At 52.7% G+C, this 60,948-nt stretch overlaps 1 protein-coding gene across 1 annotated transcript; it reads left to right on the forward strand.

Annotated features, from left to right (window-relative positions):
• The first annotated feature begins 32,180 nt into the window (after positions 1-32,180).
• On the forward strand, positions 32,181-60,146 carry SOGA1 (suppressor of glucose, autophagy associated 1). The gene is made up of 16 exons (XM_030463082.1): positions 32,181-32,497; positions 40,864-41,088; positions 42,463-42,621; positions 45,201-45,263; positions 47,984-49,216; positions 50,175-50,294; positions 50,405-50,530; positions 50,876-51,106; positions 51,274-51,381; positions 51,676-51,843; positions 52,894-53,145; positions 53,293-53,364; positions 53,677-53,747; positions 53,971-55,420; positions 55,516-55,657; positions 56,622-60,146. Exons 1-16 carry the CDS (start codon positions 32,366-32,368, stop codon positions 56,666-56,668), a joined length of 4,599 nt encoding a protein of 1,532 aa, XP_030318942.1. The 5' UTR covers positions 32,181-32,365; the 3' UTR covers positions 56,669-60,146.
• The last annotated feature ends 802 nt before the right edge of the window (positions 60,147-60,948 follow it).

The raw sequence follows: 60,948 nt of genomic DNA on the forward strand, positions 1-60,948 counted from the left end.
GAGGTTCCCCCACACCAGGGAGGGCTGAGGGGGGGGGGGCACCAGGCATCTGGCACAAAAGCAGCTCCTCAGCTCTCTCTGAAACCCCTCTGACTACATCTGGCGTGGCTGAGACGATGACCCCAGCTGTGTTACCATCGCTGAGGCTGACTCAGTCTAATTCTAAATCAGTTCTGTTAAATACACAGCCTGCTGGGGTTTTGTACTCCAGTAGAGATGTCTCTTTTGCTCAGTGGATTTATTTTTTCTTGAGTTGGCTCATGGCAATCAGACAGATCACTTCATCTACCCAGGAAAACTTCCAGTTCATTAGAACCCCTCTTTTTATGTTCCTTTTTTTTTTTTTTTCCTTTTTTATAATTACTGTGAGTCATGGAATATTTTATATTTGGAACCAAGTTATTTGTAGACAGTAGTCAAGTGTGTTTGGTTAGCAGCCAGATGCTAAGCATATGCAGCAGAGGAGTGGGCTGAAAGGCTGTAGGTAAACAGGGAAGATGCTCACTGATCACGAGACCAACCTCCCCATCCCTCTCTCCTCCTGTACTTGCTAAAATAGCTGCCAGCATCCCAGCAGCCTGAAAAGTAAATGAAAGCCAAAATTCAGATGGAAAGCAGAAGTAATTTGGGGGATAAATTTTTAATTAAAGAAGCAGTATTGGATAGAAACTTTGGAAGGATTTCTCCTCAAAGCTTAAGGCTCTGTTTCTCTGCCCTCTATCTTTAGCTTTTTATTGATATGAAATGAGGGAAGAGCTTCTTCTGGGCCCATTGTAAAAAAGCACAATTTATGCTGTAAGCATCTTTCTCATTTCCCTCCAGTATTATTGCTACACTCCTCAAAAGGTTGCAAAACCCACAAACAGAGCAGAAAGGGTCTATCTCTTTGCCAAATTATATATTTTAAGCAGAGTACACAGGGATCCAGAGCTGTAATAGCCTCTAATTATCTTGCAGGGGTAATTTAAATTAGTTCAACTCTTATTTATGAGCGTGACATTTATTTCTTTGTATTGAAGCCATTCTTAAATGCCTTAACACAGGATCAATATCACTTTGTACCAAGCCAGACCTGCACAATGCTCTGCTCCCCAGAAAGAATTTGCTTTGCTAAGCCAGGGTTTTTTTGCTGGGTCCATCTGCCAGGGAAGACATAAAGGATGGGGCCCAGCAAGGCAGAATTGGTTTCCTGGCTGGTGGCTGCTTGCCTGGTGTCCAGCCAGGCATTTGCACAGTGATGCCACCAACCCACCCCAGCACGTGTTGCCTTTTGCCTGGATGGAGATAAAGAGAAGGGTGAGAGGACAAGAATGGTGCTGAGTAGATAAGTACTGAGCATGGAAAATGTGGAGCTGGAAATCTTACTGTATATAAACTAAAATACTAAAATAATCTCATTTCTAGGCACTCTTTGCAAGTTCCCAGTCTGTATCTACATGACAGTGAATATGTTTTGACTCCTTTCTTTCCCTTTATCTTGCTCTTCCAATAACCCAGCCCAGCAGATACAATCAGCCAGGCAGCATCCACGTGGTGCTCTCCAGATTCTCTCTCTGGAAGGTGAATGTGCTGCTTTGCAAACCACAGCTGCCTGTGGTTTGAAAAGTTTAAGTTTTTGATTTGCTTTGTGCAGCCACAAATGGAGGAGTTTAGTAAAGGAAATTACTTCTGTGCCATCACATGATGCAGACACTGCAGCTCAGCAGGGGCCAGGGGAAAGTCTAAGTGATGGTTATGGCAGAAGAATAAGCAGAAATCAAGTCTTCCTAAGGTAAGAGGTCTTGGACACTGGGAGCTGATACATGGGAGAAAGAGGCTGACACTAAACAATCTTCCTAGAAGAATTCCTTAGATGAGAGATCCCTCTGCAAGATGTCACAGTCTGAAATCGATGGGATTCCTTGCAGCACTAATGTGGGGAGCTGTTTTGTTGGGGTTTTTTAATCACTGACACCTGTATGGGCAGAAATAAACTAACTGGGGTCTACCTACTTTGAAATAAATAAGGATTAGAGCTCCATTCCACTCACTCATTTTCATAAGCTGTAAAAGCAGGTGAATACAGACACCAACCTTATTTTTCCCAGTCATTTGCCTCTGGTTCATTTCCTAATGGAATTTTCTGATGAAGTTTTGGTCCAGATACACACTAAAGTATCTCTGTCCATGACCTTCAGGATGGTCAGGTGAACTCAGAGCATTTTGTAGCAGGCACCCAGTTCAAGGTCCTTGCTACTGGTGAAATCTTATAAACATAAGAAGCAGAACAGAATTTGCTCACCCTGTCCAGGTGGAGGGGACAGAGAAAGGGGCTGTTGGTGGAAGTGAGGCAGCACCTGGAACCCCAGTGCAGAGGCCACTCAGAGCTGCTGACACTGGTTTTAGTTTTGGACACTGGCAGATGAGTTCCTGACTGCTGGGCTGGACCTGGCTGCAGAGAGCACTGGATAAGCAGGGAAATCTAGAGGGAGGAATAAGGAGCTTGTGACCTCTGTAATAAAGGGTGAAACAAGAAATAAAAATGTTACCACACTGCTCTTGTGTACCTGGAGAGGAAGAGTCACTGCAAATCCAGAATCTTTACAAATACAGACTCAAATTACCTACCCTGATCTCTCCCTGTGCTCACTTCAGTTACACCCATGGGAATTTCTCTGCAATCACAACAGTGCCTGACTGCAAAACCAGAGCTGATTCTCCTGAAACTTTGGGGTAGATAAATGAGGCAAAAGCAACGCTCAGATTTGATCTGACTTTAACAGATAAAAATCAGAGCAGCTCCAGCCAAGCCAGGAGCAATGCACTGAAATCAGATTAGCAAGTCAGGGAGCAGCAAGTCCAGCAAGCATCCCCAGAGGATGTTTCTCAATGCCCTGGTGGTGCTCCCTAGCATCAGCCTACAAAGATCAGCAGTAACACCCTGTCTGGCACAGGCAGAGCTACCCCAAGATCCCAGTGGATGTGGTCAGCAAACCCTGCTTGTCTGATCTGGCTTTTCCCCCTCGCCCAGCAGCCCCAGAGGAGAGCTGATCCAGCACAGGATCAGGCATGACAAGCTGAACCTCAGAGAGGAACATGCTTGTTGATAAAGGACAAGAAACCATTATATTTTAATGATGCTAGAAATTAGCATATCAAAATCTTCCTCTTTCTTCCCTCAGCCCATGTATCTGAAGAGGGAGGAAGGAGCTGCAGAACAGAGGGATCTTTTGCATTGTAACATATGTTTGTGTCTCCGTTTGCCTGGTTGAAACTCTTCATCAGAAAAATGTATTTGAATTCCTAAGTAGCTGCAGCGGAAGGATGCTTAACAGGGACATGTGGCAGTGCTTTATGTCTCAGGATGCAAACTTCATACAAGGTCTCTCCTTTCCCTTTTAATTATAAGGTATGCACAACAGAGGCCACTCACTGTCAAGATGAAAAAATATCATAGCATTTTCTCCTCACTGTTGCTGCTAAAACACCTTGGGCATGTTTGGCTGAGGCTATTTCAGGAGAAAAGCAATCTCTGCTAGCTCAGTCCTGAGGCATAAAGCAAAGGCTGCTGGAAAAGAACCAAACCTGCCAACCAAAATGTTGGTAACTCTCACCTTTGCTTTCAGATCCCACCTGGCATTAATTTTTTGCCATAAAAATGACACATTGAGAAGTGGAGAAGCTCTGATGGGGATTTGCACATTGTCCTGTGAATCCAGACAGCTTCATAGCTCAAGGTAAGCTGTGAAGGACAGGCAGAAAGTCTGATTTTTGTCACTTCTGCCTGGAAGAGCAGGCATTTGTCCCATTAACTAATCTGCCAGAACTAGCTCTTATTGTCTGTATTTTTTCCCCTCTCAACTACTCAGTGCATGAAACTGAAACTTGACTGACACAAGCTCGTGTGTCACCAGCCTGCCTCAACAATGGGCAACCTTGACATCCAACAAGTAATTTTAAAAACTGTTTAGAGCCAAGATTTGATTTTCAGGTTTTTTCCATTTAAAAGGAAGCAACTGTGAATTCATTGTGTTCCCTGGGAAAGAGAGCTATCTGTTTCCAAGGTTTGGTTTCTGAGCTCCAGCTGTATCTTAATGATATTTTTTAATAAGAAACGGACACTTCAAAGCTTGAGATAGAGCTGTTGTGTGAGCTAAAGCCCAGCAGCTATTGCTACCAAAAAGGAATTAATTTCATCCAATTTCAGAGGGAATAGGTATGCCCATCACTGCAGCCTATTATTAAATTTGCATTGTATGCCCAGTTGCTCCCTACATAAAAGTAGCTTGTGATATTGTAGTTGTTTATTTAGGAAGAGAAATGATGCACAAAGTTTGAATGCCTTTTGGGTGATGGAGATGTGATGTCACCCAATTCTGCTTAAAGAATGAGACACAAGTTTTGTGGGGAGGTAGAATGCCCTTTCCATTAGGCAAACACACACTGATGTAAGCAAACCAGAGCCACACAAAATGCAAACAAAAAGTGCCACGTGCAAGCCACATATGTCCCTTTCTAGCAAATTTACAAATGCAAATGGATGCACAAACATTCTGTTGTTTTATTCCAATGTGGCCTTTTTTTTTTTTTTTAAAGAGGATCTGCTGAGCTTATTACCACTGGGTGCTTTAGTGCTGCTGGGGTCTGGGACTTGAACTTTAAAGCATTAATATTGCTCTCTGATATGCTGATGTGGTTCCAAAAATGTATTCTGGTGAAGGCTAACTGCTATCTGCTCAGAATTTAAACATGGGAATCAAATGCACAGTGGGATGTGCCAGCCATAAGAACTGTAGACAAATCTTTGAAGTTTTCCCCTAAACATGCTGGGAACATTTTTCCACTCAGCCTTCAAAGAGTCAAGATGGTTCCAAGTCAGCCAGGTAAGGCTAAATTGTTGAACAGCATCCAGAGGAGACCTGCTTGGTCAAGGTTGTGAAAGAAAAATGGCTTTATTAGGGTCTGTCAGAGCATAAACCTGATCCCTTCATCACTGTCTGTGATGAAGAACCTCTGTGGAATGAGAGGTCCAACCTCAGCAATAAGATGAAAAGGTGGCTGAGCCAGGCTGGGTCACTCCCATGCCAGGCTGCTGGACATGTCCTCCTCAGGGAGCCACTGCAGGGACACAAGAGCTTCTGCCCTCAAAGCAGCACCTTAACTAGGGTGGTTTCACCTTCCTATGGGCTCCCACAGCCTGAATTTCCCCTTTGTGCACCAGCAGCATCTTCAGAATGCTTCAGCACAAAGGAGAGGTGACCCCCCTGAGCTGTCCCCACTGGGTGACATGGGCTCTGCCTCTCAGAATCACAGAATTATTGAGGTTGGAAAGGGCCTCTGAGATCATCAAACCCAGCCTATGACCTAACATATGGCCAAACCATGGCACTCAGTGCCACATCAGCCTTTCCTTAAACACCTCCAGGGACTGTGACTCCATCACTTTCCTGGGCACCCTCTCTGGGACACAAGTTTCAGGGTTGGAGCTGGGTGTAGTCAGAAGTGTTGTACCAGTGCTGTGGCAAACTCCTGAGGAGAAATGAACCTCTGCATAAGCCTGGAACCCCTTTGCTTCAGAAGGGAAATGTATGCAAATGTCTCTGGAAATGCCCCTGCCCTGCAGAGAGCAAGCTGTGCAGCCCAGCCCTGCTCCTGCCTTCCAGAACTCCCTGTCCTGCATAGCTTTGCTACAACTAAATATTTCACAGCATGGGCAAGTGCTGTCCTAGAAACACATCAACTTCTGCTGTTCTTCTGACTCATCAAGAAGGGGAAAGTTAAAAAGGCACAAACTGGAAGTGGAGAGCAATGCAAATACAGCTCTTGGAGTCTCTGGTATCCACCAAGAACAGCAGAGCTCTGATCACCAGTGAGGGGAGAGCTGTAACTTGTACCCTCGTGTTTGTTGCTTTTCACCAGGGGTTTGGGATGGTGTCCAGTCAGAGGACATCAGCTCTGTATTCTTAACACAGTAGAAATATAGTTCCCACCAGCCTCCGTCCAGTTCTGCAAAACTGAGAGGCAGGAATGTTCAGCTGGGTCCAACAAACAAACTGCCTGAGTTTCATCCATCAGGTGTTCTCCTGCACTGCTGCTGTTCCAGCTGGGAGGAATCCTTCAGCCTGATACAGCAGCACCCAAAGTGGTGCTGAGGATGCTGTCATGCTCAGAGCATCTTTGCAGGCAGCTGCCTGCTACCACTTTCTCCTCCCCAAAGCAGACAGATAATGCAAGACATCTCTAGACCAGATAATCCTGATGGTCATGCCACAGAGCCTGAGGTAATACACCAACTCTCTCCATTTATTCCTACGTTGTTTATATGTGTTTACACTCTTTAAATCATCACTCTCTCCCATACTAAAAGATCCCAAACTGGTGCAACCATAAACTGAAAGTCAAGCCAAACACATTGCCAAGCAGAGACAGCAAAGAAAATAGTACAGGTGAATCACAACTACTGAAACAAAATGAATGAATCAGTCCTAAGTAGTCTAATTAGTAAAGGTTAATTTATTCACCATCCTGGCTAGCCGGATATTTCTGACCTCATCTAAATTAAGGCAAAAGGAACAAAGCACAAAAAGGGCAGCAGTAATTGGAAAGTCTCAGTAGATACATTTTCCAGAAGCTTCTTTTTCCCTGCTACACAAAAAGCACCCCAGGTTCACAAGCCCATCAGCATGGTCGAGTTGCACTGCCATGCTCTCTCCCATCCTGATTGGCAGCAGCATAATTAAAAAGATGTCAATAGTTTCACTTCTTCAGAGTTACAGACAGATCTTTCTTCTCTTCCCTTTATCATGAGAGGCACCAGAGGTGGTCACTGGGACCAGCCCTACCCATGGGTAACAGGATGCCTTCATCTTACCCAATGCAGTCTGCAGAAAGATTCCCTACTCCCAGAAAATTGAGCCTGGGATGCTTGCAGGCTGAGAAATAAATCTTTGCTACAAAGTCAGACATCTGGAGCAGCTGGATTAAGGACATCACAGCACTTGCTGAGCCACTGCAATTGTAACTGCAGCTCCTTACAGAAGTGCCCATCAGTCCTCTGCAAGGTGCACAATCCCCCAACCCTGAAGTCTTCAAAACAGTAATAAAATTCTTCCTTAAGGCTCAAAACTTAAACAGAGGAGTTGTAGGATTCAGCAGGAGGAGGCGGATGGGACAGCTGAACTTCAGGCTGGCACAGAGAGTGCTGGGGGCAGTGCAGATGCCCCTTTCTACCCTTACACCCCTCTTTCTCCCCCAAGCTATCCTACACACAGGTCATACAACAAAAAATCACTGTCTAACACTTCAACAGCACAAAAAATAATCATAAGTTTCCTGCTTTTTGTTGTACTTGAAGTATTAAAATACTTCAACAGGTGCTGGGTAAAATCAACGTTCCTCCTAAGCCATCACTTCTTAATTTGGAGGCTGCATCAGGCTTTCCCCTTTCATTCTCCTTGGTACATGAGTTATGAGTGACTTCTGATTTACTTAACAGGAAAAGATTTGCCTGGATTGTCTACAGAGACAGTTTCATGTTGCTGGTTCCTGAGTTTGTTGGGAACATCCTGATACCCACCTCTTGCTGCCCCTTCAAACTCTGCAACACAGCAGCTTCCCCAGGAGGGGTTTCTGCTTTCCCTCAGGAAGGAAAGAGATGACACAGAAAAGCTTCAGTTAGAACCTTCAAAACAGGGCTTGAAACACAATGTTAAAGAAAACTAATGGGGAGTAATAAAGTAGAACCTGAGATTATACAGCAGATCTAGGATCATGAGGTTACTAATTGTTTAGAGATCTTTTTGATCACTGTCCTTTGGAAGTGGCTCTGTTTCGTTTCTAAAGGCATCCGTGGCTGTCACTTAAGAGGTGGGAAATGCTGGGAGAGCAGTCAAAATTGTCAGTGTCAGATGGGCATGTGCATTTTTCAATATTTCTCTCCTTAAAAATGCTGCAGATGCTAAGGAGTCCTTTCCAATAATAATAATAATAATAATAATAATAATAATAATAATAATAATAATAATAATTTTTAAAAGCACAAACATTTTTCTGGTTTCAAGAGAGATAAGTGCAGTTCTGGGATGTGTAGATAACTTCCCACTGTTCCTGAGCAGACCCGGGAGCTCTGCTGTGTCATTGGAAGAAAGAGCAGAGCAGTTCTGGAAGGTTGTAAAGGTCACGGCTTAACTGCACTGTAATTGACTTTCAAACATTGATCCATTTTTATTGTTATCATTTGTTTAAAAATCAAAGGCTATTTGATTTTAAGTTATTTTGCTGCTTACAAAGGCTGGAAGCACTGAGTTGGACTCCACTGAATTCAGACATTCCATCAAAACAGAAAGTTTGAGATCATCTTCCAGTTTCTCTTCTTTCCCTCCCTCCAGACTGAACTGTTCCATACCCAAATGCCCGTGGAGAGTTTGCTTATCTCTACAGCAGCTTCTCCTTGGCTTTGGCTTCTCCATTATCATGTGTATTACCCATTAATAACTTCCAGATTCCAAGGACTGAAGACAGCTCTGGTTATAGTCAGCAAGATCCTGCAGAAGGAGCTGCACAGGATGCTTTCCCCACATGGTAATGGAGGCAACCCAGCTCCTTTCATGCTTTGTGTTCAGATTTATTGACCTGAGAGGAAACCATGGGTTGTGGCAGAAGCCACCAAAAGCCCCCAGGCTTAGATCACAAGGGGAGTTACTCTCATGTTTTGTTCTCACATTGACATCTCCCCGACTTCAGTGCAGACATCCAGAACAAACAGCACAGCCCAAGTGGAGCAGTGAGAAACCATTTCCAAATGCTTATTGATTGACAATTGCAGAGAAGAGAACCCCAGGTATTGCATTTGATGAACATCATTTAGTCCTTTTTCCAATTACTTGGTAAATAAGAAAACAGTTTAAAACTTGTGTATAATTCCATTATGCATTACCAGGCATTCTTGGAATAGAATTGTGATTTTTAGTCCCAATTCTCATCTCAGCCAAAGATTGATAAAGTCAATGTCTTCTTAACCTTAAGGCTTATAAGAAGCCCATTCAGTGTGCTGGACCCACTGTGGTTTGAGCCTTCAGGAGGTTAAGTTTCCATAAGAGAAATTACAGTGACACAAACCTCAATTGCCTTTTTTAAAAGCAGTGATTGTCATATAAATACATGGCTCCATCTGGGACTTGAAAAAAAACCACTCAAATGCTGCAGGAGAAAAGCCACCAGCCAGAGTGACTGGCCAGAGACAGTGGATGAACCTCCTGGAACACGAAATACACCCATCATTGGTATGACCATGGATTAGCCCCCAAGTGCAGGGACTGGTTTGGTTTGGTTCTATGCAGTAACCAACCCAAAAAGGTCCTGGGCCTGGGGCACAACTGTAGTATTAATAATATAAATAATTTGGACAGGGACCATATGGGACTAAACCCAAAGCTAGAGCAAGACAAGTTGATCTGCTGGGGAGGCTGGCACCATGCCAGCTTACGCTGAGGAAATGGCCCAAGATCTGATTGTGTGTGGGAACCAGATGGTGGTTTAGGATTTTTTATTATTTTCATTTAAAGTTCTTCATACTGGTGAGAGAAACGGAGAGAGGAAGAGTTACGACAAATTAGTGGGTGATGATGTGGAGGAGTTTTTGGGAACAGCAGCATTTTGCCTACAAGAAAACTGGGGATGAACTTTTTAGGATGTCAGGTAGTGATAGGACATGGGGGAATGGATTCAAATTAGAGGAGGAGAGATTTCGATTCAATATTAGGAAGAAGTTCTTCACTATGAGGGTGGTGAGACACTGGCACAGGTTGCCCAGAGAGGTGGTGGAAGCCCCATCCATCCCTGGAAGTTTTTAAGGCCAGGCTGGACAGGGCTCTGAGCAACCTGAGCTGGGGGGAGGTGTCCCTGCCCATGGCACTGGGGGTGGAACTGGATGATCTTAAAGGGCCTTCCAACCCTGAAAACTCTATGATTCTATGATTTTCCTTGCTCTGTGAAGCATGGCATAGAATGAACCAGCACTACAGACTAACCCTAGGACTCAATACTTGCAGACATGAATCCATAGTCCTGATGTTGGATACACAATTTGGGACCTATCTGGATGACTCCAGCTGTGGGTCAAGTTGTAGCCTCCTACACATCCACTCTGTGCCACTTCTCAGAGGCTACAACAGCACTGCTGAAGAACTTGTGAGCCCATCGGTTCCCCTGCACATTGCTCCACTCAAACCTTCACCCACACTTCCCACAAGGAAAGAGTGAGTAAAATACCATCCTACTGTCCTCCCATCCACTTTCTTCAGGAGTTTTACATAAATTGAAACGAAGAGCAACAACTCCACAAACTGCAATGAAGAGGCCGAGATGATATTTCAGAACCTCCCTGTGTCTTCACTTTCTGGAAAAAATTAATTAACTGCTAAGCAAGCAGGAGCACAGAGCAGTGACTTTTCATCAGAAAGAGCTCAGCAGCAGCTCTGCCCCACTTTGCTGGGGAGATGCTGTGTGCTAGATGGGGAGCAGGAGCCTTGGTGGGCAGCTGCCAGGGCACTGATGGTCCCAGTGTGAGACCTCACTTGGGTTTGGATTTTCCTTCTCCACGTGTTCTTGCAGCTCTGTGCACACATGCAGACACTCAGTGAGATCATCTCAGTCAATACTATGGGACACAGGCCTTCAAACACTGTATTCAACACTTTTGTAGTAAAATGACAAGCTGCTGAGTCAGCCCAGCTCAGGTTTGCCAATGAGTGTCACCTCAGTGGGTGGCATGGAGATCCTTTGCAGGATAACCTGGTACCATCATTCCTGGCCAATCATACACCTGAAGGAGTAGCCCAGGTGGGCAGAACAGTCAGAAGTTACACCCAGACGCCTCACCTGGCCAACCAACCAACCGAAGTGATGCTGATCACCTCCTTCCTGACAGGAACCTTCTGATCCCCCAACCCATTTGCTTTCCTTGCTGGACTGGGAGCATCCCCAGCCACCTCCCCTCAGCTAAGGGCTGCAGGGAACAGATCCCATCTCCAGACCAGCACCTCCAGCCCCTGTTCCCAGCTGCACAGAGATCTCCAGGTGGCAAAAGCACAGTGGGAGCTGCTTATTCAAAGGCAGGGAAGGACACCAATAAATTCCAGCAGAGTCTATCTGCTGAGACAGTGATGAAACCTCTGATACTGCCTCTAATTGCAGCCTTTGCCCCTGGGAGCCACATTAATACCTGGGAGCCTTCATTAATACAATTATGATGTAGCCAAAGGCAGAGAATGCTTCTGCTGACCTCGGCAGGGGAATGGAGACCTTTAGTCTCTGTGGGAAATTGCTTCCTCCCCTGGCAAATGGCACAAAACCCGGGATGTTCCCCTTCCTGCAGATGCACCACCTTGTCATCTGACCAGGGAGTATATAAATTGCTGCTTGGTGCCACCTCTCTCATCCTCACAAATCAGAAATAAAGTCCAATGATTTTTCAAGTTGGTCTAATGGTTAAGGGGAAAAAAATTATTTTTTTTTTAAATCAACAAAAAGTAAAACTTAAAACATACTAGAAGTACCCCCATATCTTGATTTACAAAAAGTAGTCATGCTAACATTTCAAGTCCTAATTACAACCATTTCTGAGATGATTTAATTGGTGGTTGATGATTCAAGTTCAATTAACCTAAAAGCATTTAACATGGAGACCTGCTCTCAAAAAAATATTACCATAAACTGAAATTCTGTCACAGCATGATGCTGCCATTAACAGCAACAATGGGGTGTTTGGGGGAACATGTCTTAATCATTCAGGAATGATATTTCTGACCACATGCTAGGTTCTGGCCACAAAGCAGGGTTCTAACCTCACAGCATCATCTTCTCTTAGTCAAAAGAGGATTTCAAAAGGTCACCATACATGCTTTGTAAATGTAAATCTGAAAGAGGATTACTAGCAATGCATGGATTTCAAAGGGAAAAAAAAAAAGCAAAAAAAAAGCTGTAAAATTGCATTGTTTACCACTAAGGTTTGAGTTTCCCCAGGTAAGAGAACCACAGAAAGCAGTAAAGAACATCCCAGCACGAGACTTCTCAATTTGACTTCCCAAAGCAGTGAGTGAAAAATGAGAACTGGTACTTAGCTTAAAGAGATACTGAGACCTGGAAGAGCTGGATGCCTTGGCCAAGGTCATTCAAGAAACAGGCAACACAGTTTGGGAATATTCTGGTGGCACTGGACCTACCTTCCCTGATGCTGGGAGCCCCAGGACAGCCAAGAAGAGGTCTTGGGCTGGGTTTCACTGTGGAGACTTCACCTTCAGCATGTTTCATCCCTGAAGAGCTTCTCAGGGTTTTTTTCTTTTTGGTCTAGTAACTTCCTGAGATCTGCAAGACCTTTTTTTCATAGTACCTGCAAAACAGACAGAAAGACCTACTATGTCATTTTGCAAAGGAAGGGATCAAGAATGAAAACAAATGTATGCATGCAGAGGCAAGGAAGAGAAGATGGGCAGATTGTTTGCACCCTACCCCGACAACAATCTTCCTGGGTGCAGCTGGGAGATATTGTGACAAGGCCCTGAGGAGCTGGGTGCCACCAGCTCAAAGCCCAGAGAACCAGAGACCATCCCACAGCACAAGGGGATGAGACATGGACAGATGCTCCCAGTCAGATGATTCAGCTTCAAGAAGCCTGAGGGCTGGAAAGTTAAATGATATTATAATGCATTAGTCACCCTGAAAGTAAAGACTTCCATGGACCTCTGTCTTAAAATAATCATGCCTTAGAGACTTGCCCAAGGTTGCAGACAAACTCTGGCAGTGCAAGGAAGCAACTGCATTCCTCACAGCCCCAGCCTGCCGGGCTGGCCTTCCTCACTACCATCATGAACACCTCTTAATGAGCAAAGAGGGATTTGCATGAATTTTCCTGTGCTGCTCGTGCTTGTGATGCTTTTCCATTTTGCATGATGCTGGAGTTTAGCCTCCTACAGCTAAGCAGGAAGCACTGCCATCAACTAACAGCTGCTGTGAGCAAGAGCTGCTCAGTCCCTAACACCACCCAGCATGTGCTAGTACTGAATATTGATGAAACTCAAAATTATTACAATGTGGCACAATATGTTCCTTCCCTATAGCTTTGCTTTTCAGTTTTCTCCTTACAAAAAAGACAAAAAAAAAAAAAGGATCTAACTTAGGCCCAGGTTGAAAAAACCCACTTAACCCAAGGTGTTTGGGAGGCCCCATGGGAGGGTCTTGTTTGGAGTGCTTTATACTGCGAAGATCTAACTCAGCTTCCCAGGGAGCCCAAAGATGGGGGATGACAGGTCTTGATCCATCTGTACTTCAGATTGCATCCCATGTCCTGAAGACAAAGGCAAATTAATCACCAAGAGTTCCCACATGCAGCAAATTTTGTTACCTCCCTAAATTTCCAATCCCTTTTTACCATATTCAAGTTTTCAATTCCTTTTTTTTCAAACTGGAAATGAAAAAAAACCTCAGTCCAGAAACAGAAACACCAGTGCAAATGATAAGACAAAGCTATCGCAGACACAGATAAATATTGAAGGAGTTTTATTTCTGGGAATTTGGGGCATGTACACATCCTCAGTTCACTTTTGGTTGAAGTCCAAATTACACAAGACCCACATTATTAATTTCTGTGCCTGATAAGGCACATTATGAACTCCCATACTCCCCCCTGCCTCAGCACAACAGGACTGGGAGCCGTGGTCTGCGAGTCAGGAGATGCTCAAGACTGTGGGCAGTGACGACAGCAACCAACAGACCTCCCCTGCCTTACAGCCCAGAAAAGGGAGGGCAGAGACCTCCCCAGCCCAGCCCTCCACCTTGGGGAAGAATCACCATGACCCAAACCATATCCTAGAACTCCCTTCTCTGAACATTCCATGCTGCCCTGCAGTGAGTGATGCTGGTGCTCAGGTGTCCTTCCCGATGGGAACTTGGACTGGGTGGTCTGGCTGATGAACCCTAAACCCATGGCTTCCCCCATGAACACTGAGCATGGAGGACATTTTATTCCTCACCTCTTTGTTCAAAATAGTTTAAACCCTAATCCTTCTCTGACATATTTGCAGCTGAGACCTTCTGTCTGACCTCATTTGCTTGTTTAATAAGAACACTCTCCATCTCACCCTCAAGAACATTAATAGAATCACTGATTGACAATAAACCCAAGATAAATCTTTGCAGAGCCCCACTTTGCAAAGTGATCTGTTCTGTTAAGAAACAGCTTTCTAGCATGGCTTTCCAACCAGCTTTTCAACCACCAAATGAAAATTTTCTCCTAGTGAGTTCTCTACCATGATTATGAAAACTGGAAAATCAAAAGCTTTATTAACATCAAGTTACACGATACCCACTGCTTTTCTTTTGACCATCAACCTGGATTCTTCTGTTCCAGGAGAAAAATTTGAATGTTTTGAAAGCCATTTCTTCTTAACAAACCCCATGGGATGCTGCTGACCTCCTTGTTATGTGCTAACAGTTTCATCATTCCAGTATTTTCCTGGCAGCTAAAATTAAACTGCTGGTCTGAACATGGAGTTTCCTTACCCCATCTGAAAAAGAATTTAGGTTTTTGTGCCAGGAGACATCACCCATTCTCCATGTGGTCTCAAAAATAGTGCTGAACAGCTCTGAGCTTGCTTCAGGCTTTTCTCTACATACCCTACAGTGATTTTTTTCACTGCACCAACCTTATTTGAGAGCAACAATCCTCACTCTCCTGCACTGGCTGCCTGGTGGCAGCTGCACATTTGAGTCGAAGCTGAAGAAATTCAACATGAAACACTCCAGTGTGTTGGTGCTGCTCATCCTCAACCTTCCCTCTCCACTGAGGACCATAACAACGTGTCCCCAACCTCTTGCACCCAACATACTGGCACAGCAGTTTGCTTCTCATCCTCTATATCCCTCTAGATTCCTCCTCATTTCATGCCTTGGCCTTTTGAGTCTCTCCTCCTAGGCTCACACACTGGCCTTTTGTATTCCTTCTTTGTAATTTGTCCCACTTTCCATGCTCTGAGCTGTTCTGCTTCTCATTTGCAGTGACCAAAGGCATCATGGCTTAGCACTGATGACAAAGCCCATTAAGATGCCCAGACAAAGCACACCAGGGAGAGATGTGCCCCCCCCCTGCCATCCAGCCCACCCCATTTCTCTCTGCATACTCATCTGAGAGACTTCTGCCTGCAGAATAATAGGAGACAGACTTTTTCTGGGGATGCCATTAGTGATTATTTGCACTAACATCTGTGAAAAGTGCCCTATGGCTCAGCTGTTGGAGACACTCAGTGTACAGAGGGAAGTGTCCTTATATGACAAAGGTATCACATGCAAAATTAATGGACAGCAGAGGGAACTGGGAGCTTGGAGGATCATTCATCCCCCCTGTGGTCTACTACTGCCTTTAGTAAGACCAGAGAGGCATCAAGGAGTCAGGGAGACTATGCTGAGAAGATCCATGAGCAAAAAACCACATCCATGATCTACCAGCTGTCAAGATTGGAAGCTGCAAAACACTAGAAGTGTTAAGGGAAGAAAGTAAAGGACCCTCATGAGGATCTAGCAGATCTTTACAGTTTGTCCAGCTGGGAGAGGCTGCTCAGGAGAACCTGCAGAGATGCTTGTGAAGAGGGTTGATTGGCATCAGTGAAGGGATGGAGGACTGAAGAGCCTTGAAGAGCAAAAACCAGCTTTGTTGGCACTTGAAAGCTGGGACAGAGAAGGGAAGCAGAGAGAGGAGAGGTGGTCACAGCAAACTGGTAAAACCAAGAGTCTCAGGAAGGGTTTAAAGGGAGCAGAGTGGAGCATGACTGCATCTGCTGCAGCCCAGGGTAAAGGCAGGGCAGCAGCAGAGATGAAGTCACATTCCCATTTCTGGAACATCTGAGTTAACCTGTTGTGGGGTTTTCTTTTCATCTGAATGAAAAAAAAAAAAGTCTCAGTGAGGGGAAAAAAAAAAAAAAATCAGAATTTAGAGCCCTTTTCAAGGTTTTTTTATCACTCTGGAAGCTCCATTAATTGGGGTTGCTCCAAATAATTGGAGCTTCCAATTGGGGTTGCTTCCAAATAATTTGGAAGCTCCAAATAATTGGGGTTGGCTTAAGGGTATCCACCAGGCTGCCTTTGCATGAAGGAAATCTCCAGCAAAACTGCAATAAGTTGATCAAGCTCCCAACCCACTGTGGCTATGGCAGCTTCACACTTCTCCCTGCTCTGTGCATACCTGGTAGCACCTGAAGGAACATGAGCCTGAGCTGGGATGCATGGACATCCTACTAGCCAGCAGAGATGGATTAGAAGGGTTGAATTAAGAAACATCAGGCAGACAGTCTGCAAGCTTTGGAATTAACTTCTACGGCAGGATCCAGAGGGAAATCTGAGTCAAAGGCAGCAAAAGGGAGCTGATCCAAATGTTATTCCTGGTGTTGTCAGTAGATCAAGAAACAGGATGGAGGGAAGAGCATGGGGAAGAGATTGAGGGGTCTCTCAGCCCTGTGGAGGTTGAGCTGATGGCTGCATCTCCAGAGGACATTCAAGAGTTGGGCTGAGATGTGAATGGAGAAGAGAGAGGACTGGGAAAGAGATCAGGCAGGGAAATGAGGCATCAGTACAAGATCAGGAGCTGACTCTTTCTTTGCAAAGAGGTTGTTCCCAGGTGAGATCTGTGAGGAAGAAAATGAGCCAGAGGTGGCTGTCATGGGCATAGAAATCAGAGCAAGACACATTGCAGCCTTGGCCTTGGGTCACTCTGTTGCCAGACAGCCCCAAGCCAAGAGCAAGAGCCCAGCAGGCCCACGTTGCTCCACCAACAGCAAGTGTCCAGTCATAGAGCAGAGATGCAGAATGTCACAAACCAGTTCCTTAAAAAAAAAGTTCTGAGGGAATATCACACCTGAGCAACTGGGTTGGCAAAATTAAGATAAACCAACACTTTGGTGAAGGGAAAAAAAAATAAAATTATATTCTTTCTTATTCCTGTAGGAGTGGAGCCTAAAATCATTGCTTGGACAGATCAACAGGTAGCAGAAAAAACAAACAAACAAAAAAACCCACCCAAAAAACAAACAAACAAAAAACCCCAAAAAACCACCAAAATACAAATTGGTGAGACACTGGTACAGGTTGCCCAGAGAGGTGGTTGAAGCCCCATCCATCCCTGGAAGTTTTTAACACCAGGCTGGACAGGGCTCTGAGCAACCTGAGCTGGTAGGAGGTGTCCCTGCCCATGGTAGGGGTTTTGGAGGATCTTAAAAGTCCCTTCCAACCCTAAAAATTCTATTATTTTTCTTTTAGCACGTTATAGAAATAAATTGAAACTTGTGCTATGCTTATAACCCAGCTTATTCTTCAGAATAAAAACAAACAGAAAGAGACAGATTTGATTATTTGATTAACAGAATTAACTGATTGCACCAACACAACCCAGTGAAACCACATTGTCCTGGCAGTCCCTGAGAGCTCTCCTGGGTTGCAGAGACACAAACATCACAGGGTCAGAGGATACATCTCTGTTTATCACCTACCTACACCAGGCAGAGGCAGAAATCCCACACCACCTCCATGGTGGGAATGGGCACAAAGCCCAACAGGTCCCACAAATGAAGGTTTTAAGGTTCCCAATGAAGTGTCAGAGGCTGAGGTGCTGCTGGACCTGGTCAGTGTGCTGGAATTTGAGGGGATGTCTGTGTTTGTGGGTATCTGAGGGCACCCTTTGGCTCATGGCAGGTTTGGGTAGCAAAGACACAGCAATGGGAATTCTGACTCGATTCCTTAGCCCCTCTCAGTCCAGTGTTAAGTGTTGCTGAATCCCTTTGAGGATAAAAAGATCTCTTCCTCTGACTTCAGAGGAGTCCAGATCAAAGCCCAATAATACTTTTATTCCAGATGGAGAGGATCTGAAATTAAAAATAAAAACACAGGTCTACATGTGATTTCTGGATCTTTTTTGTCTTTCCTGTAATCTTTTTTTCAATTGGAATAACTCAAGTGTTTGCTTGAAAAGAAAGAAGGATCCCTGTGGCAAATATGTTCATTCATTCACTTTCTTTCCATTTCTTTGTAAAATACCAAATCTTCCGAGAACTCTCCCCATTTTCCATGGCACTGATCAAAGGTCTCATTATTAATGAAGAACATCATTTGACAGAACAAGTTCAGAAACAAAAAAAATACAAAAAACAAAACATTTTTCCCCTAACAAGACTCTCAGAGATGAGGAGCTTGGCATCTGAAGTGCCCCAGAGAGCCTCTCCCTGGCATTAAGCATCACAGCTGGAGGGGAAAGGCAAGGGCAGGGCTAGGGACAGCGACCACATTCCCTGGAAAACAGCACTCCCAGTACCAGGAGCAGGCCAGGAGGTTTGTGCCAAAGCTTGGAAAAGCTCAGGATTAGGAGGAATGAGCTGAAGCAGAGAGGTGTTCAGGAGCTGAGGCACAGGCTGGTACTGGGAGCCCTCAGCTAGAAAGAGCTCACTAATGGCCAGTTAAAACAAAACAAAACAAACAAAAAAAAAACCCAGACCTGGAGCTGGGCAAAGTTGTGACAGAGAACACAGAAGCAGAATCTGCTATGTGAAAAGACAACTGCATGGGATAAACTTTGATATAACACAGCTGAGGAGCATAAAGAAAGAAGCAATGGTGTAAAGGCTGCTTTGCTCAACCAAGCTGTAAGGGCATCATAGCAAATATAAAGAGCAGGCAAACCAGAATCCCCACCAAGAACATCATCAGGACACATCATCAAAGGACTCAGATGCTGACAGCTCCAACATCCCCCACTGCTACCAGAATGAAAGCACCAAGCAGGAGCCAGGGGAGCAAGGCAGGGATGAGCATAACCCCTCAAAAAAAGGGGTGTAGAAACGAAAAGTGTGTATAAATATCTCCATTGCATTGTTTCTTGTTCTGTAACCACGAGGATGGTTTAATGAGGATTAAACCCTCCTGATACTCTATCTACCAGCAATGTGGCTTTACTTCCACATCAGGGGGACATCAAGAAGATTTTGAACCTGATATCAGCAGCATTAAAGAGGTTTTCCTGGAGAATCCAGTTAGAGGGGACTCTCCCAGCTGCAGCCCATGTTGCCCACTACCCAAACCTTCGCAAAAGGCACTGCAAGAAATCCTCTGTTCCTCTACAGAAGCCACTGATTAATTTGCTTTATAAAGCCTCAGTCGGGACTCATTGTCTCCTATCCCACAGCACCATCTCGTGGAGACCGGAGCTTGCAAAACCCCACCAGCAAAACCACCAACTTGCACTAAAGCAATTTCCAAGAATCTCGACAGATTCAAATCCCTGCAAGAACCTACCACGGCCCAGCAGAACCAGCACAGCAGCTACAAGGAGTGACAGGAACTCCCCACCATGGCACAGCCATCAGTTTATTTTCCCAGGAAAAGGAGGAAGCAAAGCATCCTGCATCCCACTGCAAACTCCATGGCCCCTCGTGTGCTGGGATGGGTCAAGACCTGGAGCAGAAGTGCAGCCACCACCATTTATGAAGTGCCCGACTGCAATTCTCTTTCTTGAAGGTCTCCAAGTGCTTCCCACTCAGCTCTCAGGACACAATCAAAAGGAAGAGCCATGCAAGCCCCCATTCCCTGTGCTCATGTCCAGCAGAGAGCAACATTTCCAACTCCTCAGCTGCAGCTACCTTCCTTCAAGCTCCAGCCTAATTATAGAATGGTTTCTGATGAAAAAAACTCTTCCAGTTCCAACTCCTCTGCCATGGTCAGGGACACCTCCCACAGCCCAGGTTGCTCCAAGCCCCATCCAACCTGGGCTGGAACACTGCCAAGGATGGGGCAGCCACAGCTTCTCTGGGCAACCTGGGACAGGAGCTCAGCACCCTCACAGAAAAGGATTTCTTTCTAACATCTCTCCTAGATCATAGAATCAGCTGGCTTGGAAGGGACCTCTGAGATCATCAAGTCCAACCCTTGATCCACTTCCCTCGTGGTTCCCAGCCCATGGCACTGAGTGCCACATCCAGTCTCTTTTTAAATATCTCCAGACACGGAGAATCCACTACTTCCCTGGGCAGCCCATTCCAATGTCTGATCACCCTCTCCATAAAGAAATTCTTTCTAATCCCCAACCTAAACCTCCCCTGGCACAACTTGAGACCGTGCCCTCTTGTCTTGCAGAGAGTTGCCTGGGAAAAGAGCCCAACCCCCCCCCTGGCTCCAACCTCCTTTCAGGGAGTTGGAGAGAGTGATGAGGTCTCCCCTGAGCCTCCTCTTCTCCAGACTGAACACATCCAGCTCCCTCAGCCCTTCCTCACAGGACTTGTGCTGGATCCCTTCACCAGCCCAGTTGCTCCAGGACCTCAATCTCCTTCCTGAGCTGAGGGGCCCAGAACTGGACACAGGACTCAAGCTGTGGCCTCACCAGGGCTGCGTACAGGAGCAGAATCCCTTCCCTGGACCTGCTGGCCACGCTGTACCTGATCCAGCCCAGGATGCCATTGGCCTTCTTGGCCACCTGGGCACACTGCTGGCTCATGTTCAGTTTCTTGTCACCCTTCTTCCAGTTTAAAACCATCACCCTTGTCCTATTGCTACACTGATGACTTTATCCAAAGTCCCTCCCCAGCTTTCCTGGAGTCCCTGCATGCACTTGAAGGTGCTCTAAGGTCTCCTTGGAGCCTTCTCTCCTCCAGGCTGAACACTCCCAACTCTCTCAGCCCATCCTCACAGGAGAAGTGCTCCAGCCCTCAGACCATCCTCCCTGGAAAGTCTCCCCACACAAAGCTATTTCATAAAATCTCTCTTTGGGAAGCCTGGAAGATCAGTAGACCCCAAAAGCACACATCTCAAGAACATAAAAGAAGTATGGATCAGAGAAATTTAGCATCATCTGCAAAAAATGTCTGTATCTGTGGTTCTGTTTCTTGGAGGCCCTGATCAAAGTGGAGCAACTATTGCTGGAGTGATTCTCTTCCTATTTATGGGATTTCTCACAAGAGGCCTGCTGTGTGCTAAGAAAGAGGGGAATCAGACCTGGTGGTGCAGGGGAGACTCCTGCCCAGCTGTTCTCCCTGAGATTTTCTGGAGAGGACACTGGAGGGTGGAATTACCATGCCCCAGAGAGGGGGAAAGAAATTAAAACTTACTTATTTTCTACCTAGTTTTCTGGGAAAGTAAGCTCCTGTCCTAGGACTGTGGACTGCAGATGCTTTGCTGGGATAGAGAGCAAAAATCAGAGGGAACCAGGCTTGGGTTCTGTGGGTCACCAGCTGGGTCCTACCACAGGGCACAGAGACACTCAGTGCTTTCCACCTTCCAGAGGAGCATCACCTGAAGCATCTTGGTGGCACCACACCAACAGAAACATTTTCTGCTGCCTTTTTACTCAAAAACATCACTCCTCTGAGCCAGCAACTGCAGTGAGAAAATAGGAGTACCGAACAACTTCTATCTGCTGTGAGCAGTTGACATAAAGCACATCAGATTAGCTCCAGAACTCAGGAGTTGTGCCTGATCCCTCCACAACTCATTCCCAGCACATTGTCCATATGCTGGGAATCCCTTTTGGGAAGAAGCAGGCTGCACATCAAGGCAGGAGACCCAGATATTTGTCCCACACACATTTCCGAAACAAGAATTAAGTCTCTGGCTTGTAACTGTGGGGGTTCAGTGCTTCCAATTCCTTTGCCTACCAGCCCTAATGGGTTAATGATGTGCTGGGTTTCTACCAGCACTTTGGAAATGTGGTGTGTCTTGAAGCTTTCAGGTATCCTGCTGAGCTAACACCCAACCAGATTTATGTTTCCAAGCACAGCAAGTGAGACTGGTGATGGGGAAAGCACTGGGCATGCTGGTCCTACAGCCAGCAGCAGAGCAAAAACCTCTGGCTGCACAATGAAAACTCTCTGAGGGGGGATCCAGCAAGCAGAGGAGTTTGTGGGGGTGTTTTATCCATCCTCACCTTTTCTAGATGTCCTTTGCCCTGCAGTGATTCATGGCCACTGCAAGGCCAGCCTGATGCAGGGCAGAGGCCAAGGTTCACCCTGCTGCTTTCTCCATCCCTCTAAAGACCCAGTCTCTGCACTAAGGTTCTACAATGTCCTGGAAAAATCTGCTTTGCAGATTTTCTTCTTCTCTCTTCAAGTTCTCTCTCCAACCCAGAGCAGATTGACCTGCCCTGTGCAGGGAGTCAGCTGCAAGTTGAAACCCCCCCAAAACATCCCCCAATCCCACTCCCAGGGGCCTTCTCCAACAATCATTAACCTGCTAACCACACTATCAGCCCAGCACCCCCTGAATGCCTCCACACCTCAAGCTCACAGGATAACCAAGCCTGGCTCCTGCTTTGTTTTGGGAGAAAAGTGGATAAGAAGCAAAGCTGGACAGGATCTGCCAACAGCATCCAGAACTTTGGGAATCCAAGCCCAACATGAAAAGCTTCAATCCCATTTCAAAGTCTGCTGTGACCATGTGGAAGGTTAAAATTTCTACCTAGACTGTAGGACTTGCTTAGAGCTTTATAGCAGAGGCAAGATTAGAGATCAGACCTTCAGTTTCAGAAGCACAAATTCTGAGCAATTAAACTGAAATTACTTTTCCATTAATGAGCAGCAATTAAAGCTGCTGCTCAGAGCCAAGCAACTCCAATTCCACCCTAAGGTGGTTGCTGTGCCAAAGCTACCAGGGATACTCATTCCAGGGGCCTTCTTTGCCATCCTCAGTACAGACAGCATTGAGGGCAGCTCCCCCCATCCCTCCCCTGCCACCAACACCCCCACATTTCCCACACTGCACAGAAAGGTGCCATGTGGGCAGGATGGAATAGCACACAATTTAGGGCTTAGACTCCTAGTTAGCTGGGAATCTACTTTATATAATTTGGTTCTTATTCAGTGCAACTCTTAAACACAGCACACACTATATAAAAGCTGGTTTGATTTTACCATGATTTACACCTTAAAAAAAAGAAATTTAAAAAAAGCCCATTTTGTTTAAACTCTTCAGAAAAAGTGATACCTGTAGTTCTATAGTGAGGAAGCACTTCTCAGAAGAAGTCCTGGCTGCCCTGTTTGGTGCTGGGCTGGCACAAAGCTGCTGAGCTTGGAAGGAAGAGGCTGAGAGTGTCCCAAAGGGATGCAGCCACAGCAGCATTTGTACTGCTGCTCCCATGGGGCTGGAGAGGGAGAAGGGCACACTCAGACTGCTGAAGATGGACCTGCCTCATGCTCTGGATGCAAACTTTTGGACACTGAGGCTGTTCAAAACTTGAATATAAGCAGATTTTTTAAGTGGGTCATTCTCTTTTGGCTGAACTAAAGCCCCTTCAACTTTGAGGGCTTGGTCTCTGCACTGCTCCCATCTGGATTTTTTCCTCCTAATTAGAAGTAGCCTTCAAACAGCACGTGAAACAAATAGGAAAGCTGAGGAAGACATAGTGAACCTAGGGAATAAGGGTTGGAGCAGCAGGAGGCTCCCTCACATGATGAAAGAGGCCTTCTTACTGCCTTTAAAATTTAAACCTCAATTAAAATGGTTAGGTTGCTTCTCCCATACAGCCAGGCTTCTTCCTTGTACACAGATGAGCTCCACTCTTCCCCACGAGAAGCTGCTGCCCCACTCTTCATCCCCAGCACTTCTCCCATCCCACAAGGGAACAGAAAATTTCTTCATTAAGCCTAATTAACAGTAAGTACCCAAACACCCAGTATCACACACAGTAAGGAGGGAGCATCCAGCCAAGATAAGCAGAACAGCCTCCAGGAGCAGAAAACCACACAGAACCACTTGCTGCTTCTTCCAGAGCCTTGGTTGGGGGTTTACATCCAGGATTCTCCCCTTAGAGGGAGCTCATGCTGAGCAAGGCTTTTGATCACCCAACTAACCCAGAGTCAAAGCAACCAGGAGGAAGGAACTGCCCAAGGGTGTGATGTGCCAGAGCCCCAGGGCTCACCGACCAGGGGAGAAAAGGCACAGAAACCCCAGAAAGATCATAGAATCATAGAATTAGCCAGGTTGGAAGGGACCTCAGAGATCATCTAGTCCAACCCTCGACCCACCGGAGCAGTTGCTAGACCATGGCACTGAGTGCCACATCCAGTCTTTTTTTAAATGTCTCCAGGGACGGAGAATCTACCACCTCACCGGGCAGTCCATTCCATAGCCTGATCACCCTCTCCGTGAAGAAATTCTTTCTAATATCTAACCTAAACCTCCCCTGGCACAATTTAAGACTGTGTCCTCTTGTCTTGTTGAAGGTCGTCTGTGAAAAGAGTCCAGTTCCCACCTCGCTACAGCCTCCTTTCAGGTAGTTGTAGACAGCAATGAGGTCTCCCCTGAGCCTCCTCTTCTTCAGGCTGAACAGCCCCAGCTCCCTCAGCCTCTCCTCATAGGGCCTGTGCTCGAGTCCCTTCACCAGCCTGGTTGGCCTCCTTTGGACCTGTTCCAGGACCTCTACATCCTTCTTAAACTGAGGGGCCCAGAACTGGACACAGTACTCGAGGTGTGGCCTAACCAGTGCTGAGTACAGGGGCAGAATCACCTCCCTGGACCTGCTGGTGACGCTGTTTCTGATACAGGCCAGGATGCCATTGGCCTTCTTGGCCACCTGGGCACACTGCTGGCTCATGTTCAGTTTCTTGTCGATGCAGACTCCCAGGTCCCTTTCTGCCTGGCTGCTCTCCAACCACTCTGTCCCCCGCCTGTAGCGCTGCATGGGGTTGTTGTGGCCAAAGTACAGGACCCGGCACTTGGCCTTGTTGAACCTCATCCCGTTGGAATCGGCCCCAACAAGGACTACACCTCCTACAAAGGAAAATGCTCCTTGCATTCTCTGGGAGCAAGGAGCATTTTCTGGGGTTTTCTGCCCCAACAGAAAGAGCAGAGGAGGGCACCTCCTTGGAGCTGCTCAGCAGCTGCAAACACCTTCTCTGAATGCAGAGATATCGCGACAGAACTCACATTTTCCAGCTCCTGGGAGGACAGGAGAAGCAGAGGAGGGCTGCAGCACGACGGAGAAGCTGTAAGAGAACATCCCAGGAGGCACCACAGCCCGAGACTGAGAAGGGGATGGGTCTGAGCTGAAATGGAGCCCCAGGACCTTGAGGGAGGGGGTGAGGGGCCAGGTGAGGCTCATCAGGGACTCATTAGGGACTCATTAGGGACTCATCAGTGCCCTCTCAGGGCTCATTGCCAGCAGCTGGGTGAGCTGAGCTGATGAGCTCCTTCAGGCCCAGCTGGCAGAGATTATCAGCCGAGGTACTCTGGGAGGTACAAAAAAGCAGGTTAAATACCAGGTTTTTTTTTTTCTTCTTTTGTCTCTGTCCTACTACTAAATACTGGCCTAATATTGTCTCGTTGTAAAGCTACAAAAATGCAATTTCAACCATTATTGAGAGATCTTGTGTAGGGAAAGTGTCAGTGTCTGTAGTCCTCTTTCTTCTCACTGTTCAAAGCCTGCCCTGTATTTCTGGCTACACTGTCTTCTCCAAAAGGTGGGTACAAAGATAGCTGACCTAGTATTAGGGACAGAGCTTCAAGCTCTGAACACTGCTATGGCTTCAGACTATTCTGGGTTTCTTTTTTTCCCTCTCTAACAGAGTACTGATTTTTTTTTAAAGCTAGATATAACTGTTAGAGACTTCTTAAAGCAAATTTGTTGTCAGCACATCAATGAAACTGCCTAACACTGAAAAAAATCATCTAGCAGGAATAGGTTCTCCATGGCCAAGTTAAGAAAGGGGAAGAATCTGCTTAGGCTTTTCCCTTTTGATCCTCTGGCTGAGCCAAGACACCTTCCCCCCCCACCTTCCCTCCACCCTTCCCCTCTGGGCTCCATGGCTGAACACCTTTGGTGGCTGTGGAAGAGCCAAAGCAGTGCCCACACCAGTGCTCTCAGCTCAGCCTTTGGGCTGCCCCAACTGGGCTTTATCCTCACAACATTGCTGGAATTTTCTGCTCGGTACCCAGAAGAAAAAAATAATAAATTAATAATTAGCAGCCTTTAAACACAGACCTCACCTTTGCAATGTCCCCTTTTCCTCACTACATCTCCATCCCTGAGATGGGAGGAGAAGGGAAAATTTTGTCTTGCTAATGTGGTGCTGGTGGCCAAAAGAGGGTGCTGGTGGCCAAAGCAGGGTGCTGGTGGTCAGGGCAGTGTGTTGGTGGCCAAAGCAGGGTGCTGGTGGCCAGGGCAGGGCTTTAGCAGAGCTGAGGGCTCTGCCCCTCGCTGCTCCCAGAGAAAAGGCAGAAAAACGGACCGGGAATTAGTCGGGAGGGGGGTGGGGTGAGATACAAATAAACAATGGGTCTGTGAAGTAACTGTGTAAAAAGAAAAAGAAAACACAACTCCCTCTGCTGTGTAAATACAAACATTGTAACGTTTATGTGGATTATGTTGCGTAAATGGTAAATGTTTCTGTCGTGTTTCCTCTTGGTAAAAAGAGAAGAGAAAGAGCAGAAGCAGAGGATGGGAATGTGCTGTTTCTGTAGCCTGTTTTTCAGGAATTCCTATTGCAGTCAGAAAGCTGCTTTCCTTGGAGCACCAGCAAGGGTCCCTGCGCTGTTCCACATGGTCACCAGATGGCAATGCAGCTCCAGCAGCCCAGCAGAAATGAGGCAGAAAACGCCGATTTGGGTGTTAATTGCAGAATCCTGTGCTTGCTGAGGACCTCGGTGTGCTTTGGGGTCTGGGGCCAGCAGAAGGCTCATGGGTGGGAGGATCTGCCCGGCCTATGGTAATGTCCTTGTCCCAGTCCCAAGCGGAGCAGGTCCTGTGAAGCTGAGCTGGGGGAGCAGGCAGCCTGGGAGATGCTCTCAGCATCTTGGGGGGCTGTTTGGATGCTCTAAATCCCCATGACCATTCCTGGATCCAGGCACCCATCTCCAGCCTAGGAGAGCCATGCAAATCCACCTCCCCTGGTGCCTAGGGGGTGATCATGAGAGCTGCATTGGGTTTCTGGAGTAAGTAAGTTTCTTACTGTTGTTCCTCCTGAATGGATATCCCCATCCTGACCCATGGCAGTGTCACCAGCATTGGGGATCACCAGAGCTGTGGTGGGGATCACCAGTGGGACAGGAAAGCTCTGGAAGGGGAGACAAGCAGAGGACCTGAGCGTGATGACTTGGTGTACCCCAAGGGCAAGAGCCTCCCCCAAAAAGCACCTCCTGAGAGCACTGCTGCAAGGAGAGGGGAAGCACTGAGAGGCCACAAAACATCCCAAAGCCTCCTTTCTCCCCTCCCAGACTGTGCTTTAAGGGGAGGGAAGCTGAGGGGGGCTCTGTGCAGTTCCTGGACATGCACCAAAGGCAGGCTGTGGAACCATGGGCATCATCAGTGATGGTAGGAGAGCATGAGCTGCAGAGTCCACAGTTCTGGAAGGTGGGATTGCCACAGGGATAGGTTCTGGGCTGGTGGACCAGTGGGTGCTGCAACTGATTGCACAGAAGTGAGAGCAGCTCAGGGGTAGGGAAGATGAGCCCAGGGTGAGTCTTGTGTTTAGATCATCTCCCCAGTTCTCCATGCCTTTCCACAAGTCAGTGAGGTGCCAGTGCTGTGCCATGGAAACCAGGTGCTGCTTGGACCCCAGGGTGCCCTCAGCATTTGGGGTGGCTGTTCTGACTCCCTACATCCCTGTGACCATTCCTGAACCCAGGGCCCCCATCCCCATACCCCAGTAGTCATTTTGGTGAGCAACACCATCCTGCCCTGCTGTGCAATGCTGCTTGCTGACAAGTTGCCACTGATTCTGGAGATGTTTGGATGCTTGATTCTTGCTCCTTCTCCTTCCTCTTGTGGGATCCAAGCTGTTGGTAAGCAGTGCCTCCCACCCTGCTGATGCTGGATGGACATTACCAGGGTCTGGGGTGCTGCTCAGATCTCTGGAGGCTCAGACTGGTGAAGGTAGGAACCCCTGGAGCCTGATACAGGACAGCAGAGCTCCATCCTGTGTCCCATCCCCAGGAACAGATCAGTCCCTGTCTCATGCCTGGCCAGAGGTTTTTTGTTGCCATCTCTCAGGCAGCAGCGAATTTGGGAGAAATCTGTATCCTTTCTGCTAGGAAAGGTGGAAACCCGAGGCAGTCCTGTTGCTATGGTTGCTGCAGGCTCTCCTCTGTGCAACATCATGGCAAGCAGCTCTGCAAGCAGATGTGCTGCAGCTGGAAAGCTAAGCAGTTCCCCCAGATGTGAACGTGGCATGATAGGCACTGTCCCCTCCACTGCCACATCCCTCCCCTGGGATGCTGCCCTTGGCTCTGTCACCTCAAATTCAAACATTTGAACAAGGGGAATGCTGAATATTGGCTAAGCATTCCAACCACTTCTGAATCTTTTAAATTTTTTCCCTAAGAAATTATAGAATCATCAATGTCTAGGGGCTTCTTGGCTTTGGCCATTAAGGATTTGGGACAGCCTGTAAGTTCCCTGGACCCTGCAGCACCCTTGGACACTGAGGGCTCAGGCTCTGCATCCTGCCACACCCTAGGGCACACCCCAGGGCTCGCTGCTCCTCACTTTGGAGCTCTTTGTTAGAAGGTTTTAACATCTTAACTCAAAATGCACCTGACAGCCCCATCAGAGGTCTGGAGTGAAGCCGGTGGTGCCACAAGAGCCAGAGAAGGAACAGAGAGTGTGAAGAGTTCAGAGCCTGATCCAGAAAGGTGCTGAGGTGTGAAGACCTTCTGCTTCTTCCCACTGCTCACCTGGGCTCTGCCCTCAGGACACATTTTTGGATATGTCCCCCTGAACCCCTGGGGGGTTTCTGCCCCTGCCCACACCAAGGATGTTGCAAGTTCTGTGAGGTGGTGGCTGGGATCTGCAGGGTTGATGTCCTTGTGCCGGGAGCCAGCACCCACCAGGGGCCCCATGCAGTACAGGGGGGCCATGTTCCCTCTGGCCACCTTGCCTGTGTCCCCTCTCCCAGGCCCTGGTGGCCCTCAGGAGGGCCAGGGGACTCCTGCCTTGCTCCAGCCCCCGCTCCTGCAGTGCAGATGCTGATGAGCAGATCTGCTCAGGGATGCAGATCCTGGCTCCAGCTGGCTGCTGGCCAGACCTCGGGAGTGCCCAGGGGGCTGGTTAAGCTCATTGCTTTTCTTTCAGAGGCTTCAGAAAGCCGCCTGCCCATGTTTAATTCAAATTTATTGAATAATTCTCCTGGGAGAAGCTATTTCAAGACCAACCACTACAACCATGGGATCGGTGAGATCAGTTGGCACAACCCTGGCTATAGAGGGCTCTGTGTCCTCCAGTGAATCTCTGTGCCCATGCCAAGGGGATGGGGAGGGCAGGACCAGGCACCTGGCCCAGGGCAATGTTGGATCATCTCTAAAGTTGGCAGCCTGCCTTGCTTCCAGCCCCAGGGGATGTTTTGGGGAGTTTTTTGGGTCTGTTGAGATCCCTCCCACTTCCATCCCAAACTTGTGTCTGCCTTTGAGCTGTTGCCCCCCAGGCAGCATCCCCAGAACAGAGATGGCTCAGCCCTCACCCATCTCCAAAGGCAGTTGCCAGCTCACGGTACTGCTAAGGTGGTGAAATGGATTCTGCTGGATGCACACCCTGCTGTGGCCAGAGTCACATCCAGCCATGGGTGCACAACCTGGAGCCACCTGGACAGGAGTGGGGACAAGCCAGAGCCAGACTGGGAGTGCAGGGATGGGTTCCCAGCTCCAGAGAGCGGGTGGTAGGTGACAAGACCAGCCAGATCCTGGGAGAAGGGCTTCCCTGAAAGAGGCTGCTCTCCCCTGAGCAGTTTTGGGGAACACATCAGGTGCCCCATTGTTATGGTATCCCTGGGGATGGTCCCTAAAACTGATGAGGCTGAGGACAGGATGCCTCCATCCCACCTTGACCTGCTGTTGTGCAGTTTCACAAGGGCAGCCTGTGGTGTGCCTTGCATTACACAATTAACCATTGCTCAGAGGGAAAAATAATGATCTTCATTAACAAGCACAATGCTCCTGGGTCAGGTCCTGACGTCCCACGCCAGGGCATGTGCAGTCGTGCAGCAGGGCTGAATCATCACTCCTCTAACGGTGCTGGGAGGCCTGTGGGGAGAGCAGCCTTCCCGTTAGCTCTGGGCACGTGTTGCTCTGCAGCACCTACAGAAGGCTGCTCTCCATCCATCCCTGGTGCCCTGGGCTGTGGGACAGGACCTGTGAGAGCTCAACCTGCTTTTCTGCAGGGTGTGGGATCAGGAGATATACCAGACCCTGGAAGATACAGCATCCATGGCTGTGATTCAGCCCAGGAGAGGCAGGAATGCCCAGGGTTCCTTGCTCCAGTGCAGTTGTTGTGTGGCAGCATGGGGCCAGGGAATTGAGCACCCCATCACCTACGTGGGATCACATACACACATCCCCCTTGTCACACTCATCAGCTGTTGACAGGCTGGAGCCACCCCATGGGGGTCTTGCAGAGCCTCAGGAGGGGCTTAACCAGAAGTGGCCAGGGGCAGCCACACAATTTACAGCACTCACTCGGGGGGCCAGCAGCAGGGAGCTATTTCTGCAGCAGAAGCCTGGGTTTGTTGTACAATAATACTGGTTATCCTGTGCAGGATGCACGGCTTGTTTAGGGCAGAGCTGGGTGTGCAATTCCACCCCCAGAGGGTGCCCTGTGCTTGGGGGGTGGGGGGTGGGCAGGGGGCTGGGTGCAGAGCAGGGAGGGCTGTTGAGTAATCCCCACGGGTGTTTATCTCAGACCGAGGTGTGCGGTGAGCTCCACACCTCGGCCAGGCAGAGGTTTGCCCTTGGAGAAAAGCAGCCCCAACCCTGGGGTCCTGCTGCCCGGCATTAAAATACGAATTTGAGCCTCGTGGGGGGCCGGGGGCTGGGTTGCAGGAGAGGAGAGAGCTCCGCTTCCCCCCGCCAGGCCCAACCGACCGCGCTGCCGCCGGGGAAGGCAGGGAGCAGCATTTTTCAAACGAAGCTCTCGGCTGCTGCTGGCAGTGGTTTTGGGGCCGGGTTTTAACGTCTGAGGGACGCGGGCTGGTGGGAGGGAGCAGACTCGCACAAGGCACTCGCTGCTGAGGGTTCCCTCCCCCCCCCAGAGAGGCACCGTGTGAGGCTGTGCCTTGGCAGGCAGCTGGAGCCAGCCCTGGGCAGCGTGGCGGGGGCCCCGGGGGACCCTCACCCATGGGGGTGCCTCAGGGGGGATCCTCGCCAGTAAGAGTCCTGTAGACCCCCCATCCACAGGGTACATGGGGGACCTCTGCCCAACGCTTCCAGGGGTGCCCTGGGGGAACCCTACGCACGAGATGCTCTGGAGAGCACCACATCCGAGACTGCCCCGAGGGACCTGTGCTTATAGGGGCTCTCAGGGGACTTGCACTTCTGAGGACACCCTGGGGACCGCCTTCCCCATACCTGCTCTGGGGCACCCTGACCCTCGGAGACCCTCACCCACCGAGATGCCCCGGGGTGACAATCCTCCCCACACAAAAGGGTCCCAGCGACCTGCTCTGCAGGGAACACACGAGGGATCACACCCTGTCCCTCCGGGGCGTTCTTGGGGGAACGTGCACTCACAACACATCCCCAGGGATCTGCGCATCTGAAGATGCCCAGGGCACCCCTTACCGACGGGGTAACTCCCCCATCCCCCGGGATGTTCCTCGTCCATCAGCGATACCGGGGGGCACCGAGGGCCGGGTGGGCGCGGCGCTGGGCGGGCGGAGGGCTCGCTGTTGCCGCCTGCACGGCTGCCCCCCCTTCTCTCCTCTCCCTCCCTCCGCTGCCTTTTGTTCGCCGCCCGCGCTCGTCCCCGCCCGGCGGCGGAGCGGGCGGAGCCGGGACCGCAGCCGCAGCCGCAGCCGGGGCCGAGCCCAGCGCAGAGCAGCGGGACATGGAGGCCTCGCCGGCGGAGCAGGGGCCCCCCGCACCGCCACCGCCGCCTCTCCCGGAGAAGAAGAAGAAGCCGCAGCGAGCTCCGTCGCCCGCCCGCCCCAAGGAGGTGCCCGGCTGGTCGCTGGCCAAGAGCCGGCGGGGCGGCGGGGGGCACCCGGGCGCGGCCCCGAGGCTACCGACGGCCGGTCCGCACCCTCGGCGGTCGGGGGGCAAGGAGGGCCGGCCCGAGAAGCGGGGGGCGACGGCGGCCCGGTCCGGCGGCAAGGGGCCGGTGGGGCGCGGAGCGGCGCGGCCGAAGGGGCGGTGCCGCGGGGCGGAGGTGGCGGCGGCCGGAGCTCGGCGGCCCGGTCCGGCAGCGGGAACCGGAGCGGTGGCCGGGGCCGGGCTGACCGACAGCAGCTCGGAGGTGTCAGACTGCAGTGCCTCGGAGGAGGCGAAGCTGCTCTCGCTGGAGCTGGGGCTCAGCGGCAGCGACGGCGAGTCCCCAGGCAGCGCCCCGCCGCCCCCCCCCTCGGCTGGCGAGGCCTCGCCGCTGCCCGAGGAGCCCTCGGCCGCCTCCATGGCCAGCAGCCGCCTGCAGCTCAGCACCTCCCTCGCCTTCTCCGACCTCACCGAGGAGCTGTTGGACGCCGGCACCGACGGGCTGCTCCGGGAGCTGGAGGACCTGCGCTCCGAGAACGACTATCTCAAGGTGGGCACAACGGGGTAACGGAGGGGCTCAGGGCACGGCTCAGTGTGTCACAGCATCCCTGGGCAACGGCATGGAACAGCGTGGTGTGCCAGGGCCTGGGTCCCCGTGGCTCAGCATCCCTGAGAGAAGTACAGCATCCCCAGGCAGAGCATGGCTGGGCAAATGTGGCATCCCAGGGCATGGCTCAGCAGGGCATGGCACCCCTGGGCAGCAGCATGTCGCAGCGTGGCATCCCAGGGCATGGCTCAGCATCCCTGGACATAATGTGGTTTAAGATCTCATGGCATGGCATGGCATGGCATCTGAGGGCATGGCACAGCAGCCTTGGTCATAGCATGGCATGGTGTGGCAGCCCTGGGCAAGGCTCAGCAGAGCATGGCATCCCTGGGCACAACACAGCATCCTAGGGCTCAGCATGGAAGAGCACACTATCCCTGGACCTAGCGTGGCTGAGCATCCAAGGAAATGGCATGGCATCTCAAATCATGTCCAGCATGGCACAACATCCCTGGGCATAGCATGGCATGGTGTGGCAAACCTGGGCAAGGCATGGCATGGCTGGGGTGTTTATGGCATGCTGGGCTTGGCTCAGCTGGGCATACTGTGGCATGGCTGGATGTGGGGCATGGCTTGCCTAAGCCTGGCATGGCCCAACTGGACATGGGGCAAAGCTTGGCCTGGCACAGTAAGGCCCAGCTGGGATTGGTCCAGCATGGTATGGCACATCTGGGCACTGTTTGGCTCAGCACAGCATGGCATGCTTTGGCACCACATGAGCCAGCGTAGCTGGACACAGCTCAGCTCAGCATGGCCCCAGCTTGGCATGGCTGGGCTCAGTGCTGTCTGGACTGGCACAGCTCAACATGGCATGGCTGTGCTCAGCCCAGCTTGGCTCAGCTGGGTTGGCATCACACAGCATGGCTCAACCTGACCCTTTGCATTTGGGCACAGCTCAGCCTGGGACAGGGTGGGATGCTCCCTGCTGCCCTCCCTGCCCACTGATGTTGCCAGACCCTGGGGAGATTTTCCAGCTTGCTTCTTTCCACTGATTCCCATGATCCCTGAGGCCTTTTTCCAGGCGTGTGGCATGGCTGCCTGGCTCATGGGTACGTGGTGAAGCCAAGGCAGATGTGCTGTGTGGGAACAGGGGCACAGAGCCATTCTGTCTCTGGTCACACATCCTAGCATGCACTGCCTGTTGTGAGGTGGGCACAAACACCCACTGGTTACCATGTCCTGGTGGGCTGCAGGCATTTTGTACTCTCTGCTCTTCTTCACGGTGGAGCTGTGGGTGATGTGCTTGGGCCATCATCACCTGCTGAGGGGGTTCAGGGCTGGGTACTACCTCTTGCTGGCAGCTTTTTGGATGTCACAAGTTGGAAATCAGGCTGGCTCTCAACTACTGGTACCAGAGTTTGTAAATGAGCTGGGATTATAGCTGCAAGGTGGGAGCTGGGCGTTGGGTGATGCATTCAAAGATGCTCAATCAGTCCCTTTGTCCATTAGCAAAGCCTTGGTTCACAGCTGGTGTCCCAACTCCTGCCAGAATTAGCAGCAAGAGATTAAGAGCTTTGATTTACTGAGACCTGGAAAAATACAGATGAGGCCCCTCCGGTTTCCAAGAATGCACATGCAGGCACTGCTGTTACTGCAGGCTGCATCATTGCTTCCTCTGTTTCCATGTGATCTTCTCCCCAGCAATCTGCAGGTGTGTGGGGTGAGGGTGTTTTACCTGCTATAGCAGGATAGCAGCTCACATCCTTTGGCCAAGTGGAAAGCTGCTGGAAGGAGGGGTGAGCCCTGAAGCCCCATGGGGGATGCTGGTGGCATCCTCTCTTCTTCACCACAGCTTCTCCTATGTATGGTCCTGCCAGCACATGGGTCCCTCTGCTCACACCTCACTGACATGTGCATCTTGCTTGTAACCTCCTGAAACACCTCCTGAAACCTGAGCAGGTGACCCCCAGGATGGTACCCTGCCTCTAGCTGGGCAGAAACTGCAGCCAGGTGTACATATTCCTTGTGCTTAAAAAAAAAAAAAAAAAAAAAAAGGAAAATGGAAGTTTTGCCCAATTTCTCCAGCAAGGAGCCAAAAACTGGTCTGGGCTGCAGAAGCATGGTGGCTTGTGCTGTGTGCACAATTTGGGGTCTTATGGCAAAAATAAAGCCCTAACCCAAGTGATCAGCATCACTGCCATCCAGCTCAGGTCGGAGAAAACATGCAGGGACCTTGTGGAGGTGGCCCCTGGCCTCAGCAGCTCCTTTCCCCTCTGGTATGGATGAATCAGACTGCTCAGAGGTGACTTATTTCCCAGGACTCACCCAAATAGCTGCAAATGAGTATTTCTTTATTTATTCATCAGCACTGGGTAAAACGTGGTGTGTTTTTAACGAGATAGGAGGGTGTTTTGGGGTGGGAGGGTTTGGGCACGGGCCAGACGTGTGTGGTGCTACTACGCCTGTGTGATGCACGCTGGGTCTTCGTGCTTCTTTCTGTAGTGGCGCCAGCTCACATTGCATCTTTCCTCAACTGCCATAATAAAATGTCCATATTTAAGCACACTTCAGCCATTTCTCTTTGCAATTCAGATTTTTTGCAAGGTTCTGCCTTCCTCCTCCTGCTCTGGACAGAGCGGGTTGGTGTCTTCTCCTTTTGCCCCTGGTCTGTGATGCCTGCACTTGTTGTGACCCCTCTGTAAATAGGTTATTTCAAGTGTTTCCCCAAAAAAGGGCTGTATCTCATGTGCAGGTTGGCAGCACAAGGAGGGGGAAGGCATCTCGGGTGTCCTTGCCCCAGCTCATCTCGCTGTTGCTGAGCCGTGCAGTGGAGAGCAGCTCCCAGCCCTGCTCAGCAGGCTGGAAAATGTGAGATGTGATCCGGCAGCAGCTGCAGAGGGACAGGCAGACAAAGAGTGGGCATGGGAGAGAGTTAGGAGCGAGGGGAGGGGATGCCTGCAGACCCTCTCCTCTCCACGGGGCCTGGGGGAGAGGCATGTAATGCCAGGAGCACAGTCCTGCCTGCCCCCCCTCCTGCTCCCTGCCTCCCTCAGGGTTTGTATATGTTTTCTCCATGGAGAAACACGTAGGGTGGGTGAGTGGAATGTTGGGTGGGTGTCTTGTTCTCCCCCAGGGAGCCAGGGACTGATGAGTGCCACCAGTGGAGGCTACCTGAGAGCATCCCTCAGGGACACCCAGGGCTCCCTGGAGGACCCTGAGGTTGTCTTTGGGCAGCTCTGTTGGCACTGGGTCCTGGTTCTGCTGCTGCTCAGGTCCTGCCCAGGGATAGGAACCATGGCCAGGTTACTGCAGGCAGAGCTGGGGCACAGGGGTCTGCCAGGTCTCACCCCATCAGCATCCACCCCAGAAGGGGCTTTGCATCCTCTCACTTTTTCAGATGCTGTTCGAGGTGGGCTGTGCTGCAGAGAGCCCCCAGCTGTTTGCCTGTTAATTTATGGGGGCAGGTGTAAAGCTGAGAAATGTTTTTTCCCTGTCTGATGTGCTGTGCTCTCTGCTGAGCAGAGACTGGGGTGCTGGCCAGGGGCCACAGCAGGGTGCAGCATGCAGGCTGCTGCCCTGGGCTCCAGCCTGGTGTAAAAGGAAGGATGGCTGATGTTTACTGTCAGAGGTGGGCTAGAGCTGCTGTTACTGCACCCAAAGAAACCACCATATGTCACACATGGGGGTTCCATACCCACTTGTCACCCCACAGCACCCCAGTGTGGGCTTGGGGGGAGCTGTGTTTGCTGGGAGCCTCTCACTGGCAGGGGACGTGCTTGGGCACCCTGGGCAATTTTCCTTTGAAATCCCCTTTGATTCTATCTTGGCAATTTCTAACATAATTCTCTCTTCTGTCTGATGGCGGCTCGGGGTTAATGGAAATCTGCTGCTTTTGTCCTGTAACCTCGGAGGAAGCGATTGCTTGTTGCTTCTGGCCGGTAATCCCCAGCTTTGCCCCGGGAACTGCAGACTCTGCCGCAGGCGAAGCTGCTGAGCCGAGCTCCGCACAAAGGTGTCGATACAGAGCAAACCGGTGGCTTCCACCCTTCCTCCTCCTCTGCCTCTTGTTTGGGCTGCGGAGGGAGGCTGAAGGCAGGACTGTGCTGCAGGCAGGGAGGTGTTGCAAGCAGGGAGGTGTTGCAGGCAGGGCTGTGTTGCAGGCAGGGCTGTGTTGCAGGCAGGGAGGTGTTGCAGGCAGGGCTGTGTTGCAGGCAGGGCTGTGCAGCAGGCAGGGAGGTGTTGCAGGCAGGGCTGTGTTGCAGGCAGGGAGGTGTTGCAAGCAGGGAGGTGTTGCAGGCAGGGCTGTGCAGCAGGCAGGGAGGTGTTGCAGGCAGGGCTGTGCTGCAGGCTGTCCCCCCCGGCCGGGCGGCTGCTGCTTGGCTGCACCCCAAAGCCTGGGGCTGCCAGCGCTGAGGGTGTGTGTGCTGGCAGCAGCCATCTCGCTATTTGCATGATCCTGTTTTGCATCCGTTGCTGCTTTCTGCTTCGAAAAGATAGCGGATCCTGCTGAGGAGCTGGGAGAACTGAGTCCCCCCGCTTTCTGGTCTGAGCTCGCTGCATTTCTCCAGGCACCTCAGCCAGCGTGTAGTTCCTCTTGGGCAGGAGATCTGGGGGTCTAAATCTTCTGCCACAACCTGTGATGAGTCTGCATCTTGAGATGAGCTCTGCCATCTCCACCGGTCCCCCCTTGCCATGGTGCCATTCAGGGCCATCACCCTAAAGCTCAGCGTTTCCAGGTCTTGCCCTTCCTGGCGGAGCTGATGTTCTACAAGTGGGGGTATGGACATGGCTGTAGCTGTTCCCCTTTCCTGCTCTCCAAATGCATGTGGGTTTGGTTTTTTTTCTGAACTGGAACCAGGCAGTTTGCATCCCCCCTTGCTGCTTCTTAGTTTCCTTAATAATCTCCCCTGGGGGAAGATAGGTTTGCTCAGAGAAGGCTGAAGTGATGTATTTTGTCTCTTGGGTTCCTTCATCAGATGTAACCTGGCTCCTGCAAACACAAGTGGGGTGTTTGCTCCTGCACATTCTTGTCCCTTGGGCACTGATAAAAGTCCCCCTGGAGAGCAAATTCACAGCATCTTTTCCAAAATAGGTGAATTCTGGCATAACAAAAAAAAATGAAAGCAACAAACAGACAAACCAGGAAACCTTTGCTGCTGCAGAGATGGGGTGAGCAGGGTATGAACAGACAATCCCAGAGGATGGGGGTGGTGAGCACCCCATGGGTGTGGTCATGTCACAGAGAAGTCATTTATCTCATCCTCAGTGTTGGCCACCATTGCTTCATGCTGCTTCCTGCTCATGCCAGCAGTGAATTTGGGTTGTTTCTAGAGTGTTTCTCTCATCTCTGGGCTCTTCTCTCCCCATTAACTAATTGGATCTTCTTTGTTTTGATGTTGCAAAGGTGGGAATCAATTCCAGGGAAGGTGCAGGTGCAAAGGGCCAGCTCAGGGGCTGTCACAGACCCCAGAAACAGCCAGAGGATCTCTTTGCACCCCGTGTGCTACCTCTGGACACCACGGGGCTCTTCTGGCCAGCTGTGGAGGGGTCAGCTTCCCTGTCCTAAGCTTTCTTCCAGTTTGCCAGTATTTCTTTGCTCCCCAGTCCTAATCCAGTTACTGTGGTTTAGAGTCATGGCTTGTCTCCAAAGGGCCCATCTCAGGGCAGGCTGCAACCACTTGAAGGTTTTGTTGGTGTTACAGGGTGTGAGTGAATTCCTGGGGCTGGAGCAAAGGGAGACACAGTTTTCCCAACCCTATCTTTTCCCAGGAGCACCCCAAGAAGGACCAGCTCAGGGCTGTGCTGCCGGGCTGTCCCCAGGCAGCAGCTCACGCTGGACAGGTCCTCCCCCTAAAATAACTGTTGCTACAACCCGAGGTATAAACAAGCAGGAGCTCTTAGCAAGGCGAGCCCAGGCTCTCTTCCAGCAAGTGTGAGGCTTGGTTGGGTTCTTTCCAAGGTCTCTGCACCCTGTCCTGCTCAGCTGCTGCCTGGGAAAGCTGCATGGCAAATGAGAGCTGGGATGGTCAGGGCTGGAGGAGGATTCAGGCAGCTCCATGTACCTTTGCAATTGTATTCAAGCCATGATTCATATGGCTTTGATGGTGGAAGGTTGTTTTTCACCACCCTGTAATAGATCCTGTGCTCGCCTGCCATGCAGAATGCATTTTTCCCCATGGAAGCTCTCAAGGATTAGATCCCATGAACCAGCTCCCAGGGCTAATTTTTGGCTTACGGGGTTTTTGCTGGTGTCCCTGGGACTGTGGCACTGCAGTGTGGGGTGGGCAGTGCTGGTGGTGGGTTTCCATCAGGCTCATCACCCCAGGCTGCATGGCAACAATGACAGGGCTGTCTGCTGGCACCTGTGGTTCTTCCCTGCAGGGTCCTGAACTGTGCCAGCAGTGGTGTCCCTGCATGGGACTCTCCCTGGAGCAGCCAGTCTGGGTGGCCCCTGGACACCCTGCTGCCCATCTTGGTGCCTGGGGGATTTTTTTTAACCTGCTCTTGTGCCTGGGATGCCCTGGCAACAAGCAGGATGAGGAAGAGCAGCAGGACAGTGGTGGCCACGGTGCCATGGAGCTCCAGCAGCCCGGGCTGGGGGATAATCCAGGATTGTCTTATTGACATTCCTTATTTGTCACGTAGTGTTTCCAGCCAACAGTGAGCGACTGTGACTTGTCCCCGCAGCTGCCTCTCCCCCTCCCTGGGCTCAGCTTTGCCTTTTGGGGGAATTCTTGCAGCTGGGGCTTTGTCCGGGCCAGGCCAGCGCCTGGCAGAGCCAGCACGGTGCTGCTGGGGGTCACTGTCACGGGCAGTGTCAGGAGCAGCAGCGTCCTGTCCCCCTCTGCCTGGGGTGAATTGGGGCTTTGCCACCCCACTGGGTCCTCATCTTAGAATCATACAATTGTCAGGGTTGGGAGGGGACCTTTAAGATCATCCAGTTCCAACCCCCCTGCCATGGGCAGGGACACCTCCCCCCAGCTCAGGTTGCTCAGAGCCCTGTCCAGCCTGGCCATAAAGACTTCCAGGGATGGATGGGGCTTCCACTGTCTCTCTGGGCAACTTGTGCCAGTGTCTCACCACCCTCATGGTGAAGAACTTCTTCCTAATATCTAATCTAAATCTCCCATTCTCTAGTTTGAATCCATTCCCCCATGTCCTATCGCTACCTGACATCCTAAAAAGTCCCTCACCAGCTTTCTTGTAGGCTGTCTTGTCCCTTCCCAGGCTGTGCTGTGGTGCAGGGAGGCAGCAAGAGCCCCTCATCTCTCAAGTGGCAATTGCATTTGGCAGCCCTGGAGGTGTTTTGTTGTGGGGGGTGGGGTTGTTAGGAAAGCAGATGCTCAGATCCTTCCCAGGAGTGTGCAAAGTCCACTGGGTCTTGTTGAGGAGGGAAACAGCCAGTGTGGTGGCTGGAGTGTTTGCTTGGAGGATTTGTGTTGAGATCGTGTTCATGAGGACATGAAAAAATGTTTTGGGTAGCCCATGTGCGTCCCCAACACCCAGAGGGAACAGTCCTTGGATCATCTCAGGTGGCCATAGCTCCATGATGGACTGGCACTTGGGCTGTGGCTGCTTGAAGGGGGGTCCTGTGGTGTCCATGTGCCACAGGCCTGGAGGAGTCTTTGGGTCAGATTTGTCACCGTGAGAGCTGATGACACCAGGAAGAGATGGAAAGGGGACCCAGCCTGGCTGCTGCTGCTTTGCTGTGCAAAACCTGGGGCAAAATCTGGTCCCCAGCTTTAGCAGCATCTTGCTTGTGTCCTCGTGTTGCCTTCCCTGTCCTCACCCGCCATCCCCTCCTTCCCTCTCCTGCCTTCCTGACACATCTTTTCCAAAACGACCTACATTTTTCTCGCTGTGGCTGCCGCCCGTGCTGCTCCTGCAGCTCCTCTCCCTCCCCCACCTTCCTCTTTCTTTTACCACAAATATTTATAGGCACCGTGTTGGCTGTTCCCCCCTCCCCGGCTTGGCTCTCCTGTGGGTGATGGTGCCTAGCTGACTCTGAGCCTTTTTTCTGCAAGGCTGATGTTTGACATGGGGTCTATGAAAATGTCTCCCGGGCTGGAGGAGGTGCCCTGGGGTTGGGAAGAGAGGGGAGACCAAGCTGCAGGATCCACCCCATCTAACACACATGTTGCTGCAGGATGAGATCAAGGAGCTATGGGCTGAGATGCTGGAGATGAGGGTCCTGTGGGTGATGGTGTCTAGCTGGCTCCGAGCCTTTTTTCTGCAAGGCTGATGTTTGACCTGAGGTCTATGAAAATGTCTCCCAGGCTGGAGGAGGGTTGGGGAAGTGCCCAGGGGTTGGGAAAAGAGGGAAGACCAAGCTGCAGGATCCACCCCATCTAACACACATCTTGCTGCAGGATGAGATCGAGGAGCTACGGGCTGAGATGCTGGAGATGAGGGATGTCTACATGGAGGAGGATGTGTACCAGCTGCAGGAGCTCCGGCAGCAGCTGGACCAGGCCAGCAAGACCTGCCGCATCCTGCAGTACCGCCTGCGCAAAGCCGAGCGCCGCAGCCTCCGTGTGGCCCAGACAGGGCAGGTGGATGGAGAGCTCATCCACAGCCTTGAGCAGGATGTCAAGGTGAGGCTGGGATGGTGATGTCCCCATCCCTGCATTTCCCGAGTCCCCCAGAGGGTTTTTCTGGTGAGATGTGGATGTGGTGGCTGGGGAGGCAGGATGTGGCGGTGCAGGGAGCTTTATGGGGCTGTGTCTTTTAGGGGATGCAGACCCTTAATGGGAGCATTGTGACCCCCCAGTAGGGTCCCACACAAGAGGTGGGAAGCAGCATCTTCAACTCATGGGTGCTCTGATCATAGGGGTGTTTTGGGGAGCCCAGGAAGTGGAAAGGATGGGGGTCTCACCATGTAAGTTTCTTCCTGTGCAGGCTGGAGCCCAACCCAGCTGGGTACCCTGGGATCAAGCTCCCTAGTCCAGGGCCACCAGCATGGGCTGGAGAATCATGAGCATGAGGGGAGGGAGCATGGGGACCAGGACAATGGGGACCTGGGGTCTGCTCCCCTCAGCTGGTGGGGAAACCTCGCAGAGCCCCAGGCATTGCAGCAGGCAAGCTGGGACAGGGACATGGGGATTTCTGTGAGGTGACATTGCCTCACCAGCCCCCAGCCCTCGAGGAGCTCTTGGTGCCAGGGAGTGTTTGCTGAGGGCTCTTGCCAGCTCAGGTGCTGCCAGGAGTGGGTGCAGTGGCAGCCAAAGGTGGCTCGAGGTGGGGGACAGTCAGCAGCTCAAGGAGTGACTCAGTTTCTTTGGGACTGCTGCAAACCCACCTTGTGCTGCCCATCCTTTGCTGGGGGCCTGATCCCCTCCCCAAACTACCCCACATCCTCCAGCTTGGCATCTCCTCCCCAAAACACCCTTCTCCAGCTTTTCCCTTTCTGGGAAGGAAAGCACAGATCACCCTAGGGAGGGAGAGGAGTCCTGACCTCATGGCCTGTGCCCCCCCAGGCCTGCAGCAGGGTTTGCTGCCCCTACAGCACTGCTACCCAGGGGACCAGGGCGAGTGGGGACAATTCTTCTCTCCTTGCAGTTGCTGGAGAAAGCACTTCATGCTGGCAGGCTACCTGTGTGCTGGGGGATGGAGAGAGGGAGCTCCCAGGCAATGGTTGGGATGGATGGAGGCACCCTCAGGGGGCTTTTCCAGCCTCACAGTATGGAAAAAGAAGTACAAAAAGGTGACAAGCATCCCTCAGCGTTATGATAGGGCTGGAGAGGGCCAGGAATGGGGCAGCCTTGCAGCTTGTGACAGGGGAACAGTGGTCACAGCATGTGATGGAGGGGACAGACACAGGCCAGGTTGTCACCCAGAACGGTGTCTGCTCCAAAGGGTGTCAGTAACAGCCTGGTGATCTCTGCCTGAGGATTTTAGGTGCCCAGACGCTGGGGTCTCACCCCATGCACACTGTACACACCCTGGTGACAGCCCCACTGTGTCCCCAGGTGGCCAAGGATGTCTCCGTGCGGCTCCACAACGAGCTGGAGGTGGTGGAGAAGAAAAGGATCAGGCTGGAGGAGGAGAACGAGGACCTGCGCCAGCGGCTCATTGAGACAGAGCTGGCCAAGCAGGTGGTGCAGAACGAGATGGACAAACTCCGAGAGGTGAGGGGGACATGGAAAAGGGGACTGAGAAGCATCCCCAAGGCTCTGCCACTAGCAGGTGTCCACGGGATCCCCCATCCCTGCTTGCATGGCTGAAACCCAAACCCTGCTCCAGATGCTTGTGAAACCCGAGCAGTGCCTGCCCTGGGCCGAGCTCCATCCCACCCTGCGGGCACGGGGGGGGGACTCTGCCCTGTCTTGGGGGGGCTCTGGGACTTCCCCCTTGCACTAAAGCCTCTTTGTGTCCTCAGCCATCTGGGCTGTGCCCAACTCCCACCGGCCAAGGCTCTGCACGGTGTGTAGAGTCCACTGTGTCCCTGGCACAGTGCCTGGTGCTGGCCAGATCCTGACTACACGCTGCTGGTTCTAATTAGGCTGAGCCACAGGGCAGTGTTTCAGTGGGGTCCTAGCAATGCTGAGACAATCCCAGATGCACAATCCCATCCGTGTCCCCTGAAGCCACCTACCATGCATGTACCCACGCTCACAGGTCCAGGGCACTCCATGCCATGCCGGGTTTGGGACCAGCTCTCAGCCAGGAGTGATGTCATCCTCGATGACAGGGAAGGCATCCGGGTGACACCATATGTTTGTGATCCCTCTCAGCACTTGCAACCCACTTCCCTACTTCCAGAGATGCCTTTGGTCCCCAGGGAGCCTCGGGAAGCTGGCTGAGCCATCAGGAAGCTGGCTGAGGCATCAGGGCAGCTCATGAGAGGAGATGTGCTGTGCTAGGGCTTGGGCCCTGCTCCCCCTGAGGACAGGGACAGGACACAGGGAGGACACTGGCTGCCCCAAGCCTTGTTCCCCTGCACAGGGCAGGGCCCCAGCACACGGGTAGGCGCCTCCCACCACCAGCTCTGGTGAGCCAAAGGACCTGGCCAGGGTTGCACCCATCCCCTCTGCAGCCACCTTCATGGTTGCCCCCATCCCCCCTGCAGCCACCTTCTCCTGGGGTGACAGGGAGCATTGTCTGTGGCCCGCCCCAGCCGGGTCGTGTCTTGTCCCTGCACTGCGCAGCCTCCTCTGATGGGTGTGAAATGTTTTTCCCCGCGGCTGGCGAGCGCGGGTTGAATAACAAACAGCAGCAGCAGGAGCTGAGCTGTCTCGAAAAACAGGCAGAGAAAATGGTTGTGTGGTCAGTGTGCAGGGAGGGCTGAGCACCAGCTGCTGCCCTGCCCCAGGCCAGGATGTGGCCCCTCTGCAGCTGCCGGAACCAGAGGGGACACTGCAGGGGCATGGGCACCACACGGAGCTCAGCTCCCTGAGCCTAGGGATGTGTCCCCAGGCTAGCGAGGGCATGGGGTTACTCACTGATTGCAGAGCACTAATTAGACAAACGAGTGAGTCCTCCTCCTCCTCCTCCTCCCTGCTGCTGGAGGGCACAGGATGTGGCAGAACTTGTTAGCAGCCAAGCCAAGGGGGGAGCAGGGCTGAGCCCACCCCTCCAGGCTGGTTATTTCTGCCTGCCAAGAGGTCTTTCCCATAATTGGATAATTGTCAGGGTGGCCAGATCATCTCCAAAAGCACCTGTTTTCCCCTCCAGCTCTACCCCATCAGTGGCATCTCCTGGGGGGCAGGAGAAAAGTGAGATGGGTCCAGGTACCCCATGCCAAGCCTGCTTAGCTGTAATGGGACTCTCAGGCATGGTCACCCCAAGGGCTGCACCCAAACTGGAGCAATGGCAGCCCACAACTCAACTGGGGTGCTGTGCCTGAGGCTGTTTGGGGCTGGGCAGTGCCCTCTGCCATCCCTGGTCCCCAGCACAGGGGATGAGGGATGCTGACGTGGCACAAGCCAGCCTGTGGGAGAGGCTCTGCAGCTGCAGCTCCAGCGATGGTCGTGGCCTTAATAGGAAAGCCTGGAGCCCAGCACCTTGGCACAGGCAGCAGCTTACATTTCACAGCTGCTTTCTTTGGCTGCTGGGCCTCAGCACCAGCTTGGAAATAAATCCAAGGTGGCTGCATGGATGGGCTGGCAGTCACAGGAAGTTGTGTGGATGGTCCTAAGTGTTTTCCCCCCAGCTCCAATTCCCAGATAACTGGTGCTGCTCTGGGCACCCACATTTTTCCTCTCTTTCAATCTCCCTTGTTCTGTCTGGCCTCCCCATCTCTCAGCTGTCCTCACTAGCCTGGAGATTGTTCCTCGTGTCCCCAGAGACCCCAAGAGCAGAGTCAGCATTGTCCTGCTGAGGAGCCTTCCCTGATACTGAGTGACCAGAACATGTTCCTTGCTTGGAGACGGGGTGCTGGGGAATGTCATCATTGGCTGCTCCCACACTGGGGTGCCCTCAGACCTGTCCCTTGGCCTTGGGGTTGGGTTCCCTACTCCATCCATCCCTGACAGCACCATGACTCAGCCTCTCCAAGGCTCATTTCCTGCTTGCTCACTGCTCAGTTGCCTACAGGGGGAATTTCTGGCCAAACCCCATGATTTGGTGCTTGCCAGATCAAAGGGCCCTGACCCACTGGGGGCTCTGCCGTTTCTCCTGGGCTGGAGAAGTTGGCGTCAGAGTCTGTCTGTCTGTGCTGGGGTGCTGTGCCATTGTTGTGGGTAACAGCTCCCTCTTCTCTCTGCAGAATTCCCTGAAGAAACGGGGGTCTCGCTCCATTGGGAAGACAGAAAAGAAGCCATCAGTGCAGGTATCAGTGCTGGTGCCTTTGGGGATGTCACAGTGATCCAGCAGCACCAGGTCTGGTGGCAGCCAGAGACTACCCCTCCCCTGGCAGGGCTTTCCTGCAGAAGGGAGGGACTGATGTGCTGGGCCACCCTCATTGTCCTCAGCTGATCCCTTGTCTCATTTATCAATGGAGCATCAGTGTCTGGCTTGTGGCTTTAACCCTTTCCACTGGTCAGGACTGCAGTAAGGACCTGAAGGACTTGACCTTTTAGGTTTCAAAGCTGTTTTTGCTCTTGGGTTTTGGCTGTTGCCTCCTGGGGTCCCTCCAGTCTGCACCAATGCCTGAGGGTAGCCCAGGGGAGTGGAGGGTCCCCACAGGGAATGGCTCAAGGCCACAATGTCCCTGCCCTGTGCCAGGCTGCAGGGGCAGAGCTGTCGAGGGGGTGGATTTGCCATCGGGAGCAGGATTTGAGCTGTCACTTGCTGTTGGGCTGAGCTGCTGTGAGTCTCTAATGCTGTCACCGAGGCTTGGAGGGGTTGAGCTGCTGTTGCGGGAATAGAAATGTGTTTTAATACTGGAAAAATCCTCTTTCAAAAGCAAAAGACCTGAGAGGTTTATTTTGGGGATTAGATATGCTCCCCCAAAGCTGGGACAAGGAGGGGGACACCCATAATACACTTCTGCCTTGTGCTGCTGGCAGCTTCTCATGGTGGGGACCTGGGAGGTTTTTGGGTGACCTGTGTGACTGCTGGCACAGCTCCCCCTCGGGGTGAGGATCCCCAGGCCTTCCAAAACTTTCTGCTTTGGTGTTTTATTTATCATCTCCCTTAACTCCATCCTTGAGAGCCCTTTCGGGGCAGCTCATGGTCGCAGAATTGTGTCCCCAGGGAGCAGAAGCTGGCTTGGCACCTACACCTGGCTGTGCCCTGAGATGAGGGGCTGTCCTGGAGCCCCTCCATCACCCCCATTCCCGAGGCTGAAACACAGCCCTCCTCTGCTTCCTCCCAGCCCCCTCTGCTTCCCACCCCACCCCTGTAGAGCCAAAGCCCTTCAGCCTGGGACACGGGGCTGGACGTGCCCCCAGCTCTGTGGTGGGATCAGTGCTGGTGCTGGAGAGCAAACCCCAAGCTTCCTTGGGTGCAAAGCCCGGGATGTGCCCCCCCCATCCAGTCCCTCTGACACAGCTGTGGCTGGTGACCCCTCTGGCACAGATGCTGATGACTCATTGGTGGTTTCCTGGGCCCTTTTCCTGCCTTCCCATGCTGGGCCAGCATCTGCCCTCACCAAAAATGGAGCTGGAGAGGGGCAAAAGCAACACTGAGATCTGTCCAGGACCCCAGGACTACTCGAGGTGTTCTGGGGGACACATGTGTCCCTTCAATGATACCAAGAAGCAGAAGGACACACCAAGCTGCTGCTTTTTTTTTTCTCTCTTTAAAAACAGGAACTGAGGTCATGTCTGCCCAGGCAGGGAGAGCTGCCTGCTCCAGCCCTCCCCTAATCTCCGCAGCTAATTAGGGGGGGCACAGTTTAATGCTCCTTAGCAAGGCAGCATTGCTGAGCACAAGTGCAGAAGAGCAATAGGCTGGTCCCTGCAGTCACCATGGGGATTTGGAGAATGAAACAGGCCCTCCAAATTCAAAGGACTTTCCCCCCATATCACCCCTGCCCTCCCTATAAAGCACCTTGGGAAGTCTGTAAATTGTTGCAGTGGGATTGGGAGGTGTGAGTGTGGGCATAGATGAGAGGGGTCAGGAGCATCCAAAGTGGGGGGACAGCTTGGTTCTGCAAGCCTAGGAACCTGGAAAGGGTTAGGGTTGGCTAGGGTTAGGATAAAGGTTAGGGTTAATTCAGCCAGACAGGGTGCTGCCAGGGCCAGCAGCCACCTGGCCAGTGGGCTTGGTCACCTCCAGCACCAGTGGGTCCCACAGGTACAGGGTCACAGACCAGCAGGTCCCCTCCTGGCAGTCACCACTCTGGAGCTCAGAGCACTGGAGTGACCCCACAGCACGGGAAGCCACAAGCTGGATGTCAGGAAATCCTGGTTCTCCATCCAAAAAGCTTTCTGAAGCAGAGAAATGGTCTCCCTGGGCAAACAGCTGAGATCCTCACTGCTAAATTAAAACAAAACAAAACAAAACCACATGGAGAACAGTCCCAAGGAGTAAAGGGGTTCAGGAAGGGACTTGTGGGACAAAAAGGAGGGGGTTTCCTGGGTTTTCTGTCCCCTGACAAGGCAATGGCAGCAAAGATAACTGCTGGGCAAGGGCTGGGACTTTGGTGGAGTTCCAGACAAAGCAAAAAGCGGCTTCTCCAGCCCATGATGGAGCATTTGGGACTGGGGATGGAAGAGCAGAGCCCAGCATAGGGGTTGCAGCAGGTGTTTTCAGTGCTTGCCAGCTTTTGGGTGGAAATCTTGGCTTTTATTTCCCTTTGTGGAGTCTGACAGCTTTCCCTCCTTCTCCTTCCCATGGCACACCAGCCTGCAGCAGGGTCCCTGCATCCCTGGTGGTGGCTTGATGTCCTCCCTAGGGCTGGAGCCATGGACGTCCTGTCCTGTCTCCAGGTTCTCACTGAAAGCCTCCAGGATGGATCTAAAATTTTTTGTCCACTCCATAATCAGGAGCTGTGGATCCCTTGGGACCATCAGGGTGGGAGAGCAGTGTGTCCCCAGAGCTCGTTCAGAGCCACCATGGTCCCCGGGAGCCTTTTTCTAATGCCTGTGCCCTCTTGGTCCCCAGGAGGACAGCGCAGACTTGAAGTGCCAACTGCATTTTGCCAAGGAGGAGTCGGCCCTGATGTGCAAGAAGCTGACCAAGCTGGCCAAGGAGAACGATGGCATGAAGGAGGAGCTCCTGAAATACAGGTCCCTCTACGGGGACCTCGACAGCTCCCTCTCCGTGGAGGAGCTGGCTGACTCTCCCCATTCTCGTGAAGCTGAGCTGAAGGTTCACCTCAAGCTGGTGGAGGAGGAAGCCAATATCCTCAGCCGGAGGATAGTGGAGCTGGAGGTGGAAAACCGCGGGCTGCGGGCAGAGATGGACGACATGAAGGGGCAGGGGGACAGAGAGCTGCCTGGACAGGACATGCGGTTCCTGGCGGGCATCTCGGGTTGTGGGGACGCTGGGGACACAGTGGTGGAGCTGCGCCGGCACCTGCAGTTTGTGGAGGAGGAGGCTGAGCTGCTGAGACGCTCGCTGCTGGAGCTGGAGGACCAGAACAAGCTCCTCCTGAATGAGCTGACCAAGTACAAGTCGGACCACGAGCTGGACATGACACTGTCAGAGGACAGCTGCTCGGTGGTCAGCGAGCCCTCGCAGGAGGAGCTGGCCACAGCCAAGGTGCAGATCAGCGAGCTGAGCGGCAAGGTGAAGAAGCTGCAGTACGAGAACCGTGTGCTGCTCTCCAACCTCCAGCGCTGTGACCTGGCCTCCTGCCAGACCACCCGGCCCATGCTGGAGACCGACGCTGAGGCTGGCGACTCGGCACAGTGCATCCCCACCACCGACTGGAGGGACGGAATGGGCGTCAGCGAAGCCGACGGGCAGGACAGGGTGCCCAGTGGTGGGAAAGTGCCCGACGGTCCCACCAAGCTGCTCAAGGCCAAGGACCTGGAGACCTTGCTGGGCATCCGGGACCAGGCAGCTCTTGTCAACAAGGCGATTGACATCTTGATTTCAGATGCCAATGGCTTCACCTCTGGGCTGAAGGCATGCTTGGACAATGAGTGTGCCTTGGGGCTGCTGGGCGAGGCGGTGGGTAGCGGTGGTGAGAGCCCCAGTGATGCCAAGCTGATGAACGTGCTCCTCATGCGGCTGGGCGTGCTGCAGCAGGACCTGGGCTGCTTCACCAGGAAGGTGGACCACCTCACCAGTGGCCTCAAGGAGCACACGGACTCTTTCCCCTTCTCCAGCCCCGGCAGCCATGACACCACCAAAGAGGGGCTGCAGAAGGAGCACGCCACTGACTTCCAGGTATGGGCTTCTTTCCACGTCCCCCGCCGCAGCCGCTGCTTTCTTTGCTGCCCCCTTTCTTCCTGCTTTAATGGAGCAAACCCCACTCCCCAGTGTAACCTCACTCCTGCCAAACCCAAACTAACACCTCGCTGCATGCTGGTGGCACCGAGGACAAGGTAGGACTCTGCTCCAACAGAGTGTGCCCAGGGTAGGAGATGGTGGCCATCCTGGTGCATTCCAGTACAGGCTGCCATGCCCATGGCTGCCATTCCACCATAGCAGGGGCTGACTTTTTAGTGGCTGTCCCCTGGCTCAGCCCAGCATTGGGAAGTTCTTTGCTTACTGGGGATGGGCTGGGTGGGAGAACAGCAGCCTGCATCCTCCCAAACCCAGCCCTCATTAATGACGTCTCATTTGCAAGGAGCCTCAGCCCCACAGTGGTGCCCAGGCAGGAAAGTTGGGAGAGCAAAGGTTCCAGGACAAAATTACATAATTACATCTGATGGGGAGCACCTTTGGAGCAGCAGGGAGCAGCTCATGACCTGCCATTCCCCTCTTCTCTGGGGGGCCCGGCTCATGCCAGGCACAAGCCCCTTTTCTGGAGCACACTCGCTTGTTCAGAGTCCTATTTTTCTGCATGTGATCCCACCAGCCCCAGGTCCCAGTCTTCCCCAGTCACTGCATGGCACCGTAACTGGTGTTTGCACATTTTTTCCCTCTTTCTCTCTTTTTTTCCCCCTTTCCCCAAACAATCCAGGCCACGTGTCTCCTCATCCTGTGTTTCCTTTTGGTTTCCGCATTGTCTCCTGCCATGGTGATGAAGCTCCTTCTCCTCCTCATCCTTTTTGTTGTCTTGTAGTTCTTTAATGTTTCGGAGACCCATTGTTTTGTTTTCTGGCTTTTTTTTTTTTTTTTTTGGCTTTTTTTTTTCCCCGCTCTTTTTGGTTTGTTCTCATTAACTTACCCACGCATGCAGCAGCCTGATTTTAGGGACGCTGACACTTACCGCATCCCCCACGCCAAGGACATGGACCCCACGCATCCCCGGAGTTACAAAACCTGCAGGCCTGAGGAGAACGACTCCTATGCCACCGAGGTACGAGCAGGCTTGGGGACAGGGCTGTCCCTCTTGAGAGCCAGGGACAAAGGGAAGTGGTAGAGCCCTCCCCAGGCACAGCCCACCCCTCCTCATCCTCTCTGTTGCAGATGAAGGAGCTGCAGCTGGTGCTGTCAGAAGCCAACGAAAGCCTGCGGGGATTGCAGGAGCAGCTGTCACAGGAGAGGCAGCTGAGGAAGGACGAGGTGGACAACTTCTCACAGAAGATCTGCCAGGTGAGTGGGGAGCAGCCCCAATCCCTGTGTCCCCACAGCCATGCCTGTGCCACCTCCAGCTCCGGCCTGGGGACCCAGGTGTCCCCCAGGACCACTCACAGCATGTCCCATCTTCAAGAGACACAGAGATGAGCACACTCCTTGTACATGGGTGTGCAGCCATGCAGAGCTTCTACCCATGGCAGTGCCTTGGTGGCCTTGTTGACCCCAGCATGCAGCCATGGTGTTGCACTTCTCCGGGGGTGTTAAATACAGGGTTGGCATCAGGCTCAGCCCAGACTCTGGAGGGAGGCACCACATCACTGCCACCAGCCCCCTTCTTGGAGCCTGCACATCTCTCTACAGCTGAAGGAGGACCACCAGAAAGCACTGCTGAGGAGGGAGTTCGAGCTTCAGAGCCTGAACCTGCAGAGGCGGCTGGAGCAGAAGTTCTGGAGCCAGGAGAAGAACCTTCTGGTGCAGGAGTCGCAGCAGTTCAGGCAGAGCTTCCTCCTGCTCTTCATGAAACTCAAGTGGTTCCTCAAGCGCTGGCGCCAGGGCAAGATGGTGCACAGCGAGGGCGAGGACTTTTTGGAGGTACTGTGGGCTGAGGGGCTCCCACCTCATCTGCCATGGAAGGGGGGACCACACTGTCGGGCATCCCCAAGACTTTCCTTCATGCCTACCTGTCCCATCCAGGGCTGCTTGGGTGCCCACCATCCCTGGCTCTGGGTCCCCTCATCACCCTGTGGTGTCTCCTGCAGGTGAACAGCATGAAGGAGCTGTACCTGCTGTTGGAGGAGGAGGAGCTCACCCCACAGCAACAGGCAGACAACAAGATGTGCACTGGAGACACCTGGACCCCCAACACGGTGAGCACGGTCCCCACAAACCCGAGGGGTAGGCAGGAGCATCCCCCACCACAGCTGCATGGTGTGGGGTGGCAGCTCTTCCTGAGGTGCATGGCTTGGAGGAAATGCTCCCCCACCAGCATGTCACCCCCAGGGTGGTCCCCTGCCCTGGTGGCACCTCGTGTCCCTCACCCTGGGGATGAGCAGCCTTCAGGTTGGGATGCAGAGGGGGCAGTTCCCATGGGGTCCCATCCCGTAGGGCCCCCTCTGGCGTGGGGTCCTGCCTCCCTTCACTCACCCCTGATGCCCCAGCAGCCCAACGAGTGTATCAAGACGCTGGCAGAGATGAAGGTGACCCTGAAAGAGCTGTGCACAGAGCTGCGGGAGGAGCGGCGCGGGGCTGGGGAGCTGCAGCAGCAGTTCACCAAGGCCAAGGCTGCCTGGGAGATGGAGCGTGCAGAGCTCAAGTGCCACATTGCTCAGGTGGGAGCCCCAGGCACCCCGTGGGACAGGTGGGGATGTGGGGCTGGGGGGCTGCCTGTGCTATATTCCAAGGGCTGGCTGCTGGGAGGCTGGGTGGCACTGAGGGAATCTCAATTAGCAGCAGCTCTGGCTACAGGAGGGTTTCTATAGCAACAGGGCTGGCAGGAACATCTGACAGTGGAGCAGCAGAGGATGGTCTTTATTCCTCCCCTATGGTTGTCTGGGGTGGGCGGGGTGGGACGGGGTGGGGGGCTCAGCATCCCTTCCCCAAGACAGGCATCTGGGAGCAGCATCAGAGCCCTCCCCTCTTCCCAGGGGTCACAGGGGGACGAGTGGGGCTCTGCACCCCCCTGGGTGCTGCGTGAGAGGTGCATGGCTGCAGGACCCTCAACAAAGGGGGAAGCTCCTGCTGCAGGAGCAGTTCCCCAAGCCCTGCCCTCATGGGAAGGAGGGCTTTCTGCTCCCTTGCACTGTGCAGGAAGCAGCTCATAGCTGGACATCAGCCTCGATCCTGTACCAGCACCTCCCCATCAGGAGAGCTCAGTGGGGGTCTCCCTCTCTTCCCGCAAAAAAGAGCAGAGCACCCCAGTTTGGGGTTTTATTTGGGGTTCATATGCCCTTCCATCTCATCCTGAGCATAGACCTGAGCCCAGTGAGCACCCCGAGAGCCTGGCAGCAGCATCTTCGGGGTGCTCTCTGCCAGCCCTACCAGTGATGCTGCCCCACTGCAGGAGCCGGGTCCAGCAGGCAGGATTGCAGGCAGGGCACAGATGAGCAGGCAGGACATTGAGCCCATGTCCCACTGGGTGACCGTCTGCCAGGCCATCTGGTGTGACACGACCGCAAACCAGGGTTGGCTGTGGCTCAGCTGTGCCCATGGGTGAGCTCTGCTGTGCAGCATGGCCTTGGGGACATGCTTCTTGCCTGAGCTGGTCACCACAGGACGTGCACTGGGAACCGGGATGCCCACAGCCTTGCCCCTGGGTTGAGATTGTCCAGCACCACGCTGGAGCCATGGGTCCCCCCCCAGCCACCAATGTTTCCCCACAGCTGGAGTCAAAGGCAGGCAAAGGGATCACAGAGCGAGCACTGCCCGACTGGAAGGTGGCGTTGAAGAGGGAGCGTGAGGAGCACCAGCATCTCCTGGCTGAGTCCTACAGCGCTGTCATGGACCTCACCAAGCAGCTGCAGATCAGTGAGAAGAACTGGAACCAGGAGAAAGTGGAGCTGCTGGCTCGCTTCAAGGAGGAGCAGCAGCAGGCAGAGCAGCAAGCAAAGGACCTGCAGAACAAAATCAACCAGGTATGGTGTACCCCCATCGTGAATGTGTCCCTCTGCTGTGTGCCTCCTGTGCTTCCCCAGGATCATGCAAATGCTCTCAGGTCGTGCACAGGGAACAAGTGGCAAATGATTTGCTTGCCCAGTTGAGTGACTGACAACATTCTCCAGTTGCAGAAAGGAGCCAACCCTTGGGCCCTGAAGCACTCTGAAATGGAGAAGCATGGCAGCAACTGGAAAGAGGTAGGCAAGAGAAGGCAGAAGGCTCCCAGGGTGCTCGTTGACCTCAGGTCTATTCTAAGAATTAGATAAAAGGTCATGTGAACCCCAAATAACACTCCCAGGAACAGCAAACGAGGCTTCAAGGGGGAGCACCAAGGACTGGGGAGAAAGAGAGAGGATAGAGAGCATGGTGGAAGCCCAAGGGCTTCAGTAGCCTTATAAAAAGTTGATTTAAAATAGATGTGGGCAGTGAGCCCCATGTAGCTCTGGGAATGGAATGCCAGGCCAGGGTGGTGCTTGCTGATACCAGAACTTTCTTCTGCGTCCTCCTAGGCTCTCAATGAAAAAATAACAGACAAAGAGACAATCTCTGAAGCAGAAGCCAAGGGAACCAACCTCAAAAGGTGAGTGCACTCACAAGGTGTCTGCATGGTCACTGGGACAGCATGGGGCTGTCCCATCCATCCAGTCAAGGAGAGATCTGGCCACAGTCCAGGGCTGTCCTTGAGGCCCTGGGCTCTCATGAGGAGCAGGACTGGGTACCCAGGAGAGTTCTGTTGGGGTGGGAGCAAGGTGCCTCCAGCTGCCCTGCCAGCCTTGTGAGCCCCATTCTCTCTTCTCCCACAGGACCAAGTCCGTTTCCTCTATGTCAGAGTTTGAAAGCTTGCTCGACTGTTCTCCCTACCTCCCTGGAAAGACCATGCCAGGATTGGGTGACCATTCTCGGGGCAAAAAGGCATCTGTGGCCGCCCAGCTTCTGCCCAATGGGATCCGGGACAGCACCGGCATTCCTCCCTCAAACTGTACATATGTGAATATTGAGCAATCCGTTCCTGACAGCCTGGCCAAGGAGAAGATGGGTATCTCCTCCTGGGACTACTCACAGGCAAGCAGCCTCTCCGGGCATGACCCAGCCCAGAAGCAAATGCAGAGGAGCTATACAGCACCTGACAAGACGGGGATCCGCATCTACTACAGCCCTCCGGTGGTGCGGCGGCTGGAGGCACCTCTGGTGCACAACAAGGAGGGGAAGATCATGATCGAACCTGGGTTCTTGTTCACCATGGCCAAGCCAAAGGAGCCAGAGGAGTCGGCCAGTGCTGAGAGCACCTACAGCCAGTGGCTGTGCAACTTCTCCAAGCAGCAGCGGGAGCTGCTGGACGGCGGCACGGTGGAGAGCGCGGTGCCGCCTGTGCCCCGCTTCCCCCCATCACTGCACGACCTGGAGATCTCTGGCAACATGAGCGACGACATGAAGGAGATCACCAACTGCGTGCGGCAGGCCATCCGCTCCAGCTCCTTGGAGAGGAAGGTGAAAAGCACCTCCAGCCAGACGGTGGGGCTGGCCCACGTGGGGACACAGACCATCCAGACGGTGAGCGTTGGCCTGCAGACCGACCTGCCGCGTCCCAGCAGCATGCATGGCAAGAGCTGGTCCCCACGCAGCTCCTCCTTGGTGTCCGTGCGCAGCAAGCAGATCTCCTCCTCCCTGGATAAGGTCCACTCCAGGATTGAGCGGCCGTGCTGCTCCCCAAAATACGGCTCTCCGAAGCTCCAGAGGAGGTCTTCCTCCAAACTGGATGCCTCCAAGGACAGGAGCCTTTGGAACCTACACCAGAGCAAGCAGAACGGCTCTGCCTGGGCCCGCTCCACCACCACCCGTGACAGCCCCGTCCTCAGCAACATCAACGATGGCTTGTCCAGCTTGTTCAGTGTGGTGGAGCATGCAGGCAGCACTGAGTCCATCTGGAAGCCAGGCTTTCCCGAGAGCAGCCGCAGCAAGCCTGAAGCACCCAAGTACGGCCTCGTGCAGGAATTCTTTAGGAACGTCTGTGGGCGAGCGCAGAGCCCCACTGCCCCCTCAGAGAAGAAGGAGACCATGGGAGAGGAGGGCAGTAAGAGAGCTGAGCACCCCAGCCCAGCCACCCACCACCCAGCCGACAACATCTCCCGTGTCTTGAACAAGAAAGTTCTCAAGCAAAGCAGCTGTGAGGACCCCAAGCCCTCATCCCCCGGCCAGGGGAGTAAGGACACAGCCCTGCGGGACCCCGACCTCATCTCGGCCATAGCCAGCGAGGTAACGAGGCAGGGTGCCCCCCAGGGTGTCCTACCCTGTCAGGGGACAGAGTACCTGACCTCTCTAACCCCTCTGTGCCCTGTCTCTCTTTGCAGGACACCGCGTGTGACTGCAGCTCCCAGTCCCTCACCTCCTGCTTCGCCCGGCCGTCCCGCTCTGCTGTCCGCCATTCCCCCTCCAAGTGCAAACTGCACCCCGTGGACCCCCCCAGGGCGGAGGAGAAGCCGGGGGCCTCGAGTGAGTGAGGCTGGGGGGCCGGGGGACGCAGCGTGCCTGCTTTCCACTCTCCTGCTGGAAGAGCCGCCTGTCTGGACACCCCTCTGGGAGGTGGCACGGGCCCATCTGTCTCCTAACTGTCCCCTGGCCCCTGGGGATGCTTAGGAAGCAGATGTGGAGCCGGAGGCTGCCGGCAACCCCAGGGTGAACGGGGGACATCCCGCTGAAGTGGCTGCTCCACCTCCTGCCCACACCGAGCCCTGCTCCCTCAGAGCCACTGCCAGCACCAGGCAGGGGGGTCCCCACCAGTGCCCACCACCTGAGGAATGTCAGCAGAGACCCCACCATGCCTGAGGGCTGGCTGAGGCCCCGAGAAGGGGGAGGCTGCTTATGGAGAGAGGGGACGGCTGGGGCAAAGTATGGTGGGGACGTCAGATGGATGGAGGCATGGTGCTGTGTTGGTCCCCACGGGTGGAGGGTGCTGGCTCTGGCCCCCACGGGTGGAGGGTGCTGGCTCTGGTCCCTGCAGCCACTGCCGAGCTCCAGCACGTCCCAGCCAGCCCTGATTGCAGGGAGGTTGCATCAGCCATGAGGCCACGGGTGGTTCCCCAGGCAGGAAGAAGGCGGGGAGTGGTCACCCAGGCTGCAGTCACCTCCTTCCCTGGCCACCCTTCTACTCTGGGGGGAAGGTCCTACTGAGGTCCTTCATTGCTGGGAAGGGGCCCTGGGTCCTCCCAGCTGCAGACAGGGTGTTTAGGGAGAGATGGGGTGTGCCTGTGAATGTCTGTGCACACTGCTGTGCATCCCCATCTCCTGCCACGTCCCCTGGGGCCACAGTTGTGGTGCCCCCTGCATTGCACCCACCTCCCTGCCTGAGGCCACTTGTAGTTATTTGCTCCTCAAAGTGCTGAATATACATAATTCTTTTTTTTTTTCTTTTTTTTTCTTTTTTTTTCTCTCCCCTTTTGGCTCTGCCCATCTCCAGACAGCCTGCAATGTAAAACCAAGTGCATTTTAAAAATACCAAAATGAGCTGCATTGGAGATGCGCCAATTGGATTAAGAGATTGTGGGTTGGGAGGCTGCAGCCTGGCCCGTGCCGTGCAGCCCTCGGTCACCACCAGAAAAAGCCTTATCCAGGGAGGCTGGGGGGCTGCATTCAGCCCCACACAGAGCAGCTTTGTGCAGCCTCAGGAGAGAAGAGCAATTTTGGAGGTGGCAGCCTGACCTATTTTCAAGCTGCCTGCCAGGGGCCGGGCAGGGATTCACCCAGATGGAGCTGCCTGCAGGTGCCTGCACCTCCTGGGGCTCTGTGAATTGCTCTGGGGGCTGTGAGCTTTGCACCAGGATCTCTGTGCATTGCTCTGGGGCTGTGTACATTTCTCCAGGGCCTCCATACCCTGCTCCAGGAAGTCTGCAGATTGCTCTGGGGCCATGTACATTACTCCAAGACCTCTGTGCATTGCTCCAGGGGCTCCGTGCATTGCTCTGAGTCCATGTACAGTGCTTCAGGGCTCTGTCCGCTGCTCCACCAAGGGAGCTCTGGTGCTGTGTACACCCGTTCCAAGGCCTCTGTGCATTGCTGTCATCTTGCAGCTTCCCTTAAAAAACTGCTCCTGCTGCCGAGGCTGCTGCCCCCTCCTGTCCAGCCGCACGCTGCCCACAGCAGGCAGCCTGCATCACTGCCACGTCGCAGCCTCCGTCAGCATCTCCACCACTGCCACTCACTGCCCGTGTCTCTGGACACACCAGCAATCAGCCAGGGCCCAGCAGGCCCAGCACCGATGGCCTTTTGCTCCTGCAGCACCTGTTCAGCCCCGTGGGGACCCTTGTCACCCAGGGGGATGTCACACAGGGCAGGTGCTGCCACCCTCACCAGCAGCCGGGGCCAGGCAGCATCCCTGCCAGCCACGGAGAAGCCGGGTGCCTGCACCCCAGCAGGCACAGCACTGCCACGGGCAATCTCCTGCTGTACATAGATCCTCTTGGGGTGGTTTTTAGCATTTTCATTGATAACAAGGGTTTTGGTTGGGTTTTGTCGTTTGTTTGTTTGTTTGTGTTTTTTCTTAAAGACTCTACTTTTGGAATGTGGATTCTTGTTTTTACAACTGCCTTTTAATTATTTGTAATATTGGTCAGTTCTGTCTTACTCTGTAAATAACAGTGCTGGGCATTTCCTGGGGGAGCAGGGTGAGGGCTGAACTGAGGTGGGCAAGGGAATTGCAAAGGCAAGAGGGAAAATTTGCTTGAGGTCAGGAGGTGACATCCTCAGCCCTGGCCCCCACACATCCCTTCTCCTCCAGACATGCCAGTGCCCAGCTCCAGGTGAAGCCTGGTGCTCTGAGCAAAGCCACACTTGCCCCTGCCCTCTCCCTCTTCCCCTCACCAGCCCATGCTGAGGTCACATGAAGGGCACCTTCTGCCTGGATGACGGGCCCCCTGCCCACCCTGTCCTGCACCCCTCTGCCATGCCTGCTTGTCGTGTGATGAATAAAGGCTCTGCAACCCCCACCCTTGCTGCTGCCTTCCCATGCTGCAGTGGAAGGACCGTGATGCCTGGGAACCACTGCTGCTGCTGAGGGCAGTGGGGGGATGGCTAGGGAGCCCATGGGAGATGCATCTCCATCCCATCCCTCTGTCCTTGCCAGCTGCCCAGACCACACACAGTGTCCCACCCTCTCCTCACCCACCTCTTTTCCCCTAACACCATCCCCATGTGCTGACCCTGACTGTGCCGTGCCACCAGGACTCTGGGTCCTCCATGGCCTCTCTGCCAGGGCTATCACCTCAGACTAGGCTCTCCTTGGCTCTGCATTGTTCTTGTGATGTTGGGTGTTTCTCAAGCTTCCCCTGTCCTGTCCCATCCAGCCCAGCAGCTCACCCCAGCCTGGATGTGAACCCCTCATCCCCTGTCCCATCGTTGCCCTTGGCTTCTTGCCCTTGTGCTCCTCATCACCTGCAGGTCCCAGCCTCCTCCAGGCACACTACATCAAATTGTCCCTCCTCGAGGTCCTCTGTCACCCATCATAACCCACCACTCCTTTTGCTCCTCCATCATCCTTCATGTCCCATCTCTTATCCCTGCTCTTTGATACCACCAGTCCCATCCTTCCTTCTTAACTCTCCCCCATCCTCAATCACATTCCTTCCTTCATGTGGTTTTCTCTTGCTGGACATCAGGAAACACTTCTCCTTAGGCTTGGTGCAGCTGGAACTGGTCACTGGGGAAGTATGAGGATCTCTGCCCTTGGAAGGTTTCACAGCTCAGCCAGATAAAGTCACCAATGGCCTGATTTAGCATTAGCAATAACTGGTTTGGAATGTGGGACTCCACCAGAGCCCCATGGGATCCCTTCAAGCACACAGATCTTTGGGAGTTTTCTCTGAGCACAGGGAGGTTTCCAAGAGGGGCAAAAAAGACCAGACATGGCTTGGAATACAGCCCTTGGGATGCTGCAGGACATGAGGAACTACCTGTGCAGCTCACAGCTGCTCCATGGTGCTCAAGCAAGACCACCTCACGTTCAAGCAGAACCATTTACACTGCTTGAGCAGGACCACCCCATGCTGCTCCAGCAGAACCATTCCATGATGCTCAAGCAGGACCACTTCAGGTTGCTTGGGCAGGACCATCCTAATGCTGCTCCAGCAGAACCATCCTGTGCTGCTTGAGCAGGACCATCCCACACTGCTTGAGCAGCAACACCCCATGCTGCTTGGGCAAGACCTCCAGGCTGCCTGAGCAGGATCCAATGTAGCTTGAGCAGAACCTTCCCATGTTGCTCAAGCAGGACCACCCCATGTAGCTTGAGCAGGACCACTCCAGGCTGCTCAAGCAGGACCATCCTAGGCTTCTTGAGTACCATGGGCCAAGCCAAAGTGACTTCTTGAAAGCCTACCAGATCCCAGACCTTTGAGCTATCCCTGAGGTGACCCCTTAGATCCTAGAGCCAGGGTCCATTGCATCATCTTTGTTTTCCTTTCTTTGGGCTGGGTCATGCAGGGACATGTCCATCCCCTGCCCATGACCTGTGGCTGCACCAGGGCACAAGGCTGCTGGCACTGCTATCAGGGGCAGGACAGGTCTTCTCTCCACCCCAAGGGTGCCCCATACTCTGAGGGACCTGCATGCAGGCCCCATTCAGAGCATCCCACCTCACTCATGCACAAGGCCCAGCAGGTCTCACTTGGCTGCAGACTTTGCCTTGCAACCTTGGAGGCTCCCAGCCATCCCTTGCCCTTTCTAAGGTGATGTTTCTGAGAGACTGTCCCACTGCCATACAGGCAGGGACAGGGCAGCCAGTGTCTTGATAAGGTGGCAGTGGCATCTGCAAAGCATTCCTGACCACTTCCCTTTCTGGCTGATGAACTGGGGAGGGTGGAGGGAATTTGCTACCTGTGTTAGAAACTAGCTGAACTTAAGTGTCTACCCAAGCTGGATTTCTTACTCCAAATGTTCAAACCATTGTATATTGTACTGGGATTTTTACATTGAATTATTGTAGAAAAAAAAAAAATTAAACCAAGTCTGTTTAAAAATAAGCATTAAAAATCTCTATGAAAAAAAATAACTAAAAGCTCTCTCCAAGTCCTCTTCTTACAAATGTATCAGAGCAGTGATGTGCCTCTAGCAGTGGCTTTCCTGTTCCCAGCCCTGTCTGTCCCCTGCCTGCCACTGTCCCTGGAGGTACCAGCTCTGGTGAAGATGTGGTTCCTCTGGTGAAGGAAACAGCCCCCATCTCATAGCATCTGCCTGACTTGAGCCTGAGCCCCAGGTGCAGGACAGCAAGGGGTGTTTGTCAGTGGCCCCCATGTGTCCCCAAAAGTTGTATCCCCAGCACACAGTGTGGCACAGCCATGGCTAAGCAATGCCTGGAGCCCTGTTTTGGATACTGAAGATAGGTCTAAAGTAGGACAAGCTGCTGTCCATCCCCACTGAACCTGTATTGCTCCCCATGGCCCTTGATGCTGCAAGGTCCAACAGGTTTCAGGAGAAAACAGATGGTCCCTGGGCCAAATTGCAGCCCCAAGGCCTAAGCAGCTCAGAGGGTTTGGTGCTGAGGATGCATGACACCACACCACCCTCTGGCATCAGCACTGACTTCAGCTTCATGCCAGCCCTCCTCCAGCTGTATCCCTTTGCCCCCAGCTGTGCCTGGCTATCAGTGTATCCTTGCACAACCCCAAATCCTGCTCATTCCAACTCCATCCTGCTCCCAGCATATGGATATCCCCTCATGGCATGAGGCAGGAGATGGCCAAGCCAGCGGGAAGTGAAGCAAGGCAAAGCAGACCTGCTTTGCTGGGTACTGT

The sequence above is a fragment of the Calypte anna genome, chromosome 20, assembly GCF_003957555.1.
Source record: "Calypte anna isolate BGI_N300 chromosome 20, bCalAnn1_v1.p, whole genome shotgun sequence".
NCBI lineage: Eukaryota > Metazoa > Chordata > Aves > Apodiformes > Trochilidae > Calypte > Calypte anna.

Bases quoted from the DNA above. Each gene is read 5' to 3' on its own strand.
- SOGA1 (XM_030463082.1), top strand. From the start codon at position 32,366: ATGGCCAGCAGCCGCCTGCAGCTCAGCACCTCCCTCGCCTTCTCCGAC. The intron at 45,264-47,983 runs GTATCAGTGCTG...CTTGGTCCCCAG, and splicing joins AAAAGAAGCCATCAGTGCAG to GAGGACAGCGCAGACTTGAA. The intron at 53,748-53,970 runs GTGAGTGCACTC...CTTCTCCCACAG, and splicing joins AAGGGAACCAACCTCAAAAG to GACCAAGTCCGTTTCCTCTA.